Here is a 72,089-nt window from a genome sequence, read left to right as displayed (position 1 = left end):
TGTACTTAGTAATTTACTGTTCGAGTCGAATACTCATTTTTAAAACCATACAATAGGATTACATATTGCAAAACCCTCGTATAACAAACCAATTATATTTGTTTGAAAGAAATTAAAAAGAAAACAATATGTTCGACTCATCTTTTCATAACCATTTTTAACCCCCCCCCCCCCCCCCGCCCTTTCCCCGCCACTCCTCCCACCGAAACCAGAGACAAAAATAACCAAAACAAAACAAAACGAAACAAACAGGCACAAACATATAGAAAAGGGGGAAATCCAAACATTATTTTCTGTATGCCTCGTTTGCACTGATATACCATTATTTTGGAGTGGTCGCATAATCATCATAAAAAAGTATTATCATTTTACTTACAGACAATATTGCATTAAACAAATCGGCATGGCAGCAATATCCATTTGACGACCGACAATTTGGAGCGGAACTTGCTGTAGACGGTCGAAAATCAGATTTGTCTGCCTATGGGGGCCAGTGTACGATATCAGCGAACAGTAAACCAACCGCAGAATGGCGTGTAGACCTGGGAGCTGTTCTTAGAATTCACCATATTTCAATTCTGTACAGAACTGACAATTCAAAGTGGGGTAATGTATTGGTTTTTAAAAATATAAATTCTAAGGAGAAACTGTAAAGTGTCATTTGATTGTGAGACTGAATTCATCACCATAATGTGGATGTGCACATGCGTGTGTGGATGCGAGAGAGAGAGAGAGAGAGAGAGAGAGAGAGAGAGAGAGAGAGAGAGAGAGATGATGTACAGTTTTTCAATAGATGCAATAATAAACTTATTATTTTTTAACGAAAATTCGGTCCAATGGGCATATTGCTGATCTGAACAATAATCTTAATATCTTTCTATATTTTTTTTTGTTTGTATATAAAACTATTTTAAAATATTGTAAAGTTCCCTTACAAATATAATTCTTTTTACATAAATGTGATTAAAATACATTGGATCGTTGTGATCAAAACAGATGATCATTACTTTATGGACGGAGCATATGCATGGTATTAAGTAATGTCAATTGCTAATTATTGATTTCAAATTGTTTGCTGTGACATAATGTACAATTATCTTTCATTTTATTCAACGCATTTGTAATTGAAGTCATAAGGAAACTAGAAAATAAATAACGATTTCATGAGAGGCGACATGGTTAAACCCTTATCTTAATTTAACCTGATTGTTCCTTTGTTTCCTTGTGGTCGGTAATATAATGACTAGTTCAAAGGAACGAGTATTACTTCTTCAATTTTGCTGTGATGTCAAAAAGTAAGAAATTAGTGCAGTATAAAAGAACTGTTCATTCTAAAAAAAAAAAAGACCTGCTTAGTCAGTGTCTATGTCACGTTAAAGCTGCCTCCAAGCAATCTCAGGCTTAAATCAAACATTATGCTGCTATGTAAAAAAGTAAGAAATTAGTGCAGTATAAAAGAACTCTTATTTCTAAAAAAGACCTGCATAGTCTGTGTCTATGTCACGTTAAAGCTGCCTTCAAGCAATCTCTGACTTAAATCAAACATTGAACAATATCTTAATGTACCTTGATTTGAAACACTGACAACAATGAAATGCAATTGAAAGTGTTTTGATAAAAAGTTGTTTATAAAAAGTTTATTCGAAAACTTATAATAAGCAATAATTTTATGACTAACGTAATATGACGTAAATCAAAAATTGCTTCATGATCCTGAGGCCTGAACAGGCAATGTCGCGCGTGTATTAAAACCCTCCGATTTCGTTAAACCCGATTATACACATGAAACCTGTGGCCTACGTGTAGTATTCCCTTCAAGGTCTATTGACTTGATGCATCCATTTCTTATTTTATTTGCATATCATGTGTATTAATAATGCATCACCATGTTTATCTAATGATAAAATTCTTTTGACTTGAAAAAAATGCGTAGAATTTAATTATTTCATCGCGACTGAATTACACGGCGAGGCAAGATGTGAGGTGAGACCTCTACAGCGAAATACTCAAAACTGCTAAGAGTTATGCAGCTTAATTAAGGTGGCTCTATACACCACTTTTTGACGACGCAGTACGCTACAAAGTAAATCTGGAAGCATGAAATTCCGGTACTGGCTGATTTAAACTGAGGCGAATTGTGTGGGGGCCGCTCTGTTTAAAAATCTGTTAAATTAAAAGATTGAATTTCATAATTGGAAAATTCCTTACTTATAAGTAATATGGTGTATGACACCTTCACGTTGTTTCGTATTATTTATCGAAATAAACAATATAATCAAGTATATTTTTTTTAAAAAGTTTCTTTCCCATCATTGACATACTACAGCATAGCGCAGTGGGTTAGTGGGTTCACGTCAAACCAGTAGATCATGGGTTCGAATCCCATTGAGGGCGATAACATTTTTAACCTTTCACAATTTCTAAAACGTAATTTTTGGTGGAATATTGTTAAAGAAAATTCTAAATAGGTGAAAGTATTTCAATTAAAATATCGAGAGATGTTCCTTACCACCTTAAGGGGATGGGAGGGTGGCTTTGAATTTCTCTCAGGGTGGGATACATAAATCCTATTAGTTAATTTTCCCCTTTATTTATTTGACTAAGTTTTGAATTGATGCGAATATATTCACTTATATAGGACTTTAATGAAATATGTATGTATTTATCATACCAAAATGATATTTAGGAAATTTTCTTCAACTAAGAAATGAAAAGTCTCCAAGGTGTTTGGGCCTTGGGACTTAGAACTTTCAAACCAAATAAAATTAAAAATATTTTTTGTTTTTATTTGCAATGATTTTCATTCAATTTTTTATGTCACATTTATTAAAGTACATTTTTTATAACATCAAGCAGCTTTTTCAGATGATTTGTGAACAGAGTAAGAAAATATGAAAAATTATGTTTTGGGGAAGTACTAAAAAAATGCAATAATAACATTTTTAAATGTTAAGAAGTTTAATATACTTTATTTTATGTCCGAAGGAATTATCCATCATATGACAAAAAAATTTCTCTCAATTTGTTAATAGTTAACTTTAAAAAAAATTATTTAACAAAAACACGGAAAAACATTAATTTTTTTTTTTAAATATCTATAATATCCCTATCATCATTTTTATATTTGATAAGTATATGTTTTGTGGTCTTCTTTTGAAAATTGCAATAAACTGTGGGTGTATAGAGCCACCTTAAGAAAGAAACATGGCAGAAAGTGCCTATTTATGAGTGGTGTTCAGCTTTAAGGTTATAAAAATCTCAATGATCTCAAACCTATTGTATATCAAAAACTCATCTGAGCTGTGTATTGTATATTTTTTTGTAGACGCAAACAACTTTTTCACAACAAGATTCCTGGGCTTTTCAGTGTATATTTCAAACACAACACGAAAGGAAGATGGACTTCTTTGTTTTAGGGACACAAACTATACTAGAAGAACAATCCCTAATCCTCAAAGCATTTTATGTAGAGCTTACGGAAGATATGTAATATATTATAACAACAGAACCCATCCACCGTTTCCAAATGGATATTCTAAAGACGGTGCAAACAACGAACTTTGTGAAGTAGAAGTTTTTGGTAAGAAAATAACACCTTATTTTATATTTCATTGAGTGAATAAATGTCATTTATTCACTCGATTGCATTGTTTTAATCGGATCAAAACCACCCGTTTTCTCCTCCCACTCATCGAGGTCTGATAGGTATAGCTCTACCTCTTACCAATCAGAGAAAGGTTTTCTTTGTTTTTCAACACTTAATTGAATTATCAAAATGTAAAATCAATTCATTCTTGTTTGCAATATAATCTTCAGTACTGAGGAGTAAAACCTATTATAAAACAGATAAAAGCAAGTTGTAATAGGCGGGGGTATGTTTAGACTGTATGCAAATGTAGAGGTCCTATGAACATTACCGTTTCACTGTTTCTATACCTGTCAGATCCTGATAAGAACAATGAGAAGGGAGGTGGTTTTAATCAGACTGCTATTGTTCAATCAGATGTAAAAATATTGTTGTATTTTTAATCAGGCTATGATAATACTTCCGTTAAATGGTTATATAATCCAATAGGATGTCAAAACCCAGGTTATTACGGATTAAACTGCTCATCCAAGTGTCCTTTGAACTGCCAGGGAGGTTACTGCGACATTGTGGAAGGAACATGCATAAGTTGCACAAAAGGATATGAAGGGGCGCGTTGCACTGAACGTACTTTTTTTTCATTTTATTCGGGGGTTGGGGTGGGGGTTCTTATAAGGAACACAGCAACCATTACGGGTCAGTTGCTAATATTTCCCGTTAGTTCTTCTTATTTGAAATTTGATAAGTTACTGTAAACCAACTTTCATTTGCGACGATTTTATTTCGCGATTTTCTTCCTAAAAATTGGTTTGCGACAACTAATGTCCACGACCAAGCATTATCTAAACCCATGTTGTTATACAAACCATTTGACATGGACTGGTTTGCGGCGAAAAATATTCGCGACGACGATACTCCCGCGATGCTTGCGAAAATCTCTTGCACGCGAATAAAAGTTGGTTTACAGTATTTGTTGTATTCTGTTATTTGTTTTTTACCGTCACGCGATGGCCCATAATACTTTTGTTTTAAGTAACCAATAACTAAAGGAAAGATGCTTTAATTCGATTTGTTTGTTTTCTTGAAATTTTTATACGACATTACCTCGTAAACACAGTAGCTAAAAAGAGGAACAATTTATTGCAGATTGTTCAGATAATACATATGGTATGGAATGTAAACAGATATGTGGAAACTGTATCAATGGGGAACAATGCCACCCTGTGAACGGAAGTTGCTTGAACGGTTGTGACAGGGGGACCTATGGTGTTAAATGTAACCTAGGTAATACTGTAAGGAAATTGTAAACAAAACCATTGCTGCAACACACAATGCAATAAAAAGTATATAAAGATGCAAATAACTATGAAAACAAATTAACGCTTACCTATTAGGATGCCACTTTATTGGATCCTTAAATAATCAGTTTGTCTCTGAGAGACAAAATTCTTTTTTTAGCTCACCTGAGCCAAAGGCTCAAGTGAGCTTTTCTGATCACAATTTGTCCGTTGTCTGTCGTTGTCGTTGTCGGTGTTAACTTTTCACATTTTCATCTTCTTCTCAAGAACCACTGGGCAGATTTCAACCAAATTTGGCACAAAGCACCTCTAGGTAAAGGGGATTCAAGTTTGTTCAAATGAAGTGCCACGCCCTCTTTAAAGCGGAGATAATTGAGAATTATTGAAAATTTGTTGGTATTTTTCAAAAATCTTCTTCTCAAAAATTATTCGGCCTGAAAAGCTTAAACTTGTGTGGAGGCATCATCAGGTAGTGTAGATTCAAGTTTGTTCAAATCATGGTCCCTGGGGGTAGGGAGGGGCAACAAGAGGGGAATCAAGTTTTACATAGGAATATATAGAGAAAATCTTTAAAAATCTTCTTCTCAAAAACTATTAGGCCAGGAAAGCTCAAATTTGATTGGAAGCATCCTCAGATAGAGTAGATTCAAGTTTGTTCAAATCATGGTCTCCGGGGGTAGGGTCGGGCCACAATTGGGGGATCAAGTTTTACATAGGAATATATAGAGAAAATCTTTAAAAATATTCTTGGAAAGTTTTCGGTCCAAAACTCAGTACTTAGTGTGAAAGCACAGGTGGATAAAATTGGCAGATTTTCAATTTTTTTAGCATTTTGCAAGATCTACTGTACTCAGTTGTCAGGATATTTTGATACTGTAATGCTAATTCGATCAGAATTAAGGCAATTGTTGTTCAGGTGAGCGATGTGGCCCCTGGGCCTCTTGTTTTTAAAACCACCATTTGCAAACACCCCACCATTTGTTTTGGTTAGATCAGTATAAAATGAACACTATGAAAGATCATATTGCAAAGTGATTATTTTGTCTAATTTTTAATAATATTTAGAGAAAAGGCAAGTGGTATATAGTTTTTGTTCCTTTCCTTTCAGGCCTTTCTGCGCGGGCAATACATATTATATATATATTTTAAACAGACGAAAAATACAGCCATATCAAAATCAGTGTTCGCCTATCAAAAAAAAGCACAAACATGGTTTTTCTAGGTGAAACTTAAAAAAGTTTTTTTTAAAGATGCATCTAATTACTATTATTAATTACAACTGATTTTAGCATGCCCTTATGGTCACTTTGGATATGACTGCAAAGAAAAATGTAACATTAACTGTGGGGTTCCGGAAAAATGCGACAGAGAAACTGGGGAGTGTAGTGGTGGTTGTCAGGCCGGATGGAAGGGACCAAGATGCGATCAAAGTATACTGTTTATATCTGATTTTTTTATGTTTGACATTGGGTTATTTATGTATTTGGCCTTATTCAATTTTGTTTTTCCCTCCTAGCCATTGCTAATAAAGATCGGTTAAAAAACACAAAATAATATTGATATCAATTTTAATGATAAAAAAAATGCAATAAAATTTAAGAAAAAATGCATACCATATACACATGTAAGTTTTTGTGAAATCAAAATCACTCTACCACATTGTAAAAACAAAACAAGCATTTTCATCACAGGATGCACTGATGGTAAATTCGGACTAAATTGTTCACAACCCTGTGGATTCTGCACTGAGAAGAAACAATGTCATTTCATTAACGGTATCTGCGTGGAGGGATGTGATAGTGGATATATTGGAAGTTTATGTGTTCAAAGTAAAAATTTCATTATTAGTAAAACATATAATCCTTACAGTTACACACTTACATTGTACACACATACGCACCCATTCATACACGTTATAGATATTCATAATAACATATATATTTTTTTTTTAAATATTATAGTGTTATTTTGCAACGATTTTGCAAACTAAATACAGAACAAAACAAAAATTTACCAAAAAACAACAAATAATCTAAAACATTTAAAAAAAGACAAATGTTATAATATAAACAAAAATATAATTTATTCATTATAACTTACCATTACCTTTTGTTTAATCCAATTTTAACAGACTGCATTAACAACACGTATGGACCAAACTGTTCGTATAATTGTGGAAACTGTCTCTACATATATGGAGAGCAATGTCATCACGTGACTGGGCGCTGTCCAAGGGGATGTTCTTCTGGATACACGGGGGACAGATGCCAAAAACGTACAGTGACATCACAATTTTCACTATCAAGTTAGGTTACATTTAGCATCCATTAAATATGTATTTTGTCGATAGTATTAACACAATTTATGGTGTATAATTAAAGTTTTTTTTCGCTTCAGATGTGTCAAATGCATCACTTACAGTCTCGGAAGAACCAATCATCCATACAAACATTCTTCTTTATACGTTTGTTTCACTGTTTTGTGTCAGCATTTTGACTAACATTATTTTAACAATAAGGTAAGTTTTATTGATTTGTTTTACATTAGGAACTGTAGAAAAGCAAACTAATTTTACAATGTCATGAATTATGAAAAAAAGAAAGCACAATCCAATAATTTTAGACCTTATATCTCTTTATAGAAACAGACGGCTTCAAATGAAATATAAACCGAATAAGCAGTACAACGAGATCAGTGCACGTAACACCGTTGTTGTACACAATAACACAGCGTATGAAACTGTAGAGAGTCGAGCTGAGTATCTAGAGTGTGGAGAGTTTAATCAAGCTTCACTCTATGATTGTGTCAATTCCCTGGACTAGGGCAATATTACTTCTTTCTCATGTGTACGGCGATGGAAAACACTATGTTTGGGTGATAATATATACAAATTGATGAAAGTTAAGGGGAAGGAAACTAAAAAAAAATTGTACAATAAATCAATTAACTATAATCATAAATATTTGTAAATCGTATTTATTTTCATTACAATCCCGGAACGATGAATAAATCAAGAAAATCGATCGCTTAATTCCAGTTCCCCACCACAAAGGGACATGCCATTGAACTTTGGTCCGTGACACCACACCATCTATTTGGGTTTATTTTATCAACAAAGTATCATGTGTCAGTATTAGAAAATCATGGTATTCGTTCAAAATGAAACATTTTGAAAATTTTGAATGATCGTTTTGAGACAAGAATAGTCATCTAAACAATTCACCGTCAAAATCCGATTCGGCTTTTTTATACCCCCCCCCCCCCCGTTCGAAGAAGGAAGGGCATATTGTTTTGCTATTGTCTGTCGGTATGTTGGTCGGTCAGTCCACCAACAGTTTACAGGTTCATTCGAATCTATTTTCGACAGAAGTATGCCCCTTGGACATAGAAAAATTCCAATTAATTGCAGTTTCCGCTCATTCGCTTCGCAGAGAATGCACATATTGAAATGAAATGTGGTATACAGGTTAACTATGATAATTATCAAGATCAAGCTCGGTACTGGGTACGATCAAGCAATCTTATACAGAGCTATGCCCCTTGGACGAAGAAAAATTCCAATATTTGCAGTTTCCTTTCATTTGCTTTGCAGATGTTTCAAAAATTTGCAGTTTCCATTCATTTTCTTCACAGATGTTTCAAAAGGAGGGGGCATAAGTGTTTTACAAACATCTCTTGTTTATATTGTTGGCTTACCTGTGTTGTGTTCAAAAAGGGAGTCTTTTGCCTTCCTCAACAACAACTATAACCTCGGCTTCGCCTTGTAAAATAATTGCTGTCTCGGGGGACATTATAGATAAAAGTTCACTGATACTGATTAATCAATGAGAATATAAAAATTAATATATATTCATATGTGATTATCAATGTCATTATCAAATTCAAGTTTCAGCGATATCCAGTTTTAAATGTCAATACCTTAATCAATATTCATTGATATCCGATAATCACTATTAATACTTCATTTAATATTAGCGATAGCCAAAGTTAAATGATAAAAAATACCCGAAAAAATCAATATTTAATGATATTGATAAGTTAACGACAATGCCAAAAATATATTCAAAACTTTATCGATCAATTTAAAACAATACTAAAATCAATATTCAGCAATATTGATCAACTAATGATTCTAACCCAGCCCTAATTCTTTAGTGAAGTAAGGCATTAACCACATGATTTTAAAATAAAGAATTATTGGATCAACAAAACTGTTACTGATGGACTCTGTCTCAGTTTTACAGAATAAGATTAACAAAATATATATTCGTTACATGACATTATACCAAAACCCTTGATCTGAGGTCGCATAGTTCACAATATAAGTACAGATATTCTCTCTTACTCTGATTATGTACTTAGTTTGCCTGTTAGATTCCTGGTTGAGCTGAAGAAAATTAAAAAGAAATTAATTCTGATAAACTATTTGACCAATAGAGCTCCGGTCTAATATCGTTTATCTGTTTATTTTAGCGAGATTATAATTTTGGCCTTTTTTCGCGATTTTTAAAATTTCACCAAAATTAAAATCATCAAATTTAAGCACTTCAATGTAAATAGATTTTGTTGACAAACATGTAGTTTTGGCCTATTTTTTATATCTTTTTCCAGTCTTTGAGTATGATTAATAAGGATACTTGTTACAAGCATAAAGTGTTTCAGATAAGTATGGACATTTACTCTTTATTAATACCCTACTAATGTAATTAAAACAAAATTACTATGAATAAATAGTTAATTGTTTTAACACCATCTCACTTTCAGATTCTTTATGTGTGCAATTAATCCTAGTCATAGGGGTGTTAGATTTGTTGCTTTATGACAACTTTGATCCATATCGACTCCGTGCAGATACATGTCCGATTATGGATATATTTCCTAATAATTAAATTGGTTATCAATAGGTATTATTTTTCAAGCATTTAGTAACACATTTGGTAACGGGTAACACTATATAAATAGTGCCTCTTTGGGAGGGTAAGAGTTGAAATTGACACCCCGAGAAAGCCATTGTCAACCACCGCGAAGCGGAGGTTGACAATGGTATTCGAGGGGTGTCAATTTCAACTCTTACCCTCCCAAACAGGCACTATTTATTTTATAATACTGAATGTCTTAATTTTTAAGAAAACTTTACTGCTTTTATATAGGAATGACATTATTTCTTTGGCAAACCCTGCGCGCATAATTTACGCGCATGTAAAAATGCGTAGTGTTACCCGTTGCCAAGTGTGTTGCTAACGCTGGGGTAATAGAACGGATTATCAACTGCGTCTTAACCAATGAGAATTGAGTATCTAACATGAAAGTATAATAAAACTCATTGTTACAAGCGCGTGAAATATGCGCGTACGGTTCGCCGTAGTATTCACGTCATTTCTATATAAAAGTCTTAAAATTATCTCAAAAATAAGACGTTCAGTATAATAGAATAAATAGTGCCTGTTTAGGACGGTAATGTTGAAATTGACACCCCTCGAAAACCATTCTCAACCTCCACTTCGCGTCGGTTGACAATGGTTTTCTCAGGGTGTCAATTTTAGCTTTTACCCTCCCAAACAGGCACGATCTATATATATTTTTGTTGAAAATACTCACATGTCCAGGATCTGACATAACATTAATTGCCTCGTAAAGATGACTTGTGATTTTTACTTAAGTACATGTACTTCCCTGCTGTTAAACATTTTTTCCTGGTAGGTTTATAATTAAGGAAAACGGATTTACCAAAATATATCCGCCAACATTAATAGTATACCTTGTAGGCTCAGTCTGTCAAATTTTTATCCCGCCAAAAAAATCAATACAGTACATTCATTCTGTGACATTGGGGTGATAGATATCGCAATTCTTGAAGATGTACCCTCGTTCGTTTTTATTCATTTATGTACTTCCCAATATATTGCCCCTCAAAGGTGGGGTCAAGCATTTTTCAATGTTTATCCCCTTCCCCTTCCATTTGCTTAGAAGAGAGAAGGTTGAACATTTTTCTTATAAAATTGTTACCACCTAAACAGTCAAGCTTTAATGAACACCATAGGATTAATAGTATATACAGGAGGATTTTGATTAACATTAACCGCCTTATAAAAAAAATAATTTATATAAATTCAACTGTTTCATCTTTTGAAACTTGGCCAGATCTTTCGAAAATATCTCAGATTTGTTTCTTTTCTTGGATGCTACATTTATTATGGATATCTTATTATTTTGTGATTTCGGTTCTCCGGAAAAATCGTTTTTACAGGTTCGTGATATTTAAAATGATCCGGCTTACTCCTTCAAGACTGAGTGATCCCAGGCAAACAAATTTTGAGCTTACACATAAAATAAGATATGTCAATGTATTGTATGTTAAAATTGAAATGTTCAACAATTTCCTTGTAATTAAAATTGTTTTAGCCTACTCAGTAATTTTGACATTTTGTATAACAATTGAACACTTCCCGGAACTGATTTCATGTTTACCTTCTCCTTTCGATAGAAACACATCCGCATACTTTAACTATATAAAAATCTTGCAAAGTTTCCTAATGGTTTGGAATTTGCTTAAGGACATATCAAGTAAGTTGAAAAAATGTTGGGGTTTTCTCGTATTATGAAATATAATAGGATCAAACGCAAAACTATAAATTCACATAGATGATTACTATTTTTATTATAGTTTATTATAAAATGAATGTTAGTATATTAAGGAGGTATGAAAAACGTCAATACCACACAATATTAGCGTTTTGCTTCAGTTAGTGATCGGCAGGTCATTTTTATAATATATTTTTATTCACCTTTTTTATAGAAATTTGAATATGCAATTAACTATCAGCTATTGTGCGTTTTTTGAAATTTCAAAGCTTACTCTTTTCGGGTGAAATGATCATCTATCTACAAGTATATTCGAAGGTGTCAATAACAAATTAAATCTTAACTTAGAGCTACAAGTGTTGTCTTCTTTGAACATAATGTAATGCTATATCTAGAAAAAAATTTCTTTACTACGACGAATCTGTCAGATAATTTTACTATTATATGTATTAATTATATATAATATATATAAAATATATATTAATATATGTTCATAGTTACTTAATTTTAGGTTTACAAAATAGCATATATATGTAAAAGGATTTAATTAAACGTGTAAGAAATATCATATATATTTATAAGTGATGAATTTTAAACAATTACGTTTATTTACTACTGTACAATAAATGCCTGGAAAACAAAGGCGCTCCCTTTTGTAACCTGTAAATAAAGCATTTTCATCCTTTATTCATATTACTAACGATCTTTTTGTGGTTTTAAGGGATGTTTATATAATAACTAATTCAAATGGAGAGTAACTATGTTGGAGAAATGAGTCCTCAGTTAACGTATTTTAAAACGTCACTTTCGCTAAGTAAACATAGTTTGTTTTTGTTTTTGTATTCCCCACCGCACCCCACCCCATCACATTGTCCCATTGTTTTGATTCGTTTGGTTTTTACTCCGAAACACATGTCGACAAGACTGTTTTTTCTTTACTTATAACCTGATCACGTTTAAATTACTTTTCCTTTGCTGTCAACTTTATCACATACATATATTGTCTTACTATATGTCTTGTCATACTATATTCTGTCCCGCGTTTTTGCTTCCATCACTGTTTCCTTGACATTTCGTTAATCATAAATACCTTTGTGCTCAAACTACGTTCATCTTCTACTATGAAAAATGTATAGATTATCTGTTTTTAATACGCCCCTCTATACCGCTTCAGGTTTCAAAACACATAAAAAAAAGTGTACGGGGATTTTGCATTGCATCAGCTATAAATAAGCCTGTATGATAACGTTGCAAAATTGCGCGACGTATCCCGAGTACTTCCGAATGGAGAAAATATGTAAACATTTCCCATTATAAATCTCCATAAGAAATTTGTTTTCGTGTCTGTGAACTTTTATGAGTGAAAAATGATAATTGTTCAATGAAAATATCTTGGATATATTCCCTTTTATCGATTTCAACTGTGGTCTCTTTCACAGGTGTGTGTATTTTTATCTATAATCATCATAAAGTGATGAAAGCGCTAACTTGGGACAGACTATATGCTTATTTAAGAGATAAACAGCAAAACGGGGATATGGGTTTGGTTGGTCACGTGATAAAATCATGTGATCGGAAGATTTGATCACGTACCAACCATGATCATTTTCCTGTGAACTTTTTAACAATGCTGTTTATTACTTATATTTACATTTGAAAAAAGGCAAATCGTTTATAATTGTTAGAATTACCGAAAAATCCTGTTTACAATAATCCAAGCGACAAGTTAATATTGAATTGAACGTTTTCATTATTATGTAGGTTCATAAGAGGAAACATATTACAAATAAATATATTAAAATTAATTGGTTTTAATCTTATTTCATTTATATAGCCTTTTCTTATGGATGCGGCTTTACTTTGTACTGCATGGGGTGTTTTATTTTCTCTAGGAGCATCTTACGGTAAGACACTTGCATATATTCAGCATTGACGATTTATATAAAAAAAACACATAAACAAATATAAAACATTTTGTTTGATTGATTTTTTAACATGGAATTGAATTAAAAAAAAAACTGTGAATTGTTTTATTAGCTCACCTGAGCTGAAAGCTCAAATTAGCTTTTCTGATCACATGTTGTCCGTCGTCCGTCTGTCCGTTCATTCGTCCGTCTGTAAACTTATACATTTTGAACTTCTTCTCGAAAACCACCCGGCCAAATTCAACCGAATTTTGCACAAAGTATCCTTATAGTAAGACAAATATCGGTATACCGAAAATTGGATGGTGTAAAGGTAGTCCGAGCCATATGTCCCGCGCTATTCCAACTTCCTATTTCGCAACTTATTTTTCAGTTATTGTTTTCAAATACCATTAATCAGATATCAAAAAGTTTAGTCGACTGCATCATTTCTGCTTCATAAGAAACACGAGTAAGTTTTGAATCGTCAATTCTCCATCGCCAAAAGTGTAGATTCGACACATATCCCCGACTACTTTTACATCATCCCACCGAAAACTAGGCAGCCATGTTCGACGAACGAAAACGTGTCAAACTGACAAAGATGAATTTAATTGTTTTGCAAAAGTTTACGTGTGAAGGGAATATATGAAACTTTCATAATGTATTTGTGCCGATTTTATGAAGTAAATTGAGGTTTCGTATTTCAATGCGTTGACATGTCACCTGGTGGTTTTAGCTTGTTTTGATTTTAGTTTCATTTTCGTTAATTATGCCTTTGAACTTTAGGGGAACTATCGCTTGTATTTTGGAATGTTTACGTATGAAATCAAACATAGACAGCTGATTTTTTACCTGCGCAAAATGAGCAAAATCTGATGCTTTACTAACTTATCTAAAAGTTAAGTTTCGTGTTATAAGCAAAATACAGAGCTTTGTGCGCAATACTATGTTTATACAAAGAGCTGAGGTCATGCTTTAATTTGTTTAGGTTTTAAATGCTGAATAGGAAATACCAAGTTTAAAAATCTTAAGTTGAATGTAATAAATTCATGTTAATAAAAATTTGACCCAAACCAAGGTCTGTATCTTCCTTATAATTCTACGACTGACGCTGAAATTTAGTTATTCATTAGAAATGTCTTGCCAAAAGGATGATATGTAGTAACTACTTTCTGGTACCCTTTCTTATATGAACTATATATATATATATATATATATATATATATATATATATATATATATATATATATATATATATATATATATATATATATATATATACTCATCTAAAATGGCTTTCAAACAGTTGCCATAGTTCTGACACATTACTATAATGAGGATAAAAGCATTATCGTTGTTCTTAAAAAAAAACAATGCAGCAGAAAGCATCTTTGTTTGTAGCCATTTGTTTTTCTAATGAAGATGAAAAAAATGGATGGACCTTAGTACAATAGAGCGATATGCATGTCAATACATTGATTAGAATTTATCATGTGACTACATTGTTCAGTTTTATAGTTTATTCATCAGTCAAGTGAGTAAGGTTATGAAAAGTCATACGAAATAAAAAAAACGACAATCATTTATAATGGAAAACAAATTTAATTTTTGAATGTTTTTATTCAAGAATTGAGCGCATTGAGGTACTATTTTTCTTTTTTTACATATAGGATTTTAAAAAAAATAAAATACAATAACTAGTAAGTAAGTGAGAGAGAAGATGTACCAATATGCTCTTATTTTTTTTTATCTCTTTATAAAGTGGTTGGGGGTGACTAAAATAAAAAGAACCGGAGGTTAACCGTGAACGCCTAAGAAAAAAAAGAGTTGGATACCTTGCATATGATCTTATTTTCGATAAAAATTGTATTTCATAAAGGTACAATGTCAAAGATTAAGTGTATAGAAAAAAGGGTAAAATTTGGATTTTTTTACTGGTTTTTTTGTTGTTATTCTACCGAGGGACCATATGGCACAGTGATCTTTGAATGCCCATATAAAGTTATTGTTGCTCAGGTGAATGATGTGGCCCCATGAAATAAAAGAAAATATTAACTCAAATAAACAAAATTATGATTTGTTTTGTTGGATTTAAATCTTACAAAACAGGTGTATTTTGATAATAAAATGTATAATTAATCGATTACATGCATTTATATCTATCCAATTGGATGATTTTTTGGCATAAGATAACGTCGCATTGAATAGATCAGCATGGCAGCTACATCCGTATCCAAATAGTAAATGGACTGCAGAAAAAGCTTTGGATGGACTGAAATCTGACTTGTCAGCTAATGGAGGTCAGTGTTCAGTATCAGCTAACTATAAAACAACAGCTGAGTGGAAGGTGTACCTCGGAGGAGTATTTAAAATCCATCGCATTTCTATACACTACAGGACAGACAATTTGCAATGGAGTAAGATCTATTTTTTATTTAAACAAGGGATTTCCAATTCAGTGTTTCATTTATATTCGTTGGCATTAGCTTTCACTTTCTAACAAAAAATATGTTTTAGGATATATAAATGACCAGAAAAAGGCTGTACCAATTTAAATTTTCAGTTTTTAAATTATGAAATATGTGATTTTATTGATCTGACCAAAATCAACTTTCTTCTTCATTTGTCTTGAGTAATGATGATACATGTAAAAGTTTACGGTTTAAATTATCATTTTTCTTAATCTTTTTTATATTGAGCGCTGATAAAAAGTTAAAAATGTTTTAGTTCATATCAATATAATGTAAAATTTTAATGATAGAATCTTTTAATTGATTCGTCATATATTCATATCAGATGTATTCAATGGCTACACCTCAAGGTTTTTGGGGTTCTCGGTTTACGTGTCGAACACAACTAATAAGAAAGATGGCATATTATGTTTTAAAGACAACTTCTTCACAAGAGCGACAATACCAAATCCAATGAACATAACATGCTCAAAAAATGTAAGCGGAAGAATAGTCATCTACTACAACAACAGAACGCACCCTCCGTATCCTGATGGGTATTCTTCCTACGCATACAACGAACTCTGTGAAGTGGAAGTTTATTGTATGTTTGCTTTCCTTATTTATAGTTACGTTTTGTGTAATATTCATGAAACAAAGGAAAAAAATATTAAAAGAGGAAGAGATTAATAAATGATTTGGTATACAAAGACATAATTATACAACTAGATATTTGATACGCATAGGTTTGAAAGCGTTCATTGAAAATGAAATGAAAAAAACTTAATTGGATTTTTACTTCATTATGAAAATGAATGCTCCACCTAATTTTGCAAGCTTGCCAGTATGGACATTTTGGAAAAGATTGCAGTGAGAAATGTGACGCAAAATGTACAGGCTGTGATGTTTACAGTGGCTTATGTGATTCTGGATGTCAACCAGGATGGAAAGGAAAGAACTGTTTTGAAGGTATTGTTTTTTTGTAAAAAAACAAAAAAAAAACAAGATATCTGTGAGCCGATGCTCACTAGTGATACCCCCGCTCTGATGTGAATATGCAAAATAAGCAAAATCGACATTTAACAGAAAGCTGGCATCCGATTGGTACAGAAATATATCCCACGATATGGCATGCCTAAACATATAGTGTGTTTAAATTTCAAGCATCTGCAATTAATAGCTGCTGAGAAATCTTTGAGGAAAATTTGTTTGAAACTTTTGGCTAAAATAAACAAAGTTCTCATTTAACAGGAAGTTGACGTCCGATTAGTACAAAATATATCCCACGATATGGCATGCAAAAACAAACACTGTGTAAAAGTTCAAGCATCTGCAAGAAATAGCTGCTGAGAAATCTTTGACGGAAATTTGTTTGAAAATTTTGGCTAAAAATAAACAGTCATTATTTAACAGAAGGTTGACGTCCGATTGATACAAAAAATATCGCGCAATATGGCATGCCGAAACAAATAGTGTGTTAAAATTTCAAGAATCTGCGATAAATAGTTGTTGAGAAATCTTTGATGAAAATTTGTTTGAAAATGTTGGCTAAAAATTAACAAAGTCATTATTTAACAGAAAGTTGGCGTCCGATTGATACAAAAATAAATCCCACAATATGGCATGCCAAAACAAATAATGTGTTAAAATTTCAAGCATCTGCGACAAATAGTTGCTGAGAAATCTTTGACGGAAATTTGTTTGAAAATGTTGGCTAAAAATAAACAAAGTACTCATTAAACAGGAAGTTGACGTCTGATTGGTACAAAAATGTATCGAACATTATGGCATGCCTATAGAAATACTGTGTAAAAAGTTCAAGCATCTGCGATAAATCGTTGCTGAGAAATCTTTGACGAAATTTTTTTTGAAAATTTTGGTTAAAAAATAAGCAAAGTCGTCATTTAACAGAGTTGACGTTCGATTGGTACAAAAATATATCCCACGATTAACAAACACTGTGTAAAAATTTCAAGCATCTGCGATAAATAGTTGCTGAGATAAATGCGACAGAAATTTTTGTTACGGACAGACAGACAGACACACAAGGGTAAAAAAGTATATCCCCTCTCCTTCGGAGCAGGGGTATGGAAAAAAAACCAGTTTGTGTTGTTAGTGGTCTATTCCATGTCCTCAGTGTTTTTATAACCTTTCTTTTTTGTCAACTGAGTCAGACTAAACTTTTAAAATTGTTCAGGAAAATGGCTCAACCTTTCTTCCCAACACTTTGGTACCAAGTATACAATATAAACAAAACAATGATCTGAATTTAAGTTTCGTTAAAGTATCTTGTATATCATTGCCTGAAGGTTGATGTTTTTTTCTCTTATTCAATTTTTAACTCCTTTAGGACTTTATTTTATTTTCAAAGTTTGATTTTATCTATATTTTCAAAATTCTAAAGGAAAGACGGGATGATAAGAAAACAATGTTGTTTTTAATTCCGTTAAATGTTGACACTAAGCCCAGCATTTTAAAATTTTTATTACTAGGTTAAAAAACCCGCCGCTCAGTTTTCTGACTTTTTAGAAAAAAAATTAAATTTCACAAGAGATCTTTTTTCCCCCGACGACAAATTTTTGACCGGATCAACATTTATTTGGGTTCGGGATCGAGATTTTAATCGGGATCATAAATTTAAAACTGCAATTTCTTGTCTAATATGACGCGAGAAAATGTATTGAACTGAGGGTTGCGATTTTGTGGCCTGGTTTAGTCTGAAAATTTTTCGCAGGGATAGAAAATATATATATTTTACAACTCATACCGAGATATACAAGATCAAACTATCTTGTCCGACCGATATGTAATTAATGTATGTCGATGTGTTGCAAGTTGAAAGGAACCGGTCACTAGAGCATCCAAAACGCTGAATAAAATAAAATTCTAACATCATTTATTTAAAGTAAGTTAACATATTCAAAAGGAACATTGTCTAATAAGGATATCCATGCTTAACACCTCTGACCATACATTTATATATAGCATTCCTTAATTCAACCATTTTATACGAAATTTTGTTTCATTGGTATTGACGAAGATTTCCCTTAACAAATAAATTGGAAAACTATTTGTAACTAGCTAAAATGTTTATATGATGCAACTGTAACTAAAGATTCTTATAATGATAAATGACTTGATCCCTATAAAATGACAAATTAACATTGCAACATGTAACATCAAAGCTGCATTTCTAATATTCTATTGTACTTTTTCAATGAGATGTTTCACAGATCACATTCTTTTCACACACTACACTTCCTGCTACACTTAAGGCAATTACACAACACAATCATGACGTTGCAATTCATTCAATATTGATAGAATAAAAATGATGTCAAAAATGTTTTCCCCTCCAACAGAACTTTACATATTTTGTGGTTCGTAAACCTTGAAAAAAAATTGTTGGACAAAAAGTGATTTTTATTTATTTTTTTTATTTCCCCCTTGCACGGGACTTTATCATTTTGATGTTCTAAAACCTAAAAATTAAAAAAAAAATGCTGGTCTGATAGCCTTTATTGGGTTTGTTTTTCTTCACCAGCCTGCAGAGAAGGGTTTTATGGTGTTGAATGCTGTGAAGCGTGCGGGAATTGCCGTGACCTTACCCCGTGTTTACATACTAATGGAAAATGTGTAAACGGATGTGATTCTGGTTATCAGGGGGATTTGTGTAAAACGCGTGAGTAATAAATTCGCAAAGTAATTTACCAATATAATGACAATAGAAGGAATAAGATACGTATATGTGATATATCAATTAATAACTTTAATTGTAAATTCTTATTTTTAAATATGAATATATATATACATTTCTGCAATTGAATATATATTTTGTATAGAAACATTTTTTTTCATAGCTTGTAACAGAGGATCCTATGGGTTTGGATGCAAAGAAAGGTGCGGCCAATGTCGTGACTTAAATCAGTGTTATCATATAACAGGGACTTGCCAGACGGGATGTGATCCTGGTTATGAAGGAGATATGTGTAACACAAGTAGGTATACTCTATGTATTAGGCAGACAGACGGATATACAGATAGATATGCAGATAGATAGATAGATAGATAGATAGATAGATAGATAGATAGATAGATAGATAGATAGATAGATAGATATTTTATATTTTTGTCAGCTTGTCGACAAGGATTCTTTGGAGAAAATTGTGCAGAACCATGTATTGGCACATGTGACGGATGTAATACTGTTAATGGTTTATGTGAATATGGTTGTGTCTCTGGCTGGATGGGATACTTCTGCAATGAACAAAATGGTAATGTCCTTTTCTACACTCTCAAGCTATGTCAAGTCGTATAACTGCTTTTGTAAATGTTTTATCCGATACTGATAAACATTTTAAGTATGCAAACGAAAAATCGCCTGCAATGCTCCTTGTCAAAACATATCAACGAGCTACAGACGTGTGCGACAATTTTACGGCAAAAATCAAAACGGCAGCGCTCAAGCGTGAATTAAACAGATCAACGTCAAAAATTGCTACCCTTTATTTAATGCTTCGTCATTTCACCCTTAACCCTCAAAACTTTCCTCATCCTTCTTGGCAAGGAATTATAAAAGTCCTGAATGTAATCTTAGGGAAGAGTTTGCCAAATGTGCACGATAGCACTGAACAGTTTGTCAGGGGTGTTGATGGTTGCTGCTACAACTTTAGTTTTAGTTTCAGCCAAACATTTTCTTTTTAAGTCGGGAGATTGGGCAGGCCATCTTATACAATTTATACGATTCCTGGCCTTGTAATTCTTGACATCTTAAGCGCGGTGAATCGGGGCATTATCGTCTTGGAATAGAATGTTCTGTTTGGGAAAATGTATGGCGAGTACGGGCCACAATGTGTGGATCAAGGATTTATATATACTTATGACGATTAAAATGTAACAGTGCCATTTACAGTTGTAATTGTGCCCACACCGTGGTATGTGATACATCTTCACATCATATCTGAGATTTTGCGTTGAGATGGAGGCAGGTGCAATCTGGCTGCGTCCTTGCGCCACCATACATAGGGTGCTTTCCATTTAAACGGCATCGCCGGATTTGCCGGTGTTGCTTTCGTCGCCGAATGCTTGAACTCGCGTCGCCGGCGAGCGATAGTGGCAACGCATTTTATCATTGCCGATTAGGAAACAATATGGTGTCTAGGTAACCATAATTTACAAAACTGGATTTCTCTAACTAAAATTTGTCCTTGTAATCCAAAAAACATTGAAACTGCAAAGAGCCAACATTTCTGGACCAAATTCTGAGATAAGTATCAGTTTTAAGTTTTCCCAAAACAACCTGACTTTAATCAGAGAAAGTCACTTCATTCCAATGACCGTTCACACGCCATTTCAGCGTACCTCCGCTTTTTTTCTGTTTACTTCCCTCACACGGACTTTCTTCTTCACGATACGTCTATGGTAACACTACCGACAAAGACATCGTTGGACATTCATTTAGACACATGTTGGGGTCTGTTTTCATTAAACTGTGTGGTAATTTCTCTCAATGCTGTCTTTCTGTTGGTCCGAGAGAGCCTAACAAGGGACATTGTATCCGTCACCGACAGTAAACGAGGACGTCCAGTTTGAGGTAAATTTTCAATATCGCCTCGAAATTTATACATGTAACGAGTGATAACTCCTGTAACTGTTCCTCTGGGAATTTTCAACACATCAGCAATATCCTGTAATTTATGTCATTTCGAAATAACAGCGCAGACCAAACTTGCTTACGCTACGCTTCACGCTGCCTCTATTTTGATTTTTGCCGTTACATTTTGGCACACGTCTGCTGTACCTAACACTGCCTCTTAAACTTCTTTTTTCTATATTTTACACTTATGCAAACGATATACGACTGATTGCCAAAAACGAGAGCAAATGCTTAATGAAAATTGCATGTACGCTTATTAAACTTGTCGATCGTATTGAGTTTCATTTTTAAACTGATTGAAATGATTTTAAAATTGTACCTGCCTTAACACATAGAAACGCTTTTAGTAAAATTCATAAACTTACACAATTACATGTATATTGATGTTATTAAACAATGATTTGAAGACAGAAGTACCAGTGGGTTTTTTTTCTATACTTGCCCGAAAATTCAAAAAGTGTTTAAATCTTATGAAAGTACACATTTGCCATTGTTAACACGTGCATATTAAAAAAAAATACATTTTTATCTGCGGTCTAAAAAGAATGACTCCAACACTTTGTCACAGCATTAGTACAAATCATACTCAAATGTAAGGAATTAATGTTTGTTAAATTTAAGGGTCACGCCTTTTTTAAAAAGGAGAAAATAAAAAATTATAAAAAATTGGTCGGTGCATGTATCTTTTAAAAATCTTCTCATAGATCAAATGTCTATATATTCTCAAACGTGTGTTGAAGCAGGTAGTGTAAATTCAATTCCGTTCAAATTATAATCCCTGTAATAGGAGGCCAAAACGGGTGGGGGTGTTGAGGGTGTCTAATATTTTTATACGAACATATAGAGAACACTTCTCAAAAATATTACAAAATACGTTTCAACTTATAGCACAATTTTGATTCTTGGTCTTGTTCATTTTAAGATGTGTTTAGTAAGAGCGCTTATACAGGAATATCATTATGTTTTTTTTATTTCATTTGATAAAGTCGTATTTTAAATGTATGTTCTGTCATCGAGATTATAAAAAGTATAAACCGGGTAATTAAGATACTTTTAATACTGTATTCATCTTTTCAGTATCATCAATATCCACAATTACTCACAATGTGAACAAAAGGAAATTTATTTTTGCTGGTCTTCTTGGTGCATTATGCCTTTCTGTCATCATCATTGGAATATTGATTGCATGTAATGTCGCTACAAGGTACTTGTCAAGTTCTTATACTTTTTTATTATGCAGTGATGCTCATAGAAAAAAACCCACTAAAACATTTTATCTTCTTAAAATAAATTTTAGGAAACGGGAGCATAAGAAGAGTCAAACAGTCGACGTACAAGAATCACAATGTGGCGACACGCCGTATGTTTCTAATAATGACGTCATGAGTACTGAATACCAAGAGCTTAGGGACCGTAGAACACAAATTTACGAAAACCTGTCATAAATTGTATATCTATGTATGATCGTGCTTTTGAAATATGTGATAATTTCATTTTGGACAAAATCAATTTTTGATCTCCTCAGCAATCGCTATATATTACATCAAATGATACTGGGAAGATTTTATTTTGTTTATATGAAAATCAACATTTTAAATCGACAGTTTGACAACAACAACAAATTGATAGGTTTTGTTAAACTGTAAAAAATGGGTTATATTTTAAGTAAGTTACAGTCTTTTAATGCATATCTCTTACAATTTTAAGCTATGCTATGGAATGCGATTTTAATGATTTGTATGCTATACTACGCGATTGCTATGAGATTTGTATGCAATGCTATGAGAAATTGAAATGAATGGCTTAATGGTATGCTATGCTATGCTATGGTATGCTATGAGATTTGAACAAAAACGCATCCATACACAGAAGAGTTCCACATATATGAAGAAGTATAATAACAATACAAAGTTTACCACAAATCTGCAATGTGAACTTTTATTTTTTAAAACAAAAACATTTGAAAACCAAAGTCAAAATAATGTTGTATGCTAAGTTATGGTATGCTATAGTATGATATGACGAATGAGATTCTATGAGATTGTATGCTATGGCATGACATTCCAAAGCTAGGCTACATGTATGAGATTTTAATGCTATGCTGCCATGCTATGAGATTTTAATGCTATGCTATGGTATATGTTGTAAAAGATATTGAACTGACTGTAGATAATGTTCCATGGTCTTATATGTTACATTATATGTTATATTCACAACAAAACGTTTACTAAACATAATCTATTTATTACATTTTTGACGCCGTCTCTACAGGTTTGTTTTCTTGTCAATAAAATCAATGTTTAGCTGACCGACTTAATCTTAAAAGTCTCTCCGCATATGACATTTTTTTTTTTAATTGGGATAAGTTGTATCTTTTGATTGAAATCGTCATAGTTGAGAGAGAGAGAGAGAGAGAGAGAGAGAGAGAGAGAGAGAGAGAGAGAGCTAAGAACTGATAATCTCAAATTTGTGCAAGGTCAATTGAGGAAATTTAAATTAGAATCTTGAAATTCCTCGATAACTTGCATTAGTACATCTTATGTCATCTTTCCATGCCTTCACAATAAATTTACGTTAATCCATGAATATCCAAGTCAATAAAACGGTCTACATGTACATGTGTTTTGGCACTGACTCGCTACATCATTTACTATGAAATTCAATAATCTATAAGAGATGTAATAATGTATTGGCCCAATTACTTATTATGGTTTCTCTTTCCAGTTGGATTTTTTAACATATAAACACCATATTTTTTTTTTAATTCATCTCAAGATATAAAATATAGATTTGTGCGTTACCATGTATCTTTTTGATGTGGCCAGCTTTGCTAATAGATTTAAAAAAGAACTTTTTTGTTCGCACGACTGAGCCAGCCGTCGTCAAACTAATTGTTTATAATATATCAAAGTTATCAATACATCTTTGTATTTATTGTATGTTTTGCTTTTATATAAATAAATGTAATTTACTTGAAGTATAAAAATGAGAGATTTGTATAACGAGTGTTGCATGTATGTAAGTAGGCGATCACTTGACCATTATGTTATGTATTGTAAGTTTTTGCTATTCATAGATTTCTGTCATCTCCATTTGTTATTACTTCAACGTGAATAAATCACTTACTTATACTTATGAAGTGTGAGCAGGTAACAAAAAAACTTCCTTGTTAATTACCACTTGTGGACAAACAAAGAATTTTAAAAAATCATGATAAATGGTATTGTATGTCAACAATGTGTAACATTTCCCGTGTATTATACATAATCTTCAGATTTTTTTCTGCGAGACATTATGTAATATTGATAAGTTAACGACAATGCAAAAATATATTTCCAACTTTATCGATCACTCAAAAACAATACTAAAATCAATATTCAGCGATATTATTTAACTAATGAATCTACCCCAGCTGTATTTCTTTAGTGAAGTAAGGTATTTACAACATGATAATCTTTTATATTTGCAACATTTAAACTTTAGGATCAATCTGTTACTGATGGACTCCAACAAATAATTATATTTCTTTGGTTTCTTTTTAATCCTTGTTACCATTTTTACTTCTTTTTGTACATTCCATGTAAAGTTTTGATAGAAGAATAATGATCTGATGTTTCTGTTTTTGTTTTTCATATTAATAGGTATTTAGTTACATTCAATGATTCGTAGTGATATTAGGTGAAATCAAATGTATCCAAAAAGCACAGGTAATTTCATAAAAACACAAGCCAGTGTCAAAAGAAAAATCTAAAATCAAATAAAATCAAAACAAATAATAATCACACATATTAATAAAGGGACTTGGACACGATTTGAAATCAAAAATTTTATTTTTATTTTTTATGTATAAAATGGATTACTGGTGCATTTTAAATGATTGACCAAACTATTGAATGTTAAAGTCAAGTTACAAGCGAGATACAGTGGTAAGAATTGGTTGTTATGTAAACAAAGCTCGAGTCTTATAGTTGTTTACAATATATGTAATGTAGAGATTTACCATTTCTTAGACAAAATGGCATGTAAAAACAATTTAAACTAACTGAATATCTTCGTAAATACTAGAATCAATATAAGAAAGATACATTTGATTGAAATTAACACCAATACAACACATATGTAAAAATGACAATATTCGAGCTTTGTTTACAAAACAAAGAATTATGAACTCTATATCTTGCTTATAACTTGATATTTGACTTTCAAATTTTGACATAGTATTATAAACTTCTATATTTATCAGTATAAACATTGAAAATGGAAAAACAAAATTTGAAAATTTTAAGTCAAATCGTGTCCAAGTCCCTTTAAGGCTGAATTGACGAAGCATTAAACAAAGGTTTGCAATTTTTGACGTTGATTTGTTTAATATACGCTTCACGCTTCACGCTTGAGCACTGCCGTTTTGATTTAAGCCGTTAAATTATCGCACTCGTCTGTAGCTCGTTGATACGTTTTGACAAGGAGCATTGCAGGCGATTTTCGTTTGCATATTTAAAATGTATATCAGTTTTAAGACCAAAGGACGGCAAAATATTTTTTTTTGCTCTAAAGTTTGTTTGGTATCAACTCTGTTTTTTCTGATAATGGACGTTCCTTTTACATATATATGCGAAGATAAGTTTATGGCATCGGTAGGATTATAAAATAGCCTAATAAATCAATTAATTTTTTAAACACTCGCAATATGCATGTATTTTTCAGAAAAGAAATGTCTGAGATACACTCATGCCGAATTTCAAGTTGATGGGTCTTAAAATAGCGGATATATACGTCATTATTTTTAAAACATTTGCACTAATCTTAGCGAGCTACTTAAATACAAAAACTCCGATAAAATTCCTCAAATACTCTCCATACTGAACTTTTATTCTGCAACCACATTGACTTCTGACAAGGCCAGCCATTTTGACGTCTTCGAGAAAGACTGATTCTGATTGGACCATCAGGAATATTAACCAATGAAACTGAGTTTAACATTAGCTATCACAATAGCCGGTCTGGTGAGTAGTTTGGAGAGTATTTAAGGAATTTTATCGAAATTTAAGGATGTAAGTAGCATACGTTTGATGTGAGATTTTAAAAAAAATTAGTGCGAATGTGTCGCGACTTGTTGCAATACTGCTGTTGTCATAGGCAAAATCCCATCGTGAGCCCTGGACCGGTAAATGTCCGAGTAAAAATAAACTGGCGATTTCGAGAGAATAAAGACGTATATCTCCGCTATTTTAAGTGTTTTGAAAATTAATTGATTTATTAGGCTTTTGAAGCGAGCTGGTAGTTTTTTTTATCTGGGTCAGAGTTCGACCCCTTTCTTTATTTATGGTTACATTGAAATTAATGTTAAAACGGGCTTGGCCCCTGTGGTTCATCTTGTGATTTTTAATCGGGTCATGGTTAACGTGTGTTTAAGATACGGTGATTGGTATCAGCTACTGGTTATGTCCCTGGTTGTAGTAGTCATTATTAGACATACTTTCTATGTTTAATTAATGCACAAAAATACTTACCATTTTCATATAATTGGAAACAGAAAAAGTTTCGCTTCTTCCAACTGTATATAATTTAATTCTGATTGTAACGCCTCATTTGATTGTCTTAACAAATTCATATATATCGTATAACATAACTTGCCTATGTCACAATACGGCGCACGTGCGAAACGTATTAATCCGCTTGACGTTACGTTTAAATTTTGTATAAATTAACATATTTTAACTAATTAATGGGTCTTTTTATCTTGATTTAAATAGAAGAAAATTAAATTTAAAGGAATAAATTTAATTTCTACCTATGTTATATGAGTATAACATAACTTGGAACAGTTGACTCTTTTTTATAAACCGCTTCGCGGTTTATAAAGCGTAAACTGCCCAAAGCTATGTTATATCGTATAACATAGGTAGAAATTAAATTTATTCCTTATAATTTAATTTTCTTCTATTTAAATCAAGATAAAAAGATGCAAAGATTTTTTTTTTGCAGTTAATCAGCAAAGTTTCTATCGTTTGATTCACTGCACGTTGGTTTTTTTTTTTTTTTGGATGTGCTTTTTTGAGAAACTTATTTAATTATCGTAATTGTCTAAATATAGACGGAATCACATGGACGACGATTTTTCTTATACAGTGGGTACACCCGGTATGAAGGTCAAAGGCATAATATTTTACGCGGATTTTTTTTTCATTGAACGCGGCAAGCGCTAATGAATCTTTAAAGAAATACAGTTATATGCGGAGATCCTGAAAATTTTTACAGGGGCTTTGAGGCTTAACAGTGTATTTTGTTTTTTCGGAAAGGGGATAACCGAAACCCTTTTCCTGATATTTTGGAAAAAATGGAAATATTCAAGAAATATGGATAGACGATATGGGTCCAGGTCTTCCATCCATTTTTTTTTTCAAAACAAGAACTACAGATCTGCAGCTAGAGATTTTCATGACTAACTCTTATTGGGAGTTGATTTTAATCAACTCTCCCATGCAGTTAATCAGCAAAGTGAAACAGTGCTTGGACCAAAACACAAATGCTCACCGCTATTTTATCAATATCGATCAATTATCTGTTTATCTATCTTTCCACTTGCATCCAGAATACATTTTAATAGTTTATCCATTTATCTTTTTACACATTTATCTATTTTCCGACGAATCATTCGATAACTTAAGAAAAACACAAAATTCCTATCAAAACGTAGCCAAAACATTTTTTTCAGAACTGCATGCATACATGTATTATTTTCAGAAATTCCGGTGTACATGCAATATACTTAAAAGAACACTAAATGATTAAGATAAATGCAAGATGACGGAATTGATTACAAATTATATATTTATGTGTTGTTTCATATCATGAATATTTGTGTACGTTAAGGAGGAAAATAAACAGACAAGTCAGATATATTTTACAGAACTTACCTCTCTAAGAACAATACTGATTGTCAGCTGAGCTAGATTTCTAAAATGTGATTACATAATACAGTGGTTATCAAATTTGCAATGGCTATATTTTTATCTCAATCGTGGTATATTTTTTTAATTTGTTTATTATTAGCCTCACGATCATCTGTTTAAAGCATAAATGCATTCACTGTTAAGTAATTCCGAGCTGAAATTACATCAATATGCTCATATTACGCTGCAACATGTAGTGTGAAAGGTGACACTGTCCAATAAGCTTCCATAGGTTCTATAAATACGACAAAAAATATCATTACGCAATGTTGTTCGACTTTTATAAGCCATTGTATCTTCAAATATTCAATTTTTTTAAATTGTCCTTGTCTGTGATAACATTACGAATCAATTTTGAGCCCCAAAACCCAGTAACTTCATAAACATGAGTGACACAAAATGGGCGTGTCTTATAGCATAACCGAAAAACGGTTTTGGCTGCGCCTCGTAGTAATACATAGCATCTGCTACATAAAAAAAATTGTTTTAAAATAATGTTGTTTTAAATTATACACAATCGGAAATAATGTTAATATTAGTAATAAGGAATCATTCTTTGAATATTATGAGGTGATAATTTCGGTCGGAAAGTAGAAAAATCTATCATAAAACTATCGTGGTTTCTGTGATCGTTTGCGGCCAGTAACAGTTGTTAAATCATTCTTTTACACGTTAGAAAAAAATAAGTTTAAGTGTTAACATAACGTTAAGTTACTAAACGAAACGGTTTGCTTTATGGGTCCATGGAAATCTCCTACATATAGATAAAGGGATTGATGCATTGCCATGCTTTTATTAAATTTGATCTCAACTTGTATTTTTGTTCTGAGGCTATTATATCCAATTTATGTAAATAAGCAGTAACCTTGTAAAACGCATGGATACAATCAATTTATATATTTTTATAATTTCATTCCTAAAGAATAAAGGACACATAACATTTTTATGATGAAAAAAAAATACTCGGAGGCTGATGGTCGGATAACTTTAATTACCATAATGCTTTTCTATTATAAAAGCAAAGAAGACGTTTAGGTTGCTAAGCCAATTATGGTTTTTTAGTCGTTTTTCTGTTGTATTGAAACCTCGTACAGAAATAAGGACACAGCTTTTTCATGTGTTATGTAGTTATTCATATAGATTGCAAAACAGATAAATACAAACGATTTAGAAAACAATTATCAAAACCACCATATTCATATTAAGAAAATGTTGCTCATGTTATTTTCCGTCTCTGTAATGGTCTTGTTCATAAGAGATAAGGTGTCCTTCACCCCTGCATTCTTAGGACCATGCACGTTTTGTGAAGACGTCCTGTTCCTGAAACTGCTTTTCATTTGGTCCTTTGGCTATGTGAGCATGGTAAGCTTTCAACTAAAAAAAAAACAGTGTTTGCATGGTGATTGTGTTTTCTTTGCAAAATTGCGTTTTAATGGCATCACTTGTTTATAACAAAAAGACGTAGTTAAATGAAACCAACCAACAAGAGCAGCGCGGGTTTTAACGTATTTTCGGTCTCCAGCCTCAAGTTTTAGATGACGCTGTCAAAATAAAGATATCAAACAAATCTTCAAACCATGATTTAACCGAATGTTCTAACCAAACAAATCGACTGCATTCGCTAAGCAAACTAACTATACCTTGTAAATATGTACAGCTTTTTTGTATTTGGCTGCTCGATCACACTTGACAAAGAGAAAAAAATGCGCATTAAAAAATCCACAAAATCTCACTTAAATTTAGAAAGGAAAAAATGAGTTTGATAGTTAATTTCACTATGGATTCGACCATTGAGATGTCGAACAGTAGGAATTAACGACAGATGAAAATATATTTGTTATTGCGAATATGTTTTTATAAGGTGAGATGTCAGTTATTTTGGTCATCCCTAAAACATTTTGATAATTTTAGTCACCGGTAATATTTATTATATTTATTATTAAAGTTTAAATTATAAATGAAATATAGAGTTTTAAATACAATACATGCAACAATAAACAGGTTTCCTATCTATATTAGCTAGTGGATGTGCCACAAATTTATGCCACTCTTAAACTTACCCTATACCCATTCAAAAATATCATTTTGACTCTGCATCTTTCTGTTTACGTAAATGATCCGATTGTCTTTTAGTTAATATTTTTTTTTGGTAAGAAAAGATATATCTTGTTACTAACCTGCCTTGGTTTACAAGGATACTAGTAGGATTTTTATTTCTTTCTTGTGTGAAATATGGTGGATGATAGATGTACAGTTAACACTGATTTCTATGGGTTTGTATATGCTGTAATTTGATTAAACAAAAGAAATTTCTTACCCAGGTACCGTACTTGAGATGATCGGGAATAGCTTCGATACTATCTAAAGCAAAGACCAGAAGGGTGGCCAAACAGAAGCTGACAACTAAGATATTGGTCATCTTGGCATCAGTGTAGGTAAAACTGAAAAAAAAATAGGTATATACATGTGTATTTGTTTTACACCTTATTAGACATCAGAATTTACTGCTAGTTTTGAAAATAAGCAAGTAAATGGATATTCTTAAGGAAAGTTAAATATATATAACAACTTTAACAATTGTATGCTTATGTGTTACGTTTTGCATCCTGGGCTGCATTTTACAAAAGAACTTACGACAAAGTCGTAAATATTAACAGTTTCATAAAATGATCTTTAAAGAACAAAATTGACATACAACCATTTGTTTACAAATATTTCAATTACCATAATTATATTTTCCAGCCATAAGAAAAAAAATCATACATTAGTTGAGGATTTATTAGCATTCGTTATTTTGGTCTTAAGTCGTAAGTTCTTTTGAAAAACGCAGCCCAGAACTCTATGTGTTTAATGTAAGTGACAAAATATATATGCAATGTACATTTCTTTAGACATGAATATAGCAATATTAAACCATAATAATACTGTTTAAAAAAATAAAGATTAATGGAATGTCTAACTCTTGCTCATCTTATGTTGGTCATTTAACTCTTATTTTAAAAAGACATCAGTGTATCAGAATATACATGTAGCAAGAAATTCTTATCATAGTTTTGGCTTTCCAGTGGATCATGTTAATTATTAGTTCCTCATAGATCATAAATATATTTTTATTTTTATTTTTTTTGGAGGGGGGGGGGGGGGGGCAAGAGGTACTGTGATCAAAAGTGATAGTCCAGCTTATATCCAAACACTTGAATGGTACTTTTAGAAAATTATGGATGCTTCTTTTTCCTGTCATGACATCATGACCCTCGCGTCATAAGCAATTATTGTGTGAAGCAAGATTTTCCATTGTTTCTTTATAAAAAGATGTGGACCGGACACGAGTTTTGCACTTTTCCTGCCATTGACCTTGACCTTCCCAAATTGAACTTGAGTTAAAAGCAAGACACATCTTCGGTCGTAAGCAATGTTTGTGTGAAGTAAGAACTGCCAATGTTTATCCATCAGAAAGATTTTGCACAGGCAGACGGACGGACGGACAATTTGTTTGCACCCAAACTTCTTTTGCGGTCGGTATTAAAACACAAAGTGAACAATTTATGTCCTGATAATAAAATCGAAACTTTTTCTTTTTTTTTTTTTTTTTTTTTTTTTTTTTACAGTATAAATCCTTCTGAGAGGAAATGATGAATAACATTTTCGGAGCTTGTTAGAATTGCAGCATGCAAGTCATTTTTGCGACCACTCGTATTTGTTTCAAGGTCAGAATTTCAAAAAGATCTGGACGTAAATGAATTTTCAAAAGTTATGTAGACTGAAGTGCCGTCGGCAAAAAAGTTTGATATTGCATTCGATATTAACCACTAAGTCGTTTATAAAAATAAAGAAAAGGTGTGGACCTAGTCATAAGCTTGTACATGTATTAAGTTGATATTGCAATATGTAATTGACAAATGTATGAGCCGATTCAATTGATTAAGTAGCATGAAAATATGTAAGACAGCATAAAAAGTACCCTCTTGATACAATAGGCCTGGGAAGATCAGTAATTCCCTTAAGATGGCATTCCATGCTAAAAAGCCAAATGGTTCATGTGTATGACAACGACGAATGTCTCACCTGATAAACAAAGTCAAGGTGACTGTTTTGTCCAATCGAAATATTCAATATAAATAAAATAAGCAGAGGTGCACAAATTGCACATAAAGAGGTGAAATCCTCAAATATTGCTTTCAAATTAGCACAAATACTTAAAATGTATCGAGATAGCGTATAATTGTTTTTGGATCATGTAGAAATGTGTAATAAAGACCAGTAATGAGCCTATTAACGGGTCATAAAATACTAATAAACCTCTACCGTTTACTACAGTTAGTCAGATCAAAAGTATGGACTTGATCGCATTTACTTAATGAAATGAGAATGTTGTAGCGTGCATATAAAATGGGGGTGCAAGTAAAAAACTCTTCAGCGGTCAACAGGAAGCAATCTCTTTGCATTCTTTCCTTAAACAGACACAAAAAATAAATAGAATTGCGCGCATTCTAAATTTTGGGATTTTGTAATAAATTTTAATGTTGATATATTGCAATAAAAACTTATATATATATATATATATATATATATATATATATATATATATATATATATATATATATATATATATATATATATATATATGGTTAAAATGTCATAATAAAAGGTTTTATCTGAATAAGGAATAGTCGAATAAATTCTGTCTTTCTGCCTGCTCCTTTTTAGACATATTGAGACAAGGGCTATTCCCACGATGTAGAGGAGAAAGGTAACACCTTGGTTAGGGCAGCGAACAGGTAGGGATATTACACATATACCAATGCATTTTTCTGATTATAGATATCAAATAAATTCAGGTTCCAATTCTATTCTCAGTGCGTGAATCCAATGAAAACAATTGCAATCACATGGTAATCAAACAAATGTCCAAAGCAACTCAGTTTATTAACTTAGAATCTGGATAGGTTCAAATGATTTGTTAACAAATATGTATTGTGGTATGGCTTTCCATACACGTAATTCACGAACAACTGAATATTAAAATCCTAGTTGCTAAATCTTTGATCGTTTTGTTATCTTTATTTCTCCTTGTACGAACATCTTTCGGGATTGATTTGAGCCTAGGTTTAGCTCGGGGGCTAAGTATGAGAATAGTTATTAATATGATCCACTCTAAATATTACTTTAAAAATTTCAATTTTAAATACTTATTCTAAAGTTTGATTTTTATCGAAAAAAAAAGCTACAATACATTAATAATGAAACATGAAACCAAAACATGTTGATTAACAAACACCATTCAGTGTACATATGGTCATAAAATATAGAATTTGAAATCGTTATGTAACAAATATCCTGTAAACTTAAAAAAAATCCTAAAAAGAAAAAGCAAAATGTTTGTATCCATGGCGATTTATTTTTCATAACTAGTTTTCACAAATTCGTGTAATGATTTACACGAGTTGATTTAAACGAAAAAAATAGTAGTTCAATCCACTCAACGGAACAGCGCGAATATTCATATTGACGTCATCTTGGTTTCCAGCCTCCTTTATTATTTTGCGCTGTCAAAATTAAGATTATACGAAAAGAGCTAAAACATCTAAACCATGATTTAACCAAATATTCAAATGTGAGAAATGCATAATACTCGAATAGCATATTTTAAATACACAAATCACTTTACCTTGATAATCAAGACAGCCTTTTTATCTTTCGTTCCATGTTCAAACTTTTTTAATGAAAAAAAAAACACACATTAGGAAAATCAAAAACACATTCACTTTAACTCGGACAAAAATTAGAATATCAGATTTAATCAATTAAACGGATTGCACATGCCTCGAAGAAACAAAATTAACGATAAATAAAAATGATGTAAGTAAGACAGCTAATGTTAGTTAAGCATTAAATAAGGCAAATAAAAAAATAATGAAAAGGGTTTAAAGGGGCATGGTAACGATTTTGGTCAAAAATTATTTTTTTGATTTCAATGTTTAAAATGCTTTTGTAAGGCATTTTCAATAGGCAACCAAAATTTGAGTGTCATTTGTTGAGTTGTAAGCGAGTTACAAAGCTTACAATTCCTCGCTATATAAAAAACAACTTTTGTTTACATTTTGAACGCTGAAGTGAAAACTCCATTTTTAGATCTAAACTGAATGTGTTAATTAATAGGAACTGTTTTTTTTTTATTTATGCTTAAAATGAATAAAAATATAGACAAATCAACTTGAAAAAGATTTTTACTGGTATATTGAACCTATGTAAACTAAAACAGGGCACGAGCCTTGTTTATATGACGAAGAATTGTGAGCCCTGCATCTTGCTTAAAACTCATCGACGGGCACCCAAATTCCATCTGATCATTAGAAATGCATTCATAAAGCAATGCAAATAATAAAAACAGAAAAATAGAATATTACCAAAATCGTGACAATGCCCCTTAAATAAAAAATCAGAAGAAAAAGAAGAATAGTTATGTTACTCTTTAACTGTAAGCTAAAACTATCTTAAACTATCGTTTTGAATATAAACTGTTCTTTTTTCGTAATTAGGTTAGACGTCTTAAAGTTATAGTTATATAACAATATAGAAATGTGTTATGTTATGTTTCTTTCCTTAAGACGAATAAATTGGTTTCTAACTAACACGTATACAATTTTTTTTTAAAATGGAAATAAAAAAAAAAACAGAACCAAATAAAGTTTTTTTTTTTTTAACTTTTTTCTAGTATCTAAATATATTTGTAAATGAATTGTAAATAGAAAGACGATAGTTTTTTTTTTTTTAATATGATTGTAGAGGCCACATCTGATATAATTTTTACAAGAGTTGTTTACCCTTCTATGGTTTGTAACATCATGATGGAACACGTCGGTACTTTCCAATGCAACGATCAAAGCTAACAAGAAAAAGCTGACAACAAGGATATGGGACATTTTGGAATTAGTGTAGGTTATTGTAGAGGAAACTGTAAATAAATTAAAACTGTTTTTAAAACCTTAATTTTATCTCAAAATCTATCATCAGCTTAAAAACCACTCCCCACCAAAAGAAAAAAAAATCGAAGTTGCTCCAAAAATGCCATTTTTTAAAGACTAGTCTAATATGTCACAGACGTAGTAAAGTTATTGTTGACAAGCAAATCGCGTTAATTAGTTCGTGTAACGTGGGTGATCGTTCGTGTGACATGCGGGATCGTGCGTGTATCAGGAAAATTGTTTTTTTACCATGCGTGTTCGTGCGTGATCGTGCGGTTTTTTCGCTTTGTAACTTTTTTTACGGAATGCAAGGATTTATTCGTAAAAGAACAACAGGTAGTTTTTGTAAAACAATGTGAATTAAAACTTTTTTATAGAAGAACATTGACAGTTGTTAACATTCATTCTCTCTTTCGTCGTTAAATACATTTAGTATTTCCTTAGCTCATTCAATACTTTGTTCGGTCGAGTTAGTTTTGCATAATTTTATAATCAGCTTATATCAAACATTCCTTGTGTCTTGACACATAATTTCAATCATATTAGCAAGAGCCACACGTTTAATGAAAGCGGTCAAGCTTACATATTAATCGTTTAAAACTAAACGATAATTCCAAACGTTTTTCTTTCAAATGAGAGTACGATACGCATTCCGATCTGGTACATTGTATAAACATTTGTTTGAAATAAAATTTATTTAGACGCTTTAACATTTAGAATATATAGAAACAAATCAACTATGTACCATAAATTATAAACATATTGGATAAGAAAAATCGAAATTCTATGGAACCCAGGCACGTGGCATCGTTTTTTAAAGTAGGGGGGGGGGGGGCAGATTTATTAAAAAAAACTTGACAAGCCAAAAAAATAGAAAAACCCAAATCTTTCGAAAATCCTAATCGTGGGAGGGGGGAGGGAGCCCCCCTGCCCCCCCCCCCCCCCCTGATGTTACGTGCCTGGAACCAGGTAACAAATTAACCTGTATTCCGAATAATTAAATCGTACGTAAGGAAATTGGATTACATAAACAGTCAGCTCGTATATAAATAATTTTGTGTAGTTTATGTATTATCTTTATTTCTTTTACATTTAATTTTCTTAAACTTATGATAGAAGTTAATATTCGTTATGGAGACAACAAAATAATTTGTCTGTGAATCCTATATATTTGTGTATGAATGTGTATGATTGTTTACTCGTAAAATACAAATCAGTGCATGACTAAAGTACATGCTGCTTTTCAACAAAACACAAATATAAAGCAATACAAATTAAAGCAATACGTTTCCTTAATTCTAATCTTAAAAATAAATTTTGATTTTGCGTGTTTAATGATGTAGAATCCTTCGGGTGCGTGTTTTATCGTTTTTGTTCGTGTATCGTAAAAATTCAGTAAGTTAGTAATCGTCTGTGTATCGTGCGTGATCGTTCGTATATCGTCCGTGATCGTTCGTTTATCAGAATCGTGCGTGGCGTTTGTCAACAATAACGTTGCTACCACAGTACAAATATTTTTTGTTCTTGTTTGTATATAAAATTTAAAAAAAAAACGTAAGTTATTTTACATTTTCGAACTCTTCAACATCTTTTAATGATGTGTTTATAATTTGGTCGTTATAGAAAGGAACATTAACTAATCAGGATATTGCAAATTGCAAATAATCAGCCTTTTGGGAAAACCCTTACAGTCTTTTATGTGAACTGTATCAATAATCCATGTCAACCCGTATCCAGTGAAATGGATAAGGTGAAAGGGTACCCTATATGCAATATTTTGCCAAAAAATGACTCAGTTCAAAAGCTAGTATTTATTTTATAAATTATCGGAAATCCAAATCCTAGCAATATTCACACCTCTGATATATGTACAATTGATCTGCAAAAGAACATTTTCCTATCTTGAAAACTGTAGGAGGAGTTATCCGTACAATGAGGGTACCCTATATGCACTATTTTGCCAAAAAATGACTAAGTTCAAAAGCTGGTATTTTTTCATAAATTATCGGAAATCTAAATCCTAGCAATATGCACACCTCTGATATATGTGCAAAAGAACAACTTCCTATCTTGAAAACTGTAGGAGGAGTTATCCGTACAATGAGGGTACCCTATATGCAATATTTTGCCAAAAAATGACTAAGTTCAAAAGCTGGTATTTTTTTCATAAATTATCGGAAATCTAAATCCTAGCAATATGCACACATCTGATATATGTGCAAAAGAACATTTTCCTATCTTGAAAACTGTAGGAGGAGTTATCTGTACAATGAGGGTACCCTATATGCAATATTTTGCCAAAAATGACTAAGTTCAAAAGCTGGTATTTTTTTCATAAATTATCAGAAATCTAAATCCTAGCAATATGCACACATCTGATTTATGAACAATTGATCGCAAAAGAACAACTTCCTATCTTGAAAACTGTAGGAGGAGTTATCCGTACAATGAGGGTAGCCTATATGCAATATTTTGCAAAAAAATAATTAAGTTCAAAAGCTGGTATTTTTTTTTATAAATTATCGGAAATCTAAATCCTAGCAATATGCACACCTCTGATATATGTGCAATTGATCTGCAAAAGAACAACTTCCTATCTTGAAAACTGTAGGAGAAGTTATCCATACAATGAGGGTACCCTATATGCAGTTTTTGGCCAAAAAATGACTAAGTTCAAAAGCTGGTATTTTTTTAATAAAAAATCAGAAATCTAAATCCTAGCAATATGCACACCTCTAATATATGTACAATTTATCTGCAAAAGAACAATTTCCTATCTTGAAAACTGTAGGAGGAGTTATCCATACAATGAGGGTACCCTATATGCAGTTTTTTGCCAAAAAAATGACTATGTTCAAAAGCTGGTATTTTTTTCATAAATAATCAGAAATCTAAATCCTAGCAATATGCACACCTCTAATGTACGGAAAATTTATCTGCAAAAGAACAACTTACCATCTTGAAAACTGTAGGAGGATTTATCCGTACAATGAGGGTACCCTTTTGGCAGCCGCCCGCCATTTTCACCATAAACCCGGTTGAAAATCAAATAAAAATATGCAATTTTGGATTTTAAATTTTTTTTTTTTAAACTTATTCAATAAATATAAAATAAAAGCCCCACACGGATTCGAACTCGTGTTCTATGGTTCGCAAGACCGATGCTTTAACCACTGAGCTATGGTGATAGAAAACCAATCCGAGAGATACAAACAGTTAACAAATCATTTAAGTCGCCATTTTGTAACGTAGTCTCTTAAAAAGAAAAAATATAAGTCTTGGTTTAGTAAGGTGCCTTAAAGGGAATATAAAAACAGTGATACCTTTTGGACGCGTGTTTGTAACCAGATGTTTCAGAAATCACCGCGAGGTTACTCGGGAAGATTATGCGTCATGCCATGTGTTCTGAAGATCGAACCAATTCAACAAAACAACAACATTAACCCCTAGCCCCTACAAACCCCCAAATATTCTAAAGTTATAGAAAATGTGTGGAGTGGTGATATCTCGAGAGCAACAGGGAGTGAACGAAATATTAATTGCACCTGCCCAGAAAAAAAAGGTTTTAACACATATAGAAAGCTCCCGTTGGTGTTTATTTACAGCCTCTATTAGGGGTTACATATGCTATTTATCATTATTATGCCTTCTGTCAGTTTGTCACTATATATTCAATACTCATCTATTTTCGCATAGTATCAAAGGATTCATATAGCATAAGCATACTATGCCGAAATAGAGCACGGCAAATGTTTTCAACGAAAATCTTTCTTGCGCCGACAGCGGGATTCGAACTCACGACGCTAAAATCATTCCTGCTAGAAGCCCAACGCGTTACCGCTACGCTAAATTAGCCGTTATTACAATCTTTGGTATTTATATATATAAAACGTAGATATATACGACTGACATCAAGCAATTAAAATTATTATTTTTTCCAAAAACACTTCATCATTGACGGTAATTTTAAAGTTAAATTTTTTTATAAACTTTTGAACAAATTGATTGAACATTTTTCAAAGAAATTCTACATGAGAATCACAAAAACGTTTTTTTCAATGACACTTGATAAAGAATGTACAAGAAAAAAATTCAATGAGATTTCGTCTGCTAAACATTTCGAGTTTTCTTGGTAAGGCCAAACGTCTCTCATTTCTTGAAACGAACATAAACAATTGTTGACCTTTTATTGTACAACAACTTGTTGATTAAATAAACAATCAAATTAATTAATTAATTTGAAGAAAAAAGAAACAAACGCTTGCTTTCCCGGTGATTATTTTAGGGACTTGTAAACACTCGAACGTCACAGCTACTTATAGCAAAGTACGTCAGTTTATTCAACAGTCGGCTCGTGCACTATGTATCAAACCCTGACTACTATTTACGCAAAGTACATGCACAACACAACACTATTATATAAATATCGATCAATTATCTGTTTATCTATCTTTCCACTTGCATCAAGAATGCATTTTGATTATTCACCCATTTATCTTTTTTAAAATTAATTTATCTTCCGACAAATTTTTCGATAACTTAAGAAAACGACAACATTCCTATCGAAACGTACCCAAAACATGTTTTCAGAATTACATGCATACAATTATTAATTTAAGAAATTCCATTGTAAATGCAATATACTAAATAAACACTAAAAGATGAACATTTATGCAAGATTACAAAACGGATAACAAATTTAATATTTATGTATTGCATCACATAATGAATGTTTGTGTACGTAAAGGAAGAAAGTAAATAGACAAGTCAGATATATTATAAAGAACTTACCTTTCTGTGGTCTAAGAACAAAACTGATTGTCAGCTGAGCTAGATTTCTAAAATGTGATTGCATAATACAGTGGTTATCAAATTTGCAATTGCTATATTTTTATCTCAATCGTGGTATATTTCTTTAATTTGTTTATTATTAGCCTCACGACCATCTGTTTAAAGCATAAATGCATTCACTGTTAAGTAATTCCGAGCTGAAATTACATCAATATGCTCATATTACGCTGCAACATGTAGTATGAAAGGTGACACTGTCCTATAAGCTTCCATAAGTTCTATAAATTCGACAAAAAATATCATTACGCAATGTTGTTCGACTTTTATAAGCCATTGTATCTTCAAATATTATATTTTTAATTGTCCTTGTCTGTGATAACATTACGAATCGATTTTGAGCCCCAAAACCCAATAACTTCAAAAACATAAGCGACACAAAATGGGCGTGTCTTTTAGCATAACCGAAAAACGGCATTGGCTGCGCCGCGTAGTAATACATAGCATGTGCTACATAAAAAAAATATTGGTTTTAAAACAATGTTGTTTTTCATCGTACACAGTTGGAAATAATGTAAATATAGGTAATAAGGAATCATTCTTTGAATATTGAGAGGGTATAATTTCGCTCGGAGGGTAGTCAAATCTATCAAAAAAGCCCTTCTGGGGTTTATTGGATTTGACCATGCCCCGACAGAAATTATCACCTCATAATACTCAAAGAATGATTTCCTATTCCTTAACTAATTCGTGGTTTTTGTGATCAGTAGGCCTCACTCTTATGTTAATTATGCGGTGAAAGATTGAGATAATTTCATTTTTAAAAAGGTTACAAATTTGGAACATTTCTGTGATTTGCTGAATTACATTTTATCATGCGAACCTATTTTACATGTATCGTTTACTTTGTAATAAAAGATACGTTGGGATTCTGTATGTCAATAGCAACAAAATATGTCAAACCCAAGGCCTAAATCATCATAAATATCCTTCTATATATTAACAACATCTAATAGAGTTTTAACTTCTTTCAGTAAAAAATAAAACTATTTTCCATAAAATTACTCTATTAACAAACAAAGTCGCTACAGATTTTAACATCTGGTGCATTTTTTAGTAATCATTGAAAACAAAATATCTTATTGCATTTTGTATGTATCATTATTACGATCATATTTGTATGCTAAAATATTTTTTCTGATCATCAGCTTTTACAATTGTTAGTAATCTATCATATATAAATCTACATACATGCATGCCAGTTTAATACTTCTAACTCTAAACCTTTCCAACTGAAATCGATATATTTCTGCTAAGGGAGGAACGGTGGTAGATATACCGGCCTATATAGAGTTATTCAGAAATTCGTTTGTGATTTCCGATTCGGGGCCATGTTCGATAATTTTATGTATTTTGCAGTGTCCATATCTTCATCAATGAAAATCAAAAACATCTGACAATTTTAGGCAATGCAACCCGACACCATCACTTCCAAATCCAAGTAAAGTTTCAAATGACCGATGCATTTGGAAAATATACTTCTCTCGTTTCGTTCTCCAGGATTTAACAACCATACAACAGCTAACAGGCACTGTGTAGGATTTTAATCAATTTTTTTAGCTATTGTACACATTAACTTACCCCTTGTTAACTAATTTTAATCGAAAGCAGAAGCAGAAACTTATGGGCTATCATATTTTTACCCCAAATTATACTTAAACATTAAAGTAATATGAGCTGTATTTTTTAGAATTTTATTTTGCTGTAAAAACCTGCTACTATGGTAAGTCTGCATAAAACTTAAATTTTTATGATAAATAAGGTTTGAAAAAATCATTAATTTCTGTTAGAGGAAAGATATCTCTTCCAAGAAACATAAAGCAAATCAATTTTTGTACAGGACGACAATAATTCAATTTCGCTCCAATTAAGGTTCCTTAACGGCCCTTTTCACAAAAATTTGACGAAAAGAAATTCAAAAACCATGATATTATTGTCATTTAAGTAGAAAATAACATTTTCGCAGCTCATATTGCTTTAAGCTAACATATGACGCTATGTATGTATCAAAAACTATTTTTTATAAACCCTACAAAAAGAAACAGAATACAAAATTGCAGCAAATTTACTCACTTTTGTCACTATAGTATACTGTAATTTTGTAAAATATATGGATAATATCAATGCATTTATCTTTTTATTTTATTTATATAGTTTGAAAGACAAATAATAGATTTAAAGACCAAATATACGTGGAGGCAAAGGGCATTTGTATCCCCTGAAACTTTGTTTTCTTTTATTCTTCAGCATGGAAAACCTTCAACTGAGAAAAAAGGTGAATATTATAATTTCTTTTGTGCCAAACCGAGTTTTTTTTATCAATCGTTTCCATGTAAAAAAAAAAAATGCACACCAACCAAGAATAGCAGCGCGGGTTTTAACGTCATTGAGGTTTCCAGCCTTCCGGCGCTGTCAAAAGTAAGATAATATGAAAAAAAAAATTCAAACCTTAAAACCATTATATAACCGAATGTTTAAAAGAAAAAAGAACCACTGTACTCGACAAGCAAAGTATTAATAACTTTACCTGGTATATACGTTCAGCCTTTTTGTTTATGACTCCCCGTTTGCGTTTACACTTGTTAAAGAGAAAGAAGCGCATTATAAACAGCAAACATTAACTTTAACGAAGAAAGAAAAAAGGACAATAGGTATAGTCTTTGTTCAAAGAAAATGCTTACCCAACCGTATTGGAAATCATCTTCAAATGCTTCGATACTCTCAAGTGCAAATAGAAGAAGGACGGACAAACAAAGCTAGCAACGAAAAAACGGGTCATCTTGGCATGGATATGTGTAGGAAACACTGGGGAAAAATCGGAATGGTGCATCGTCACGACATGTCTTACATCCGTTTCAAAAGCCATTTTACAAAAACCTATACATCGCTTTATTGACCCCCCTCTTACGAGGGAGATAAGATAGAAAATAACCGAAAGACTGAGAATATATGTCATTCTGTTCGCGTATTAAGCTATAGTCTGTCCCAAGTTATGGCTTCCATCCCTTTTCGATGATTTTTAATAAAAATTAACATGCCTGTGAAAGGAATACAGTTAAAATCGATAAAGGGGGTATGTCCAAGATATCTTTATTGAACAATTAACATTTTTTACTCTTTAAAGTTCACAGGAACGAAAACCAATTTCCTACGGAGATTTATAATGGGAAATGTTTACATCTTATCTCCACTCGGAAATACTCGGGTTACCTAGCGCAATTTTTCAACGTTATCGTTTAGGCTTATTAATAGCTGATGCAATGCAAAATCCCCGTAGATTTTCTATTTTTGGATGTGTATTGAAACCTGAAGCGGTAGAGGGGGGGGGGGCGTTTCAAAACAGATAATCTGGACATTTTTTAAAAATTAGTTGATGGACATAGTTTTAGCACAAGGGTATTTATGATTATTGAAATATCAAGCAAACAGATGTGGAAGCAAAAACTCGGAACAGAGTATAGTCTGAATATCAGAGTTTATGTACAGAGAATATGAAAACTAAATAATAAATATGATTAGTGTTGGCTGCTTCTCTGCAACTAGCAATGCATTTGTGTGGCTAATTGTATTCAGCGCGTCGGCACGCCCATCTCATCTCTTTTCTTATAAGTAAAATCTTCCCGTAGTAAAACACTCGAACGACGTCGATTTTTCTTCATTTTTAAGCATTATCGCTTACATTCATGTCAAGAAATATCGACCCCGATAGTTATTACTTGACAAATAGCTTTGATTCACTTTTATAATGGTGGCGGTAGAGCTTTTATGTGTCGCAGATTTATTCTTAAGTGACACAAACCAATGTTCTTTGTATTTCGTTTTTAATTCATGATTTGACCATGGATATTGTCTATTTAGCTATAACTTTGAGCGGATAGAGCTTTGGCTTTTATTTTCATTGAACATCACCTAACAATATTTTTTAATCTTTAATCTAACATTGATCCTGGGGACTAGCCTATATGCCATATAGGGTATCGGTGTTTTACAAACACAAACTGTCCGTATTTATTAATACCAACTAGAATATAAGTATAATCGTCTGGAAATTGGACTTGTAGAGTCGATAGCACAACTGGCCTAACATATAAACTGGGCAATGGGGTCGTCAAGTATGTAAATTTACGTGTATAGCTAAATGATTTAATCACAAGATTTGTTCATACTGTCCTCAGAGTGAATGTTATTAAATATTTGACTACATGCACACAGTTTATCGTCTTCTGAGCAATTATGAATATGATTAGCTTTATGGCATTTTCTATAACTTCAAATTTATCAAGTGAGAACTTCTTGCGAATTGAAATAATAAAACAAGGTCAACTACAGCACATGCACACAGGATAACTAAATAATATTATGTTTCACTCGATCTTGGTCTGATTTCTAGAATGGCATTTAGCATTACATGAAAATAACATGAAGTTTGATGAAAAAAAAAGTAAAATTGTATTATAACGAACACATCAAACAAACAAAATTCACAGTATTAAAACAGTTAAGATTGTTTTCTCATTCATTTGGCATCTCTACATTCTTATATAATAAATGTTTCTAATAGATTTCTATTTCAAAAAACACCAAGTGCCCTATTTAAATCAAACTCATTGATAACAGGATTATTTATTACTTTGTGAATCAATTACCATCGTTGTTCACAACTCATTCTGGCAGAATGAACTTCTTGCCCGATGAAATCGATAATCTAATTTACAAACAAAATCTGTTGCGTGAGCGCGTGGACGCGCCACATACAATTAGCCAATTAGCCATTTGTGTCATGTCATATGTAGCAAACATATTAAACGTAAATTGTAAACTGGGTCAGAGGTTCAGGCCTGTTTGGGGGGGGGGGGATTTGCACATAAACTTTTAATGCATATAATGTAAGAAAAACTGACTTCATAATTATGTTAAGCAGGGATTTCTTTATTAAATCTGTAAACTTTATGTCCCCTGGATTATGGATTTTTAATTTGATGCGGGGCCAAAATGAATGTATAGTGTCAATGCATATAATGTTTAAAAAGCATCTTTTCTACTCCTAGCTGCTGGTATGTACCTCCCGGTCTGAAAGCTATAGCTTTCAGGGTCTGAAAGCGATAGCTTTCAGGTCGTCCATCTGAATTTTTTGAGACCGAGGGCTACAGACCTTCATCTACTCTACACCTACTCACCTGGATGGAAAACTGAAATCAAAATTTTGTAGACCAGGAAGCCCCTACCTAAATTATAAATTCCATATCCCTTGAGGTAGGGGTTTTGATACCATGCCGAGGCCAAAATTGTCACATTGTGTTTAAGTAATTAATAATAAAACAAAACATTTTCTTTACTTCTGCTGATACTGAATAAAAACTGACTGCATACGTAAAAAAAGAAAAAAAACCTGTCTATTAAATTTTTTAATTTCATATATCCAATAAAAGGATTTAAATCGGGGGGGGGGGGGGGGGGGGTACGCTCCAGTTTTCAATGCAGGGTGTGGCCAAAATGGTTATTTAGTTTTAATGAACATGTTTAAAAAACATCTACTGACAAAGAATAAAAACTTTTTGCGTAATTAATTAGAAAAAAAAGACATGAAGCTGTAAAAAAAAAAACTGGAAAAAGGACCCAACAAGTTGAACAATTATTGTTCTTAAAATCAAAACATAAATCCTAGTTTATTTTACAATTTCAATTGTTTTAAAACAGAATGGTGATGAGGATTTCGGCAGTTTCACTCGTAGATGGCGTTTTGTATCACAAGATACTGAGTGAGAACTGTATTGATTTAAATTTAGATAATTTCTAGAACTTACCTTTGTTGTTGTCGGGAAAAAAGGCTGACTTGTCCACTAGGCTGTCCGCAAAGCTAACATTTATAAGTTTGAATATAACACGCAATGAAGCTAATTATGATTTGTTATGATTATATACAATGTATATCCAAATCGTGATTCACTCCTTTAAATGTTTTATCAATAACTTCACGATCAGGTATTTTAAGCCTTCAAACTTTAACTTTTTACAGAATTCTCCGGTGCAAATGACATCGATACGATGGTTCAAAATACAACATGTGGCTTAAAGGAATTAACCTGCTGCGACGTAAAAAAAATTACGGACTGAACAAAAAAAATATGATGATGTCAGACTCAGAGTCTAACAGGAGACGATCTGGCTGGGTTTTTTTAAGCTAACGTTCACTAAATTAATTTAGTGAATTTTACAAACTCGTTTAATTAGTTAAAAGAAAGTTATTTATATAAACAATGAAATGCTTTCTTTGATGATTCATTGGCGACATTGCAGAAAAAAATACTTAACCCACGTTAGATGATCACCAAAGAAAGCATTTTATTGTTTAATTAATAACATTTGTCAAAGTCGCTACATGTACTACAAAGATCTAAATATCGTGTGATACGGATATGTTTTCTGAAATAATGTCCTTTCTATTGATACTAAACTAAACATAAACATGTGTTTTTCATATTTTGCAACCAAGTTGTTGATTTGTAATACACGATATAACTTAGTATAAAATATCAACTATAAACAAAACAAGTGTTTTATTCTAAAACCAATTTGCGTTACTAATGCATGGCTACGGAACAGTTTTGGTGGGGGTTTTTTCAGCCTGAAATTGTGTAAACACACTAATAGTGAACGTTTTTATACTTTATATTTATGACCGTGGGGGAAAAATGAATCATTCAAGCATGAACGAGATTAAAAACATAAAATCATCACTCTTCAAAATATATTGATTAGATATTGATTCCAATATAATTGTAGCTTAATTGACTATCGATAATTACCTCAAGAGGATGAAAGAGGATAAAAGTTCTTTGAATTGTTTCCACCTGATCAAAGAAACTTCTTTTCGTAAAATATTCATACGGGTTTTTGTTCCCCGCCGCAATGCCGGGCGTCCGTCCGTGTGTCCGTGTTTCCCTCCGTCACACTTTTTTGTCGATACTTTTTGTTGGAGTTATGGGACTTTGTGACCTTGTAAGCGCTCTCATGCCTACAAATTTTGACGGATTTTCATTAAATTTATGCCAAATGATTATACCACTAATACTTTGGTCAATTTCGAAAATCAGCATTGGTCGAAACTTTTTGTTGGAGTAATGGGACTTTGACACAATAATGACTCTGTTTTGTCAAAAAATTGACATTGTAAGCGCTCTCATGCCTACAAATTTTGACGGATTTATCACACTTGTTTGAAAGCGCTCTCATGCCTACATATTTTGACGGATTTTCATTAAATTTATTCCAAATGTTTATATCACTATTACTTTGATCAAGTTAGAAAATCAGCATTGGTCGATACTTTTTGTTGGAGTTATGGGACTTTGTGATCTTGTTAGCGCTCTCATGCCTACAAATTTTGACGAATTTTCATTACATTTATACCAAATGTGTATACCACTAATACTTTGGTCAAGTTCTTTAAGATTGTAGTATTTTGGATATATTTGCGACAGGAAAAATAGGTGGTGGAGGTAAAAACTGTTCCTCCCAACCTGCACACACATTTAATTCTAGAACAGCCCTGAATGTTTGTAAATATTGCAATTTTATATACAGTATTCGGGATTTTCATAACCTGGAGTTATCGTTCGTAACACGAGTTATCTCTCCATTAGAGCAGGTATAGTGCTATTTAACCAGTATAAACAGATGGTTCAAATAAATATTTTTTGTTTTGTTTAATCGGTTATTGGTGTATATTGTCAATGTAGAAAGACGATTGTGCAATAAAAGGATGCTGTTATATTAAAATACTAAAAAAAAACAGTAGAGAGATTTGACGAGCGCACTTATTTGTACCATATCAAGGCACATACCATGGTTTTTGAAAGTGGATTGGGAGGGGATAGGGCATCCTTACTAGCCAAGTGTCCGATTCGTTTTTCTCATCTCATGAGAATATGAGCATGGCTAGAGAAGATGAGAAAAACGAATCGGACACTTGGCTAGCGAAGATGGGGGGAGTGGCTCATAAAAAAAATTGACAAACAAAAAAAAAAAGAAGAAGAAAATTAAATCTTCTCAAATCGTGAAAATCCTAATCCGTGTGGGTGGGGGTGGGGGTGGGGGTGTAGTGTACTTCACTGTACTGCATACCTTAAATCATAACATCACTTCCTTCTTTTCACTGATTCACAATTTTTTTACTTGCTCCGAAAAAGGTGGGGGGGGGGGCAACTTATTGTTTATTTACTTTTATATATGTAAATTTATGAAAAATAACTCTTGCAAGAAGAAGTTGGGAGGTTGCCCCCCCCCCCCCCCCCCCCCCATTAATGCCATGCGCCTACCTCTACCAATAAATGATACAGTTGCTGGCGGTGAAGTGTGTGCTTTCAGGAGAGCGCTGCTGATACATGTACATTTTATAATACAGAGAAGAAGACATGCAAAGCAATCCTAAAGACATGGATGCTTCTGTCTGTCCACCTATTAAAAAACAATATTTCAATTTATCAGTAGGTCAAAGAACAAAGATAGGCATTATACCTACGTACGTACGTACATGTATCTGCATTGATCATTGGCGGACCTTCCTTTACTTCCTCTTGATGGATTTCATTTAGATTAATGAATGACTATTCTCAATATCATCATCATGAGATTTAAGAGATAATAGATAAAAACGTATGCAACCTAGCTTTTGCGCAATTTTCCGACATTTTTTTTATGTTTCGTAAAATCGAAGTTGCACCACCTTTGCTTATTTATTTGCAGGGACAGTTCGCATGAATATGACATTCTTAACATTTAAGTAAAGACCGATACTTATAAAAAACATGTAATGTGTAATTAAAAATGATTTTTAAAGACAACAATATTTAGTTATTCATAGACTCTCCAAAGAGTTCTGTTTAATTCAAATAACTTGATGACATAAATCTTATGTTCAGATGACGACGTAAGTACATGCACTTTACAGATATTAACGGAATCAAGTACCGTATAAACATATATGAAAGTTTTCTTCATCATCGACTTCCCAATGGCAGTAACGGTCAATCTTGTTATTACAATCCACCTCGTTTGTTTCAAGGAAACACTCCATACAATTGTGCCTATATTGAAACATCCTCGAACAGAATCGTTTTCCAGCATCTTATTGACCTAATCAAAGAGAATTTTTTTTTTTATTTAGAGTTTGTCATATTTGCAGGATTTCATAGGATAAAGCACTTTCATTTGAGTGAACGACATGATTTCACCATGTGCTCATACGTGTATATGCAAATCACCATAGCTCACTTTATATCATTCCTTGTTTCCTTCTCTGTTGTATACACTTTTCGTTATCGCTACTTTTCACCGTAATGACTTAAATTGGTTTGATTATTTGCTTGATATGTTTTAGAAATTGCCTTTTTTGATGGGTTACATATGAAGCAACTATCAGTAATAAAGAAATGACATGGGCCAATTCGGTAGTCATATCAATGATATGACAGTGAGTGATTTTTTTTTCACGTTCAACATATGGAAAAAATGGTGTACATTTTACTAATTTGCATAGCGGCCATATTGTTATCACAATGGCGATTTTCAGTACAATAGAATATATAGAAAGGAATGAGAAAAATCGCAAATTTTAAAAAATAAGTATTTCGGAAATATTTTCTCCTCATTTGGTTCTCTCATTTACTACATCCGGCATCGGAATGTGCTTGTTTTGTTTACATTAGATATTGAGAGAGCGGCTCCTTTTGAATCTGAAAAATCGAAGCGGGGCGTTGTAGGAATAAAGTGTGTTTTAGTGATGAAAGACGTCATGAAGGGATTTTGGAATTATTTTTAAAATACTTGCCATACATAGGTAAATTAGTTTCTCATATATTTACAAAGTTTACATTGCAAACTAGTTGTGTCAGAAATCTTGACTCAAATTTTAAAAGTCTTGTCGGTTCCTTTTTACTTTCAATTTAGCATTTTTCAAGACTTTCTCAGTACGCTGTCGGACTTGCAACTAGGCATTTAGGCTTTATATTGAATCATTAGGCATATTGCATATTTCTATTTAAGAATTTTCGTTATAAATTGAATGAGATTTTTCAGGTTATAATTCTATTCTGTTTCAAGCTGATATTCTTAGCTGTTTATTTATTTATTTACTCATTTTAGCTGGTATAGTCCTATTTTTAGATTATCTATAATGGTTTGATAGAGAGGCATTCAAAGTGAATTTGAAGCGTGAATCACCGATATTGTGGTGACAAAAACATACACAGATAATCTATGCATTGCCCCAACACATGTTCTCATTCTAAAAAATTAAAAGTTTTGACCTAATCACACAAATTTCATACATAAAAGGTATGTAATTTTCATTCCTAAGGGAGATAATTTGAAGACATGAATATTAATGAGAACAGTGTCACGTGGCATTTAGCTCATGAATAAAATGTACGTGATTTCTCCATATGAGTATTTTAATAAATTCTGGTTCATATAAAAACAAAATTGGTTTGTTTACAAGGGGCGTAATTGGTACCCATGGAAATTCCAACAAATTGTTGAATGATCTGATTTCCAAGCAATATATAGATGGTGTCTATCAGAAACTCAAGCATCGTTTTAATATCCCCTTCAGAGTACTTGTTTGCACAATACGACTAGGTTTAAACAAAACAGTTTTCAAAATGACGGATGACATTTTATTAACGAGGCCGGGTCTAATTTTTTTTGCCTTAGAATGTTTTATAAAAATTGTTTACATGAATTTCTACTGATTTAATTTTTATTTTAGGATTAAAAAAATAGAACATCTACCACATCGTTTGTTAAGGGTGTCATGTATAAAGTTTGTTAATTTTTAACAGAGGACCCTATGGGATTTTGCTTTGAATGTATCAATTTTGCACATTTTTATATTTATCTTTAAATTTCTGCACTAGGGATTTTTTTGTTCTGTTTCATATATGATAATGATTACTTAAAGGCATCAAATGATCAAATTAAAAACTTCTGCCCTAGGGATTTTTTGTTCTTTTGATATATTAAAAGTATTGCTAAAAAGCATTAAATGATCAAATTTTAAATAAGACCCTTTTACCTTCTGGTTTTTTTGAAGGGTCTCATCGATTTTTTTTTGTATGCCCAATTTCCTAGATTTTGGTCAGATATTGGCTATTTTTTTATTGACAAGGGCGGGAATAATGATACGTAATTTAAATGACACCTCATCCAAGTATCATAAGCATCAAACTTTAGCTTTAACAGTGATTTTACGTCATATACTGTATTTGTATGACACTGCATGCTTTCAATTTTCATCACATTTAACAAGATGTCGATTTTAACTGCTATTCCAAAAGTTACTTTTTGTAGCTTGTTTTCGCCAATGTTCACCACCGTGTGTTGATACCATCTGTAGCGTGATGGCCGGTCGCTCTACTTATTTAACGTAGTGAAATGAAATGCGCTGTTTTTGCAAATGTACCAATCTCGATTCAAACATTTTAAAGATTACCTTCTCTAAAATGAGTTTGTCCATCACACCTTTTATCTGAAATAAAAAAAAATAGCAAGTAAAATTGGGAAATTATATGTGATATCAATGGCAGTATGCTAGTGGATTAAATTGATTCTAATCTTTTTAAGATTAATGAAATGCGCTGTTTTTGCAAATGTACCAATCTCGATTCAAACATTTTAAAGATTACCTTCTCTAAAATGAGTTTGTCCATCACACGTTTTATCTGAAATAAAATAAATTATCAAGTAAAATAGGGAAATTATATGTGATATCAATGACAGTATGCTAGTGGATTAAATTGATTCTTATCTTTTTAAGACACACACACTACTTTAATTCAGGAATTATTACAGTCGTGTAGACGGTGTTGTATCGTAACACGTTGCAATTAAACAATATGACACACCAAAACTATCTTTTCTTTTGTCTCTATGCAGTGTTTTGTCGACATTTCTACTTTTGAAATTTCAATTACTAACATACTGAGTAGTTGTCATTTGATATCTGTGTTACCTTTAATGTATAATCCAAGAACCGTGCAGAAAGCGATGAATGCTAAAACACACAAAACACCCAGCACCACATTTAAATACTGCCCGCATCCACATTTGCGCCCATCTATGTGTTTTTTATAACATAAAATTGTAAATAAAAAAAACAAATGTTAATAACAAACAAAATGTGATCGATAATTGTTAACATTTCAGACACAGTAGGATTGCGATTACAAGCAGATTTTGAAAACAAAAGACCCCGATACGATTTAATACTTTCTATAGTGAGCCATTTATGATTCTGTTGTTTTTTAATAATAATAAAAAAAACATGGATCTTGGCGTATTTGAACGGATATAACATGAACTTTAAGCTTAAATAATACAAACATTTTTAAATGCATTTTTATTTATGCAAACATAGATAAGGACGGACAAAAAAGAAGTTTTTAAAAAAAATCCATACATACATACATACATATATACATACATGGATAAAGATCAAATTAGATGAACGCATTACAGAATGAAGAAATATTACAAAATGATTATAACTCACGAGTTAATTTGAAATTTTGAAAATATGATTTTGGGTAAAATAAAATATGATGATGACAAATTTTAAACATGTTTACTCCAATATTATGTATATCCGGAAAAAATATATTGAATATCTTACCCATGTTCCTGTTTTCGTCTTCTGGGGAAATTGACGGCATGATGCTCTATATTCTTCAGATTATAGTGTCGCGGTGTTTTAATGAAAGTATATATGAAAATCAAACATAAACTAATGTTTAAAAAATTACGCACTTTTAAAATTAAAGACAAATTACATGTGTATACAAGTAAGTATTTTTATCTGTCTATGTAAAAAAAGTTTGAAGTATTTCTGTATCGTGTCAATTAACATGTTCTTCCGATATCTAACACAACTTAACAAAGAAAAAATAATAAACTAAATAAATTAAAAAAAAACTTCAATCACTGTAACAAAATCTAAACGATTCGGATTGTAAAGAATGTGTTTTACTCGGATTAAAACACGAAATTACACACGCACGTCAAGATGTCGATTTATATAAGACAACAATGAGGATATCGGAAGCTTTTTAATTGCAATTAATTTCATTTTGCCATCGAAATGATTAAATTCAATTTAAGTAAATAAATGAATTTTTGGTCAGTTTAACAATTTCAAAATAACCCATAAAACTCAATTTCAATATAGCTTCATTTTGATCAATTTTAACGAAACAAGTTTGACCTTTCCTTTCAATGAACGCTTTTAATATATGCTCTAGAACTCCTTTCTAGTGGTTTGCATTTTTTTTCGTTGATACGGCTGCATGTTATCTTGTTTTCACATCTGAAACACTTCAAATTCGAGAAGTGTTTCATTCAAATGTCATAAACTTCCCTGTTGATACAATGTATCAATAATTTGTTTTCTGAGTTATGCAATGAATGAACTTTTTTCCCATTGTTGATAAGAGACAATTTTGTCAACAATTTAAAATGAGAGGATGTCTCTGTATATGCAAACAATAACGATGTTTGATAAAACAGAAAAAAATTGTAATTTCGAATGATTAGAACTTTAATTATGTTTTTCCTATTCAGATCGGAAATGGACCATTTAGACTTGGTGAAAATCATCCATCTGATACCAATATGTGTTAGATCAGCGATTGTGATTACAAAATTATGTATACATATCATAATTTAAATTTTGTTTTGGACTAATGCTTAAGAAACGTCATCTGTAGAACTTGAACGGTATGTATATGGTATTTTACTGAACGTTTGAACGATACATGTACATTATTTGTTATAAAAAAAATTTTTTGCATAGAAAACATATCACAAAATAGAGCCGCAATTTTTTTTTAAAAATACAATGCTTTATATTATCTCTCTCCTTAAAAGAGCGAATTTTGATCTTTTTTTAATTATATGATTGTAATAACTAAATTTTTAAGATATGCGTTTTAATGTAAGCAAACAATTTTCCCCAGTCTTTTAAAAAAAATGCAATTCTAAATAAAGTCACAGTTTTTTATAAAGTTATACATTTATCATAATTTAATATGAGCAACCATGGTTATTTTAGATAAATATAATGCAATGTTCCGCCACAAATTATCCCTGATAAACATGATTGGAAATAAAGGGGGGGGGGCATTCCTAAGTAGACATTGTAATATATACAATGTAGATTATGTTTCAGAAAAAAGGGGGGCTGTTATGTAGTCAATTGTTTAGAATAAAAAAGATGGCTGTCGAAAATAAGTAATATACATGTATACATGTACTGGTTTTGCTTATATGCTGTTTATTGCGTTTCCTGATTGAAAAATTATCACGATGCTTTTTTCAATGTTTGCACTTTAACAATTTGACTAAATGTTTATTGGAAATGTATAATCCATGCATTGTTATTCTTTTTTTCATGTGTAATAGTTAGATTGTTTCGATGGATGTGGCCAAACTCTGCACAGTACTAACTTTATTTCTAAACCTAGGAGCAGCTTACGGTACAATTAATGCTTTAAAAAGAGCACCTTTTTCATATAAAATTTAATTTTCTAGCAAATAGAGAAAAGATTGAATAATCGTTGTGTAATCATTTAACTAACAGGTTCTTAATGTCATTTATGTATTTGAGAAAGCGTGATATTTTTTTTATTAATGTTCTAATAGTATAATCACAATTTTTGCATAATTAAAAGTTTAGCAGATTTCAACCATTTGTTTTTAAGTTATTGATGTTCGTTCTAAACTATGTCTACGTCGGTAGATCATGGGGTGCAGAGCGTGCAGTGGACGGGCAAAAAACAAATCTTTCAGAACTGGGTAATCAATGTACAGTTTCTGGGAATAGAAAAACGACAGCAGAATGGAAAGTAGACCTCGGAAAAGTGTATCAAATTCACCATATCTTTATACAATACAGAACAGACAATTTAGAATGGAGTAAGATTTCAAAAAATGAACATTTATTAAAATGACATATATAATTACTGCTTTTTATATTATCCCATAGAACATTTTCAACATAAATTATTAATCGAGTGAAAATTCTGTTATAGGTTTGCTTAACGGTATGACCTCGAGATTTCTTGGGTTCTCAGTTTTCATATCAAACACAACCAACAAAAAGGATGGAATACTTTGCTTTAAGGATAGCTACTACACAAAAGCAACGATACCTAATCCCATTAATATAACATGCCCAAGGAATGTCAGCGGTAGAGTTGTAATTTATTACAACAATAGAACGCACCCCCTTACCCTGCTGGATATTCAACTTATGCATATAACGAACTCTGTGAAGTGGAAGTATATTGTATGTATTTGCTTTTGCCCTAACCGTTTATGCAATATCAGCTCAAATAAATAACGAGAGAGAGAGAGAGAGAGAGAGAGAGAGAGAGAGAGAGAGAGTTGTGAGAATAAATTGATATATTTTTTTTCTATAGTACCAATCTTCTTTCATACACATTTAAACGTCATTATTTAAAAAAAACTAAGAGAAAATTGTGAGGCATTTAATGAATGTGATTAAACATCAAAATGTTATCGCACACACGTACATATAACTTTAGACTTATTCTGGTTGAAATAAAGCAACATTACCGTAAGGTCACTTAACTGTACATTTGAAGTTTGACAATTGTTTTCAAATCAGGTTATTTTGTATTAAACAGCTTGTCCATATGGGTATTTTGGACGTGATTGCACCAAAACATGTAACATAACATGCATAGGTTGCAATATTTTTGATGGTATATGTAATTTCGGTTGTATTCCTGGCTGGAAAGGAGAATATTGCCATACAGGTAATGACTTAAATTTTGACGTGTTTCACAATTAAATATATATGTGTTGAGAAGAAAAGATCAGTATGATGGATATTGGGTTTGCAATATTGCTATATTAAAAGCAGTCTTAAAACGACTGAGCAATCGTTCTCTGAAGAAAAAAAAACCCACCTTTTGTGAACACATTTGTTAATTTTTTTATTGGAAATATTTAGATCTATTTAAAACAATTATGCAATATCCACATCAAGAAAGGAAAACATACACATTTGTTTGATGTTGGTTGGTTTTGGCTTTGTTGTACTGTAGATAAAACATTTTTAAAACACCCCATGGGTTACGAATGTGTTGCCCTAATAACTGCTTTAAAAATAATTCTTAAAGGGTATATTTTTGTTAAAACACTCGTAGGTAAACATTCTGCATTATACAAAACACAGAGCACACGTAGTTGTAGGAAATTATACCTTAAATATCATTTAAAAACGGAAATCCTTTTCAAACACAATCTATTCTTGGTAATCATAAATTATACTTCTGCATTCAGAGATCGGATAATCGTAATCGGTAATCACAATAAACTGTAATTTATCACAGGTTGCTGAGTTATCATATGCAATCAGTAAACATCTATTGTTCTGATTACAAGTACTTGTAATTTTATCGATTACTATGAAAAAAAAGCCTGCAATTATGATCAATATTGAGATTCCTTTTATGATTTCAACAGTTGAATTAATATGCTTTAATTCATAATTGAGTAAGGACATTGTAGGGAACAGGGTTTAACCTTAGATATAGATTTTAGTAAGGAATGTGTATGACATATGTGTTTTTGCATAAGATAATACAAGTGTGAAATAAGTCAGCTGTGATACCGTAAAAAAATAGATATCAGAATAATTACTCCTGTCGAACGTTCATTGTTCCTTTCCTAAGCATTAAAGACTGAAACTGAGAAAAAGGGAGGGGTAAGAATACTGGTAATGTAATATACAAGTAATCACAAGTAATCATGGTTACAACGAGGAAAAGTAATCTACTCTAATTGATGTCTTCTTTAATTAGGTCTAATCTGCTTGTTATCAATTACTTTTAAAATTCAAAGTAATTTAATTTAATCGTTAAGCAGATGTTTCTTTTACCAATTACGTTTGAGAATTTATGATCTAGTTACTTTTATAAACATTTCTTAATAGCATGTGACATTGGATCATATGGTGATGAATGCAAAGAAATATGTGGAAACTGTAATGACGTCATAAAGTGTTCAAATATTAATGGGACATGCTTAGCTGGATGTGAAGTTGGCTATCATGGCTACTTGTGTAAAGAACGTGAGTGATTGACTCATCTCATCAAAACACGTTTCATTTTGACAGATAGTTATAAATTATTACTTTTTAGGTTACTAACTGACGGAAAAATATCGGGATGATCAATCTCATAAACGGCGAGATCAACCTGGTATATTTTATTAGTTTGTCAGTAACAAACCTAATAATTGTTTTGTTTTCCAAAGTAATATCGGGTGAGAAATTTATCATTTTTTTAAATGAATTATCTACGCAAATCCATGTAAAAGTGGCCTTACACTTCGTCCAATTTTGCACTGTCGAAATTTTCTAAAGTTTAAAAATTCTAATTCCTTATTAATATAATAATTAATATTTTAAATTCACTTTGGAATTTTTCGCTGCTATCTTGTTTACCTTTAATTTTTTGTCGCTATTCAATTTAAACGTTTTTTCCTGTTCACACAGTAGAGGTTTTAGCAAATCTTGACAAATTATTTTCCTCCAGACACAACAAAGTGGCGTTATTTAAAATGGCAAGCATTCTAATTTAAATGTAAGTGCAAAAAGCAACTTTTCCAAACAAAAAGATCTTTTGCCCTTTGCGGTTTATGTATTAAGTAATATGAACAGTCGATATGAGTCCGCAAGGAGTCGGCCATATTGCCGAATATAAATACCACCAGTCGCTCATAGATAAATATCTGGCTGACACGTGCAATGTTTAAATCAATGAAAGTTTGAAAATTCAGTCCGAGGGAAAACAAAAGACTATATGGTGTGTGTTGCTTTTTTTTTTACTTTAAAACATAATAACCATCATTTCAATGATCTTCAGGTTGTGGTTCAGAATGGCATGGGTTTGGATGTAGTGAAAAATGTGGACATTGTCGTGATTCATATCATTGTCACCATAAAACGGGATCGTGCTTGACTGGGTGTGCTGTTGGTTACGAGGGACGCATGTGTAACACAAGTAGGTTCATGTATCTTATGTAAATTAGATTTGATAGGTTTCATAAATACGCAACATTATTGACAAATATATAATGAAATAACCACCACGAATAAGACGACATGAGTTTGAAAAGAACATTGTTATTTTTATAAACTATCGCAGGATTTGAGAATGGTGTTTGAATGCTTGAATAATTATCAACAACATTGTAATTGTTAGCCTGCCAAAATGGATATTTTGGGCAAGACTGTGCAAAGAAATGTATTGAAACATGCGATGGGTGTAACAATATCAATGGTTTGTGTAATAATGGATGTATGCCTGGCTGGAGTGGTTATTTCTGCAATCAACGTCTTGGTATTTTCCATCTTATAGTTTTTTTCGTTACATTTGCAATATATTCAATGTTCGTGTTCTCCGTTTTATAATTATCTTTTTTTATTCAGAATCCCCAAGTTCAGAACGGAAAACCAACTGGAAGTTTAACTTTTATTGTCTGCTTGTTACTTTGTGCATTTCGCTCATCATAACTGGTTTACTTATTGCTTACAACGTGGTAACAAGGTAAACCATTTTTATATACCTTATAAATTAAACAAGCTTACTTATTCTTCAAGAGTCTATTAGACGTACTTCCGTTCAGCAATTGAAAACCGTGCTATTTTTGTAAGTTATACTTAGTTTGAAATTATTTTATTAATCAAATTATAGGAGGAGATGGTCAACGATTTTCAGACCCAACGAAGAACCAGAATCAAGAGAAGACGTAATTTCTAATGTGTCTTACAATGACGTTGCCTTCAATGAAAATGAAGACTGTCATTCTGAAGTTTATCATACATTTACGTTTTGAAGACAGCATCTTTCGGCGACATTTGACATACACTGTGAAAAGAGAAGTGTTTGAAACAAGGACTAGAAAACACATTTGCCAAAAATGTGTCGTTATGCAAGTATGGCTGTCATCCAAACATTTTGACGCCCAGTATTTTTTTTTTCGAATTAACCTGCAACCTTTTTATCAGAAAGTGTTTCAGTTTTGTAATTAACAGTGTTAAAGCTTATGAATATATATAAGTTGTATAACCAATATTATAGATTAAACAATATTTTATAAAATAAGTCATTTATAAATAGGCTGTACATGTATATTTTTGTTTAAAAATAATAATGAGTTGCTTTAAAATGAAAGTGTACTTTTTTTTTTACCTCAGTTCTTATTTGTTTACGTATTAGACATGGTTAAAAAATGGACAATGGGAAAAAAAATATTTTACTGAATTATGTAAGGCTTAATTGATGGATATTCAAGCTTTTAAAAGCAGTTGCCCCATGGGAAAAACGGGCACAGTCAGTCTCCGTGTATTAATGGTTAATTGTGTTAACGGTTGCCTAGAAAGCCTTGCAAAATCGAAAAAAGACAACTGGGAAAGTTGTAAGCTTGAAAGTTGACCAACGGTTTTTAGTTATAAAAGGTAATGTTAACTAGAGCAAAGGTCGTAGCAAAGGAACGAGTAGGTCCTCCTTTAATGTCGAAAGAAAAGCTATAAGCTGTAAGAAGCAGAGTTCTTAAACCAAAGAACATAAGTAACTAAAAAAAAAACAAAAACGATTTATTCTCGGTACGAGGAAACAAAATTCAAATGTTTCCGAGTACGAATTAACAAAAGCCTCATCAATTTCAAGAACGACTTAGCAAATACAAATCCGAATGTGTTCACGTACCATTTAACAATTTTCGAATTATTTTAGGTACGAGTTAAAATCACTTTGAACATAACATTTTTCTCTTAACCAAGAATGCGGAATCAAAATTTCCGGAAAAATCAATTTTTCAACCCCTATATCTCTGTAATGCATTGTCCGATTTTAAAACGGATTTCAGTTTTAAATTAAACTTTACAAGCTCTTTGTTTTGCTTTTACAATAAGAGAGTATCGCTCAAAAAAGTTATTATAAAAATATTTTGTAGCCCTATTGACTCCTTATTTGAAGGGTCAGTCCCTTTTTCTTCATATCAAATCAAATGATATGGTATATGATATATCAAATGATATATCAAATGGTCTTGCAAATATATACCTATGTTGTTCAACCAACTGGAAGTTTAACTTTTATTGTCTGCTTGTTACTTTGTTATTTTGTTTAACAAGAGTTCACGAATTTTTAGCCGTTCTAGAGATATTCGAACAACTGTGTTTTAAGGGCCGACCCTTTAACTCCTTACCGGGGCCACCAACAAAAATTTTAAGGTATCATATTGTTAAAAACTGTATTCTGAGCAATGTTTGTTTTACAATGCTTTTCAAAATATTTCTTCTTTCATAGATATTAATGGACTTCTGGCTTCTTGAAACCCCTTATTACGTAACATATGACTTAGATATAGTATTGTATAGAAACGTGTTTTAAGGATCGACCATTTAACTACTTACTTGGGCCACCAACATTTTTTTTAGGTAGCATATTGATGAAAACATTATTCTAAGCATTTTTGTTCTACAATGCTTTTAAAAATATTTCTCCTTTTCTAGATATTAATGATCAAAATTTTGGACTTCTTCCCCCTTGAAACCCCTAATTACGTATCACGTGACTTGGGTATTGTATTGTAAAGATAAACAGCTTTATAATAAACATTTTTGCTTTTATCGTTACTCACAAATTATTGTTCAGTAAAGAGTTATTGCAAAAAGACTTTAAAGCCTTTCTGGCCCCTAATTCGAATGGCCACCCTCCATTTCTTGAAATCAAATAATAGCCCGTAAAATGTAACAACTTTTGCATTACATGTTTTAAAAAAATATTTATGCATCAAAAGATATTACAGAAAACTTTTTTCGAAATATTTCTTTCAAAAAATTGGTGCTATATTCCAGGTTTAGGCGAGCTTCAAAGCTTTGCGAAATTTTCATTATTGAAGGCAATGGGGTACATGTACGGACATTTATATGCATTCCCTGAACATTTCTATATTAATTAGTTTTGGAGGAGATTCGTGGACAAAATGACCCATAACAATTTAAAAAATCGTCAATATCAAAAACCAGAAGTGATGTCATGAGCTCAAAGTTTACTTACCTCGAGTAGTTACGATACCAAACAAGTTCTGAAAATTTCGTGAAAATCATTTGAATAGTTAATGAGATATAAACCACCAAAAAAGTGGCTTTAATTTCCAATTGAATGTCTCGCTAAACGTTAAGGACTTGTACAAAAAAAAATAAAAGTTGATATGCTGTAAGTTTTCTCTGGGGGCCCCTCTTTATACAATGAATAATATGAAATCTACATCAATTTTGATAGTTTTTCAGACATGAGTAAATAAAATTGACACCGTTAAAACAGTTTCCATAGTTCTGATACATTTCTGTTATGGGGATCAAGACATCATCGCTATTCCAAAGAAAATATTACAGCGGAAAATTATCCTGGTTTGTAGCCATTTGTTATTTTTTAATAAAGAAAATAATGAGTGGGCATTGCTAAAATAGAGTAGTATGCCTGTGATTACATTGCTTTTATAACTCTTTAACATGTCACGTGACAAAAAATTCATTGAGGTGTATTCATTTATCAAGTGTGAGTAAGGTTATAAAAGTCAAACGAAATTTCGCCAGGTAAACAACAGTCATTTAATAAAATGGGGAACACAATTTAAATATTTGAATGTTTATAAATTAAAGGTTTAAGCGCATTGCGGTACTATTTTCTTCTTCACGTCTGTGGGAATTCTTTTAATAAAATACAATAACTATTATAATATAAGTACAATAACTAGTTAGTAGTTCAGGAAGAAAATGTACCTATATGCTCTCATAAAATTTGATCGCTTTATAAAGTGGGGGAGAAAGGGAGGGGGGGGGGGGCAGAACGAAAATATAGGGAATTGGAATTTGAGTTATCAGTGTACCCCTGCCAAATGTTTAGTTTTATATCTTACGTGGGAATTTTTTATTCTCGGTAAAAATAGTATTCCATAAAGGTACAATGTCAAACATTACGTGTATGCAAAAAAGTGTAACATTCGAATACATTTCAATATTTATTTTTTGTTATTCTACCGAGGGGCCATATGGCACAATATCTTTTGAACTCCGTTTAAAGTCATTGATGCTCAAGTGAGCGATGTTGCCGATGGGTCTCTTGTCATAATAATTTCATTTAACCTTCTTCATAACGTACGGAATAATGAAAGTATAATACAACATAAAAATGCGGGTATAACAAGCATTCTGAGAGTATTGCATAAGCAATACACGTCCCCTACCGGTAACCCCTTTGATTGAGAATGGCAAAAGTTTGAGACCCTGTATATTAAATATCCCCTATCATAAATGCAGTAATTGTATAGTATGAAATTATGAAAAATGATTATATTAAACAGCAAACAATCTCAATAATCCATAAAATTTTAGGTTAAATTAAATGGTTAAATCAAATATAGATATGACGAACTTGAAAATATCGTTTCTTGTATTATAGTACAATCCAACATATACTCGGCTAAAATATAGATTATGTTGCCCATGTTCCTTTTGTTGTCCTCTTGGGACATTGACGACATGATGTTCTACGATTCTTTAAGTAACAGTGTTGTTGTGCTTTATTGGAAACATCGATGCAAATCAAACATAAACTTATGTTTGAAAACTTTGAAGTGACATATCGTCCTATAATGTTAACCATTTTAAAACTTTATACGTTATTCTCTTCTCTATTTAAACGTTAAATATTCAAAGGTCATGTAAGTGAAAAAATATTGAGTGGTTTATACTTTTGATTTAATGTACATTTCAATCAACATCAAAAGGTGTTTCACAAGCTTTAAACCTGCAAAAGGGTATAAAAATACGTAAAAAACGAATATTTAAATCTAAAAGCAAATTATATACACATATTACTATCTTTATAGTCACTATTAAAATTAATTTACTGACTTGAATTGGGTTCTTTATATCGGTGTTTGTTCACTTTTATGCTTAAACTTTGGAATGATTGTGCGTACTTTGTAAATCATTATACTGTTTTTAATTAAATACTTTGTTTAGCGTGCGCATTTTCTTATTTTGCTATTTCATTGTACTAAAAACTCAAACTATACAAACGTCACCATGGTCTGTCCAAAGAATTTTATAATTAGACAATTAAAAGTTCAAATAATAATAGTTAAGTCCAGTGTCATAAAACTTCTTTACGTCGTGTAGCTGTTTGACACATCAAGCATTTTGCTTGTTAAGATTTTGATGGCAAAAAAATGTACATGCTTGATTTAACATACTTTGAACATCAGCTAAATTTTATTGTGCAAACATAATTTTGTATTTTTAAATGTACGAGTGGATTAGCACTTTAACATCAGGATTAAGGTTAAGGCACGGAGGTAAAAGCACATTGCCATATGTAGGTACATTTACCAATGCGTGGGTTTTGTTTAATAAACTGCACGAGTACGAGTACGTGGAAAACAAGTTGTTCAACATTATCAATATGATTAATTTAGTATGACTGTATTTGAAAGAAAAATTCTGATAATCTTTAAACCAGAAAAAACAGAGGTTAATTAACAAATTCTTTGCCTTGATACTCTATTAAAGAATGTAAATTCTAGTTTTAAAACAGAAATTAAATTTGTTCTCAGACAGCAAAGTAATGCTAATCTGGCGTGAAGTTTACCTGTTAGCGAGAGACGATGTTCTCTGAATCACTAAAAATCCTCTGCAAGGTAAAACTTCATAATGAAAATGACAGCGATTTTCAATAATATAGTTAAAGCAATTCGATTAATTCATTATTTTGTACTCCCTAATCACATTATGAACATAACTCCAATTAACAAAATATGACACCACAAAGATACTGCAGGTATAGGGCATGCACTTATTTCGTTCGTGTCGTCCTTAATATCACCGAGGCTTAACTTCATTACCAATACGTGAAATTCTATGTCAGAACCTTTCTTTCTGTGTTTCGTAAATTTTCCATCGTATATCACAGGATGACTTGTCCCATTCAGTTAACTGATATGTGACTGAAAGATAACTTAAAGGTGACTGAATGGCATAGCTATGTCATTCAGTTACCTTTCCAGACTTTTTTACCCGAGATCAATCAAAGTTGAATCACTTCTGCTCTTTTATTAAGAAATATGTAATTAAAAACAACCTACTGATGTGGTGGTCATATAAATCAAAACTAGCAAACAATTTTTTTCTAACATACTATTATCATAACTCTATTGACCCATGTGTAACGACACATTTAGTGTCACCACGCGAAAATAATTAAAACACATATTTTTCAATATCGAGAGGGCATACCCCGTTTTACATTTCTTAATTTTGCATGTAAAATTTGAATGTGATCCCCACCAAAAAAATCGCTGCTGCCTTATTCGAATCGAGTTAACTACAACGCCATAACCAAAAATACCCTGATAATATCTCATTAACTCGGGGTATCGCGTCATTTTCATCAACGGTTAAGGTAACTCCGGAGAATAAAACAAAAAAGCAGCATATTTCAGTTTCCTCAAAACCCCTTTCATCACTTTGTAAAATATCAAAAGTAGCAATGTAGGTTATGCATTTGCAAAAGTGAACTGACGATGACATTTTTGTATCTTCATTAATTCAACCCCCTTTTCAAACGCAATGTCGATCTAGGTTTCGGCTAAGGGAAATAAAACTGTAGAGATAGTGTTGCGGGAAATTTGAATTTCATTACAAGTTTTTGCGATATTTTTCTTTGGTTGTGTTGCATGAATCAAAATTGTAACTCAATTATAAATTTAGTAATTCAGTAATTTTTCAACAGAGAAATAATGCGAGATAACTCGACATGCATGACCTCTTTATATTCAGCGACAACCAAGAAGCCGTGGATTATTTCATTTGACCATCTTTTTTACCTGCTTTGCCAATAAAGTCGATAAATGATGAATGAAACATATTTTAAACACATTCTTCCTCAAGATTATTGCTGTTTCTTTTTTATAAAGTACAAACACAAAACCCTGGGCAGATTCCCGCCAACCCACACCACTAAGAACAAATAATCAGGATGAATGTAATTCCTAGACTTTAAATGTTGATCACAAGAAGAAGTAAATAGATTTAAAACATGTTTTAATTCACTTTTCAAAGGAAATATCGAAGAAAGACCGATAGTTAAGGAACTGAAAATAGTACATAAATCAAGGTTTGAATAAAGAAGAACGTCCATATTTGGATTAATTTTGACTGTTTGTCGACACGATCGAGATATGTTGTGTTTTATTGATTAAAAAATATCATTTATCTTCAGAGGATGGCAAGTACAATCAATTTTTAGATAGTATCATGGTGAAGGCTGGAAATAACATAAATGAAAATTATCTTCAACATCGACATTCCATAAACATCCTTTGCTTTCACATTCCACATCGTTTTTTATAAGGATACAATTCAGACAACGTTGTCCCAGCCCATTTAACGCACACATTCGTTTTCCAGCATCGTAATGACCTAAAAACAATGGTAATTTATTAGCGTTAATATATATTTTAATTTTTTTCTTATATGCTGGGTTTAACAGAGTTTAATGCCTTTTAATTTACTGAATGACATCGTTTTAATATGTGTTCATATCAACTATACATCATAGTATTCCTTTTTTTTCTTTGTTACATTCAGTAGAAGCATATCTTTGCGGTTTGTAAACATAAAGATTAAAAAAAATTATTGCAGGTTATTTGTAAATTTTGGATTTTTTTGTATTTTGAACTATTCTGTATGCGAATGCGTGTTTGTTCGAATTCGTTTTTTTTTTTTTTTTAATTTCCTATGAATGTCGTCCATTTTTATATGTAGTATTTGAAACATAGTTTTTTTTCGAAGATGGAAATGCGCTGCATATGTTATATGATGTACCTTTCATTAAGTGTAGCGTGCTTGAACCTATGGTATAATTGATTATTGCGAACATCAAATGCATGACTTTAACCAGTGAATAATATACTTATTTAGAATTGAAGATGCGTATACATTGTTACGATGTGTTTATATCCTAACATTTGATGAAAGTTTAACATTTAAAACGCATCGAATAGAAAACCCCAATGTTAAGCATTTAATTGCATATCAGTCAATAATTTGCTAGCGAGATATTTACATGTATAGCTCACAAACCTGTGTATTATGTTATCATTAAAGCAAAGCTTTTGCCTTGTTTTGTTGATATGAAAATCAAATCAATAAAAGGTATACTTTATCTTAGTATTATAATCATGAAATCTAAAAAACAAATAATGTCCAGCTTCCTAAGTGATTTTACCCAATGTAACTGTATTTCAATGCACAATTCTGGTACACATTTAGCGAACAGTCGATTAAAAATCGGTTCCAAAACTTTATTAAAAAATTTCGTTTGAAAATAATACTTTTTATGTAAGCAAAATAAATTTTTTGAAAAGTTAACCAGCGTTTCCGGGGGGGGGGGGGGGGGTCATAAACCAAATCTTGACGAAACATCGTTTGAAATGCTAATGCAAATATATTATATTAAAATGAAATATTAAAAAATACCTGCTTTATAGTAAGTCCGTCGAAGTCCTTCTGTGTCAATACCACGTCTTTTATCTGTAAAAATTAGTGGGAGCCCCAATTTTACAAAACTGGTATGATATTGTTGTTGGTATGTGAAAAACAAATTGTGATTCTCAACATTGTAAGAGACACAAAGTACAAGTATTTCTATTCATAAACTACATGCAATGCAATCAAGCATACTGTCGAGTCCCACAATACATTGTATTTATTCTTTATGTTACGCCTAAACTAGATTTTTAAGTTTCTTTCATTTGAACGTTCAAGCACTAACATAGATGTCAACTGAAGGTTTGTCAAATGAACATCAGTGTTACCTTTGATGTACAATCCAAGAATCGTGCAGAAAGCGATGAATGCTAAAACACACAAAACACCCAGCACCACATTTAAATGCTGTCTGCATCCACATTTGCATCCATCTATGTGTAAATAAAATCAAACTGTAAATTAAAAACACAAACGACAGATGAATATAGATATGTACAAACGCGGACGAGTTGAGATTGTATATTACTTTAAAAAAAGAAAACTCTAATGCCGACCACATAATTTTCATATTTCGGCAATAGTTATGATTCTGTTGTTTCATATAAATTATGAAAAACATAGGGTAACTAATCTAAATGTATTTGAACGTGTATAGTTTTAACTTGCGTTTCAAAGTAACAATTTACAAATATTGTTCAAACACACCCATATTCATGAAAACATAGATAAGAACCGAAGAAATGAAAAAGAATCAATGTTGGTTATTCATTTTATTTCCTATTTAAATTAACCATCGTAACATGTATGAATAAACAAGTAAATAATATTATCAAATTGAATGAACGCATTATTGAAAAAAAAGATTACAAAATGAATGAAACAAATTTTTAAAATGATATTCAAATTTTAATATATGATTTTGAATATTAAAAACACAATGACAAAAATCTTAAAACATGTTTACTTATATTAGATAATGTAGCAAATAACAAGGTTTAAGATTCAATTGGATTATAAGACAACACAACGTTATTACGGTTACACAATTATCTTACCCATGTTACTTGTTTCGTCCTCGGGGAAAATTGACATGATGCTCTTAAATTCGAAAAGTTCCAGTGATGTTGTGCTTTGGGAAAAAAGTATGCAAATTCAACTTAAACTTGTTTGAAAAATCCACAAATACATATTGTTTAATTTTATAAACAATTTTTAACACTTTATTTGTAAATCTTATCTCTTTTAAAAACGCTAATTATTCAGAAGTTTAAGTAGTCAAAATAAATTAACTGACAAACACGTTAAATGCAATTTACATGTTCAACATCAAAAGGTGCACACAAGCTTTAAACCCACAAAAAAGGGTAAACATAATACTTGTACGTGACGACATACCAAAGAAGTACGTCAACCTATCTAATTATATAATCATATACACATTAAATAATGTTTATCTCTCTGTACAAAGAAAAGTTGCCATAAATGTTGTACTATCTAAATAAACAACCTTTTTCCGATATTTGAGACAACTAGGCATACCAAATATCGAAATCAAAATCAATGTTAAAAGTCATTCTTTGAAAATAGTCTGGCCGCCCGTTCATTAGGAAAAGTATTCAAGATACCTCATAATAAAACTACCTCTTTAAATAATGACTCCAGATATTCCTTAAAGCTATACATGTTATTATTTGCGTCAATTTTGTTTGACGTGTAAAATGCATTTTTTTTATTTATTAAATTCCATTGCAATAACGCAACAACGATATCAATGATCCTACCTCTATCATTTTGGGGAGTTGATTTTAATCAACTCTCCTATGCAGTTACTCTGGAAAACCGAAAGTGAAACAGTGTTTGGACCTCAGTACAAATCGTCCCCGCTGACAAGAGTTAGTTCTTGAAAATAATCGATAAATTCGATGTAACGTATGCCAAAACATTGTTTATCAAGGAAATTTATCTATTAACACTTTGAAAATAGTCAAATTTTATATAATACGAACAAAATAGATATTTTTGTAGTCTCATGTATTCCTACGCCAGAGTTTAATATAGTCTCGTTAAACCAAACGCTCGGCTGTCTCCAGTCCGTAAATCTCCGACAAGCAGAGAGGCTCTCTTGCTTGTCGAAGATTAACGGAGACAGCCAAACATCTGGTTAAAGAGACTATAGTTCGATCAATATTGTCAATCGCAACTACTCGGACCTTTCCGTTGTGGGCTCGGAAAAACACCTCGAGTGTATTACCTAGGCGTCCATGACAACCCCCCTTTTTAAAAACTTGATATAAATTCAACACATTTTACCATTTGTTGAGATGTGAGTTTGATTTCAATAAAGTCAATGATATACACTAAAATATACCACAGAAGCGACATACAAGGCTTCCTAGCCGACCCTTATTTTAATGGGAAGCGAATACATTTTGTGTAAAATTCAAACATCCGGTAATGTTAATACATTCGAGGTGTTTTTCCGAACTCTGTCGGAAAGCGCCGAGAAGCTACGATTGCAATAGTGCTTGGATCCATACATTTTTTTAGAATTGTTTCGATTACTAATACATAGTTTAAAATCTTTATTTAAATATTACCCAACATGATTCATATGGTGTTTTGCGAAATTCTTGTCGGAAACGTCTAAGAATTCATATTATAAAAAAAGTACGTAATTCAAATACAGACTAGAAACTAATTGCCATGCAAGATAAGTTGATTTTAAAATAAATGATAATCGATAAAATCAACTCCCGTCAGTACTTCAGTACTTTGATTGAGGTCCATGTTGCTGTGCTTTGAATTTGTATTTCGTTTTAGGGGTTTTTGAGATTGTTGACAGTTTGTTATTGTCATTTTTTCATTGTTCTTCTTTCGTTATGTTACGACCTTTTCTTCATTAACACACAGGTAATGGTATATTTACAATATTAAATTTGAGTGCAATAGCCACCTTAACGGTGAGGTGAGGCAGAGAAACATCAGTCCTAAGGACAATACAGCCCTAGCTTTCGGTTTCTGTCTCAGCTAGTCCGAAATAGATGTACATATATCTGTGCTGATAAACTACTAGATATATGATATAATTCAATTTTAACGTAACGATACATTCAATGAGAACTATCGAATCAAAAGCAGATTGTGATGTCAATGTTGGTTATGACTTCATATCGTGTGCAGTGCAGACACAAAAATTCCGTAAAAAATGGAAAGTGCAGTGTTCCCGAATGTGTAAATCTTGATCTGCCTTGTTTTACAAACGTACCATCTAGATGCTAGAAACCATAGCGTTGAATACGTTGTTGCCAGTCGACATCCGTAGGAACGCACGTCTTGCGCTGTGTTTATCCACGCACTTGTTCACGTACATAAATATGTCTTGGACTGAACACACAATGAAAGCGTAAACAACTTTTTTTTTCTTGCCTCGGGATAATTAAGAAATGAACTCAATGTCTACCCAAGTTATACGAGTATACATGTAATCTGGGTTGGGGCAATTTACGCTTTAAAATCCGCGAAGCGTTAATTGCTCCAACCCAGATTATACGAGTATAATAAAAAGATTTATTAAAAATATGCCTCTTTGAGACAAAAATCGGAAATGGCAGTTTTCAAGAAATTGTCTTACTCCAAACGTTAAAATTAAATTAATTTTGTTTAAAGGGGGCATTTTTAACAATAATGAGGATTCCCCTTTTATATAGCGTGAATTGTGCCACATTTGTCTGTGTAGCCATTTTCAAATTTATTTCATGGTCTGAAATAAGTTTGTACAAACTTTCCAAATAAAATTCTACACTGCTTTATGTACAACGTTGCATGAAAAAAGATTTACATCGAATTCTTTAACTTTGATTGTTTTGTTTTATCTGCAACTCCTTTCGGGAAAATTAGCATGGGAATTGCAACACCTTCTTTTCAATTGATTGGATAACCCTGATAACAAAGAAGTCACCCGAGGTAAAAAGAAAAAAAAAGAACATAAAACATAAAGAAATCAAAGGTCTTTCACTTTAAAGGTGAAAAGACCCAAAAAGTGCAATAAATGTCAATTTGTGTTGACTAACAAATACAATTTGAACTTTCAATATTGTGGTACTGCCAAAAAAATTCAGTGAAATACAGATTCTGTGAAATATTTTGTCCGAATTTTCTCTGTTTTAAAAAGAAGATTAATAAAATGTGAATTTTTTTTGTCCGAATTTCCTCTATTTTGATAAATTATTTTAAAACCTAGCTCAAGAGTAGAATAAAAACTATTAAATGAAATGTCACTTATAGTTTATTTCAATACTACTTTATGTGTTTAGAATAATTTTTACTCTTTGCATTGGACTTTATAACAATTTTAATATGAGAACGTCCTTAAATAAATTACAACACATGTTGGGGTAACATATGTTGTGTTTAAATTCTTTAAAGAATTCTTATATAACTGGTTTTCTCTTATTAAATTATTAACTATTACATTAGTATTAGAATGATTATTTTTTTAATGGAAAATTCTTGAATTTGAATACATTTATATTTCATTGAAAGATGATTCACCAATATAAGTAAATTGAGGAGAGCACTGACGCATAACAAAACGTCTGATGCCCACGTAATGACTACTGTGCATTGGGATAACACACAGAGGAGACGAATTATTTTGTTCTTATTGCTGCATCTACTTTGATCTGTATCGGATTTATCGGAAATTCGATCACCGTGGGTTTTATTGCTGTCTCCAAACAACTTCACACTCCGACATACGTCACTATCGGTTGCCTAGCAGTGGCTGACGTATTCGCATCAGTGACGCGATATGTTCTAATTTTGTCTAAATCATTTGATTCTTTTTTTAAAGATAACTCTCAAAGTATATATGAGATATTTACTCTTTATTTATTCATTCGGCATTTTGCCATATGGCTTTATTTACGTATGTACGTTTTGTGTTCATTACAAATCCCCTGCAAAGTTTAAAAATGACTTGTACTACAATTGTGTTTATGTCTTGTGCCGTGTGGATGAGCTCCATAACAATAACTTTGGGATACGGAGTAGTGCAGACACTTACTTTAACGAGTGTGATATCTGTTGAAACACGCGACTGGTGTGAAATTGGGTTTACTTTGTATGTTACAGGAGTTCCATTTATTGTTGTAATTTATTTCAATTTTCGAAAATTGTATTATCTGTACAACCAATCGTC

At 31.9% G+C, this 72,089-nt stretch overlaps 3 protein-coding genes and 4 long non-coding RNA genes across 7 annotated transcripts in view; 3 read left to right on the top strand and 4 right to left on the bottom strand.

The window, feature by feature from the left end:
• The window catches only part of LOC105342675 (protein draper), a 9,142-nt gene extending 1,308 nt beyond the window's left edge, over nt 1-7,834 (top strand). The window contains exons 2-9 of the mRNA XM_066089032.1: nt 379-606; nt 3,326-3,580; nt 4,076-4,870; nt 6,174-6,314; nt 6,576-6,713; nt 7,016-7,159; nt 7,282-7,402; nt 7,526-7,834. Coding sequence (XP_065945104.1) covers nt 4,756-4,870; nt 6,174-6,314; nt 6,576-6,713; nt 7,016-7,159; nt 7,282-7,402; nt 7,526-7,706 — 840 coding nt within the window. The 5' untranslated portion in view covers nt 379-606; nt 3,326-3,580; nt 4,076-4,755 and the 3' untranslated portion in view covers nt 7,707-7,834. The remainder of the gene's footprint in view (nt 1-378; nt 607-3,325; nt 3,581-4,075; nt 4,871-6,173; nt 6,315-6,575; nt 6,714-7,015; nt 7,160-7,281; nt 7,403-7,525) is intronic.
• A 3,558-nt stretch (nt 7,835-11,392) lies between these two features.
• On the top strand, nt 11,393-24,724 carry LOC136276601 (scavenger receptor class F member 2-like). The gene is made up of 10 exons (XM_066089001.1): nt 11,393-11,448; nt 13,301-13,370; nt 15,563-15,790; nt 16,170-16,427; nt 16,661-16,792; nt 19,368-19,505; nt 19,684-19,821; nt 19,960-20,097; nt 22,557-22,683; nt 22,777-24,724. Exons 2-10 carry the CDS (start codon nt 13,310-13,312, stop codon nt 22,922-22,924), a joined length of 1,368 nt encoding a protein of 455 aa, XP_065945073.1. The 5' UTR covers nt 11,393-11,448; nt 13,301-13,309; the 3' UTR covers nt 22,925-24,724.
• A 4,870-nt stretch (nt 24,725-29,594) lies between these two features.
• Nucleotides 29,595-30,875, bottom strand: LOC136273565 (uncharacterized). The gene is made up of 4 exons (XR_010711733.1): nt 30,750-30,875; nt 30,073-30,117; nt 29,913-29,973; nt 29,595-29,806 (listed from the first exon to the last, which is right to left on the bottom strand). It is a non-coding gene; the product is annotated as an uncharacterized lncRNA (long non-coding RNA).
• Nucleotides 30,876-33,823: 2,948 nt separating this feature from the next.
• On the bottom strand, nt 33,824-40,322 carry LOC109620504 (uncharacterized). The gene is made up of 4 exons (XR_002201195.3): nt 40,189-40,322; nt 35,257-35,387; nt 34,101-34,145; nt 33,824-33,978 (listed from the first exon to the last, which is right to left on the bottom strand). It is a non-coding gene; the product is annotated as an uncharacterized lncRNA (long non-coding RNA).
• Nucleotides 40,323-42,398: 2,076 nt separating this feature from the next.
• Nucleotides 42,399-43,032, bottom strand: LOC117687223 (uncharacterized). The gene is made up of 4 exons (XR_004600205.2): nt 42,927-43,032; nt 42,773-42,823; nt 42,603-42,654; nt 42,399-42,508 (listed from the first exon to the last, which is right to left on the bottom strand). It is a non-coding gene; the product is annotated as an uncharacterized lncRNA (long non-coding RNA).
• Nucleotides 43,033-51,732: 8,700 nt separating this feature from the next.
• On the bottom strand, nt 51,733-53,040 carry LOC136274163 (uncharacterized). The gene is made up of 3 exons (XR_010712477.1): nt 52,916-53,040; nt 52,256-52,360; nt 51,733-51,772 (listed from the first exon to the last, which is right to left on the bottom strand). It is a non-coding gene; the product is annotated as an uncharacterized lncRNA (long non-coding RNA).
• Nucleotides 53,041-55,952: 2,912 nt separating this feature from the next.
• On the top strand, nt 55,953-59,236 carry LOC105333386 (uncharacterized). Its single transcript, XM_066078207.1, has 6 exons — nt 55,953-56,078; nt 57,260-57,397; nt 58,194-58,331; nt 58,533-58,670; nt 58,760-58,877; nt 59,025-59,236. Exons 3-6 carry the CDS (start codon nt 58,319-58,321, stop codon nt 59,164-59,166), a joined length of 411 nt encoding a protein of 136 aa, XP_065934279.1. The 5' UTR covers nt 55,953-56,078; nt 57,260-57,397; nt 58,194-58,318; the 3' UTR covers nt 59,167-59,236.
• The last annotated feature ends 12,853 nt before the right edge of the window (nt 59,237-72,089 follow it).

This window comes from Magallana gigas, chromosome 1 (assembly GCF_963853765.1).
Source record: "Magallana gigas chromosome 1, xbMagGiga1.1, whole genome shotgun sequence".
Classification (NCBI taxonomy): Eukaryota; Metazoa; Mollusca; class Bivalvia; order Ostreida; family Ostreidae; genus Magallana; species Magallana gigas.
Note: the sequence above shows the minus strand (reverse complement) of the source record. Positions and strands in the feature narration are given on the sequence as shown.

Bases quoted from the DNA above. Each gene is read 5' to 3' on its own strand.
- LOC136276601 (XM_066089001.1), top strand. From the start codon at position 13,310: ATGGATGCGGCTTTACTTTGTACTGCATGGGGTGTTTTATTTTCTCTA. The intron at 19,506-19,683 runs GTGAGTAATAAA...TTTTTTTCATAG, and splicing joins GGGGGATTTGTGTAAAACGC to CTTGTAACAGAGGATCCTAT. The intron at 20,098-22,556 runs GTAATGTCCTTT...TCATCTTTTCAG, and splicing joins CTTCTGCAATGAACAAAATG to TATCATCAATATCCACAATT.
- LOC105333386 (XM_066078207.1), top strand. The intron at 58,671-58,759 runs GTATTTTCCATC...TTTTTTATTCAG, and splicing joins TTTCTGCAATCAACGTCTTG to AATCCCCAAGTTCAGAACGG. The intron at 58,878-59,024 runs GTAAACCATTTT...ATCAAATTATAG, and splicing joins GCTTACAACGTGGTAACAAG to GAGGAGATGGTCAACGATTT.